The sequence below is a fragment of the Dipodomys merriami genome, unplaced genomic scaffold (genome assembly GCF_024711535.1).
Source record: "Dipodomys merriami isolate MVZ:Mamm:240054 unplaced genomic scaffold, mDipMer1.0.p SCAF_32, whole genome shotgun sequence".
Taxonomy (NCBI): Eukaryota; Metazoa; Chordata; class Mammalia; order Rodentia; family Heteromyidae; genus Dipodomys; species Dipodomys merriami.
The window spans coordinates 8,057,933-8,130,021 of NW_027204715.1; the positions used below are offsets into that span (position 1 = coordinate 8,057,933).

The window sequence follows — 72,089 nt, forward strand, 5'->3', positions numbered from 1 at the left end:
TTAATTGGTCCAGCAGGTTTGTGAATTGTTTGTAAAAATGTTTTCCGAGCTTACTCATGTGCCAACAAATTCAGAAATCACTACATGAGACTAACTATAATTTGAATACTTCTATCCTGATCTATGACATGTCAAGAGAGAAGTTCTTTGTATTCCTATAGCAAAAACTCTGATGGACAGGTGTATGCAGTTATCAAAGAGATAATCCATCACTAATAGAAATAAAGAAAATAAAATTTCACAGGCACTAATGAGAAAGTCAAAATTTTAGATCATACCAGAAAGTTTATTAGCATAATTGGATTGATAAATTGTTATTCCACTAAATCTGCACACTGTGTATCACAGATTATATCAAAAGTCTAAGTAAAGATAGAAATGGCATGGGGAATGAAGGAGGACAGAGAAAGTTTCCATGGTGACAGATGAGCAGAAATCTGATTGGACTGTGAGTGGCTCCCGGTGGCGGCCACTGGTCAGGTGAGCAAGTCCAGTACATAGGAATGTGCTTGGTGGGTCTGAGTCAAGCGGAAAAGGTCAGATAATGTGATGTTAGGAAAACGAACCCTTAAATATGTATTTTAATGTTTTCGTTTCTTTCATGCATGTGTTTCTAACGCATTTATAAGATTATTTCTTTGTTGCTTTGTATGTCCCTCCCCCATAGTGTAACCCCCGCTTTCACTTTATTTGATGTCAGTATAACATGTGGAGGAGATGGGGACAAACAAGTCGTTTAAGGATTCAGGTGGACTGTTGCAACAAGGAGAATTACAAAATGTCATGTCAAAGCAAGCTTTACAATGTCGGTGTGGGGGGGGGAGGGGGGTATGATTGGGTGGGGGGGAGGGGGGAGGCTGGGAAGGGAAGTGAAGGGTAAACAAAGGAGGAGACTGCAATGCTTGGTAAGAAATGTATGCATTATCCTGCCAATGTAATTGTAACCCCTCTGTACAGTATGCTCTCAAATAAAATAAAATTAAATTAAAAAAAAAAAGAAAAGCTAAGAAGTGAGAAAACTACATAAATAGTACTATGAATTACATGAACAAATGAAAAGTGAATAAATGAATGAAGAGTATGAAGTAATTTTAAAATATATGCACTATGTGAAGAACTGCCCAAAGCAGGAAATGTATTTAGTGGTATATACATGACCAGGGTTATTTAGAATAATTAAACAATTAAATGACTTGAATCTTTTACTGTGATTTGGTCATGTAGAGCTGCCAAAATTCTTTTAGCATAGAAGTAGCATTGAAAAGTGATTATTTTACAGTGGCATGAAATACATCATTATGCATAAGATAAGAACAAAAATGTTATAGTTAATTAAGTATTTTATACTAAGGATAATAAGTGTGAAAAATTTTTTAATGTGATAGACATTATAATTGCATAGCTCATGTTATAGGTGATTCAAATTTTGAAAAGTATGTCTAATGTAAATAAAGGTACAATGGTATTGGGGAAGACAAGTGAGTATCTTAGTTTTTTTTTAAGATCATGTTTAGAAGGTTGAAATAATGTCAATATGGTCAGATAGTTACAATTTCAGCAGTCAGGTCTGGAACTACTATACTTATGTGTTTGGGTATGTTCATTGAATTAGCAAAAGAAACTTCAAATTAAGAGACTGAATTCAGAATGTGAAAATGCAAAGATACAAATTGGCTCATTCTAAACTTCAGGAAGGAAGTGAATGTAGTTGTACATTCCAATCTAAATACTCGACTAGTTAATGAAATATGTAGATGTTAGTTTTAAATACCTCAAAATGTATGCAAACATCTATACACCATTTTCTAAAGCTGATCTTTTAAAAATGTATTTTAACTGTCAATTGTGCTAACTTGAGGGATTCTTAAATTGCTAACAACTAGAAAATGTTTACAATATATTACTTAAGATATCTGTCTTTGCTTTTATATTTAAATATGCCTAGATAAATACATGTTCAAACTATTTTCCACATATAAATAATAAAAATGTTGAAAATGTCAAAATGGCATTAAATAATGATGATAATGATAATTATGATAATCAGAACACTACCTTTTTACTTTTGAAGATGATTTTATATTGTCATTACTATATCACAATGCACTATTATTTTTAACAGTTTAAGAATGAAGAGACAGAAGTAGGTTCACAATTTAATTCAGAACCCTCAGCCAGAAAGCTTGACTATGAGTCTGAATTTTCACCTTAATTAAGAGACAAGTTCTATTTTGGTTAGACAAATGGCAAAATTAATTTATTTACAGTTTTTAACAACACAGGAGAGATAATTCCAACACAGGAGAGATAATTCCTTGATATTCCCCTCACTTGACCATAGTAGGGTCAAGATTTATAGAAAAGATGTGTCAAGAGACAGGTAGTATATGCACAGAGACAGGCTTTCTTCTGACCTTTGTGGGTAGAGAGGGTCAGGCTCACTTCCAACATGAAATTCCCAAAGCATTCCTAATTCTTCAATCCCAGATCACACCACAACTTGGTACAGCCAAGTACAATGATCTCCCTTCTCTAAATGTAATATAATATATATATAATATACATATGAATTATGCTAATTCAATAATCCAATGCACACTTTCTATGGAAAATACATTTTATGATGAGGAAGGCTGATGCAATAGATACTCAGAAATATCTATTTATAGACTTCAGGACAATAGAGAAAGAATGTGAAATTGTAAAACATGGCATTCCTGGAATCAAGTGTGTTGTCCTCTCATGGAGGGAAGTCATGTTGGCATGATTTCTATATGATTTGGTTTAGTACACAACAAAATTTTATTTTACTGGAGACACATTATCATAGTAAAAACATATTATCATTATCATAGTAATACATTATCATACTAAAAACATAAAACAGAAATAAAATTACCCCCAAACTATGCCATAAGCAACAGTAAGTCCCTACATATATCTAAAGTGCTTAGCATAAGCACTTCTCATTGCTTAGATGTCTACATAACATTACTATATACAGCCCACCTATAATACTTTCCACCAGTGTTTTTTAAAGACTATTGGATATTCTACTTGGAGTGCACACAAATAGAGCAGTAGTATGCATAGCATTCTTTATCTGAAGAATGAATCATTAATTAATGATCAGGAATTATGCCATTTCAAAAGGATATCCTTAATATCAGACAATGAAATCTTAATTGGAAATGGTTTTTTTAAGCATGAAACTGAACTTTTGTAATTCCACACTTGATAACACTAATGGAAGGCACATAAATTAATAACCCTTGGGAATCTAAAAGACATTGCAACTGACATGGCAAAACATCCCTCAGATTAGAAGCACTATAACAATTGCTTCACTTAGGGCATAATACATTTACTTTGCATAGCTCTAACTCAACTGTAATCATTTTTTTTTATTAAACGTTACCCTGTGGAGTAAAAGGATTTCAAGATTTATTTATTGTCAAAGCTTCTTGCCAGGTGCTGGGGGTTTACCCCAGTAATTCTAGCTAATTTGGGAGACTGAGAATACTGAATTGTAGTTTAAGGAACAATCTGGTCAGATAAAAGTTCAAGATACACTCTCACGGAAGAGCTGTATATAGGAAAGGTGTGCACTTGTCATCTAACAGGTGGATCACATCCAGGTGTATACCTGAGTAGAAAATGAGATCCTATCTCAAAAATAAACAAAAATCAAGGTTGCAGATGTGCTCTGTGGTCACAGTGCCCACTTAACAAACAGGAAGAAGAAAAGAAGGAGGCGAAGGAGGAGGACAAGGACCAGGATGAGGATGAGGAGGACAAGGAGACAAAGAGACAGCTTCTTCTAACTGCCACTGATAAAAGACCTTTTAATAGTGTTTTATGATGATTTCTTTTAAGATATAAGCAGTCAGAAATAAATCATTCTTCACAAAACTATTATATCTTCTGAAATGCAAAGAAAATGGGAGGATTGCCATGGTAATAATTGTCCTTCGATAAATTTATTGTAATGTTCTTATTGCTATTCTTAAAATTATTCTTTTTTGGGGAGGGGGTCTGGTTGTGGGGCTTGAACTCTGGGCCTGGACACTGTCCCTCAGCTTTTCAGCTCAAGGCTAGCGCTCTACCACCTGAGCCACAGCACCACTTCTGGCTTTTTTCTTTTTGCTTATGTGGTGCTGAGGAATCGAACCCAGAGCCTCATGCATGCAAGGCAAGCACTCTACCACTGGGCCACCTTCCCAGCCCAATAATTATTCTTTTTTAGAAACATTACATATATTATCTTATCCCTCTTAAATTATACAGGAACCTGCTATAAATAAGGATGCAAATGTTTAAAATACAATTAAGGGGGAAACAACTTAGAATTGCTATGATGGTTTATGCTTTGCATAAGGCACATATTTAATCTACAAAATGATTTGTATTCTCCTACAGCTGTTAAATTCTCCTAAATCCCATTCCATTTACTTCCTCTATGGTTTTTGCTGGCACAGACATACTGCACACATGCTTTTCTCTCCCTCCTGTGCATGTATTTTCAAAAGGATTCCAAGCTTTCCCAAGTCTCCTCTATTTTCTTCACTTTGCACATTCGTTTTGTGAATTTCTCCCATTTTTTTTCAGAATGAGGGATTTGGAGAACACCATGTAAGTGGGAGATGTTCATTCATGCTTCCTGCAATACAACATTCTCAGATTTGGAGAGGAAAGACAGACAGAGTTATGCACTGATAAAGAATCTCTGATTGTTTATTTATTTGACATCAGGCCTCAGTGTACATATCTAGAACAGTCTACCTCCTTCCTAAAATATCCTCCTTCCTGATACAAAAAACTAACAGACAGACATGAACACAAGCAGGACTACATTATTCAAAATGAATTCATGACAAGGCTCTTCACCATTCTTGGGTCTTACATAGCACATATAGCATTATGGGCATAATATTGGCCAACATTTAATGAAACTATATCCATAACTTGTCACACTACTCAAGGTATATAATGCCCATTACCAATAACTGCATACACCTTCATTCTCTGAATCTGTGAATGTGTCCCTAGAACATATTCGATTTCCTGGGTAGCATGGTTTAGGAGATGTGACAAATGGGAATAAAAGCATAGATGCTGTGGTCGTGAAATGACCATGGATTATTCCAAAGGGTCAAAAGTAGTCCTATGATTTTCTAAAATCTGAGTTTCTTGACTTGTTTAGAGAGCCATGATATGCATCCCCGAGAATATAAATTCCACAAATGCGCAACTCCACAAATCTTGTGAAGAGCAACAGCAGCCGAAGGTTTGCAGTAATCCAAGGAATCATTTAGTCAAGAAGCCTCTAAATCTTGAGACAGACATTACATGTGAAGTTGTTCCTTTCTCCTCCCACACAAACAAAGCAGCTCAGTAAACAGGGAAGGAACCATTTTAAGATTCCCCAAAACACATTAAAAAAAAAAGAAAAAAATTGATGTGGTATAAACCTGGGCCTCATTTGCCATGAACATAAAGCTGGAATCGAAAGGGAAGTAAACTGATCAACCTAAAGCATAATTTATTACAAAGCTAGCAGCCTTCTCTCCCCGCCTCTCCTTCATTCAGCTTCTCATCTTTCTTGCCCCATCCACCTCTTGCAAGTTCCCATTTACTGGTGCTCAGTTTGTTGGGCTTTGATTTTGTCTGTCTAAGAAAACAACAACAACAACAAAACACTATGTGAGTCTCCACATAGTGGAGGGAGTGGGGTAATCCAGTCAAGGGTTCATGGTATATATCACAAAATCAAAGAGGAGTAAGGAAAGGAGAAGGTCGAAGTGTACAGGGAGGTGATGGGGAAGGTGAGAATGTGGAAGGGGTGGCACGGATCAAGATGCATTTTATTCCTGAACTACTTTGTTAAATGGCACCTCCTTTGTACAACTACTTTAAGAAAATAACAAATTTTAAATAAATAAGTAATACAAGATAAGGGAAAGGGAGCAGCTTTTGTTAATGTGCTGCATTATCTCCTAGGATAAAATGCCAGACAGTCTGTAAAACCATCCCTAAGGCACAAGGAGAAAAGGAACACGAAAGTAAAATTAATATGACCTGTTAATTTTATATTGCCTCTATAAAGGCTTTATATGTTCTACATTTAATTGGAACACTGGGAGATGCACAACTCAGAGCTAATGTCAAGTCCTTTTTAAAATAGTTTAAAAATACAGAATATGATATTCTCCACTGTGGTTTTTATGGCAAACACTTATAAATATAATTTCATGCCAGCAGAGTGAAGCATTCTCTTTCTGCCATGATATTGTGAGTTATTAGTGTTTTCTGGGTCCTCACAGCATAGAAAAAGGCTTTTTACAAAGAACCTAATAAAGTATTTGGTCGTAGAGGATAGCATAACTTGAAAGGTTGGAAAAATGAGATTAGAATAAATTGCAGCATTTCAGTCTTCATAATTCTCCAGCCAAGGTAAAAAGAGAGAATATGCAATTCCAAGTAATCTCTGAAATTATGTTACATACATTTGATCAGTCTATCAGGAATACATATGAATATTTTGCAATAGAATTGTAAAAGTTCATCCAGTTTGTGTATGTGTTTGTGTATTTGAATAAAAGTTTAAAACAAAATATATTCTAATTAAAATATGTATATGAATGGATTTTCAATAATACTTTTTTCCCCCAGGTCATGGGGCCTGAACTCTGGGCCTGGGCACTATCCCTCAGCTCTTCAGCTCAAGGCTAGTTACTCTACCACTTGAGCCACTGTGCCACTTCCGGCTTTTTCTGCTTATGTGGTGTTAAGGAATTGAATACAGGGCCTCATGCATGCAAGGCAAGCGCTCTACCACTGAGCCACCTTCCAGTCCCAATAATATCTTTTAATTAAAGTTATATTAATTGACTCCTGATATTTTCAGCTACAAATAATTCCATTATACAATTTTTACTGAATTCTGAACACATGGGAAACAGTAATATATTTATTAGCTCTACTCAGAAGAAACTTTTTGGTGTGTTTAAGTAAGACGTTAACTGCTTTAAAAGTATTCATTGTTAATAAAATAAGCAAGACTTTAAAAGTTCTGTTATAGTTATGACAATAAATACGTTATATTTTAGCTGGGCACTGGGGCTCATGCTTGTAATTCTAGCTGCTCAGGAGGCTGAGATCTGAAGATCATGGTTTGAAGCCAGCCGGGGAAGAAAAATCTCTGTGAGACTCCTATCTCCAATGAACTGCCCAAAAACCAGAAGTGGCACTATGGCTCAAGTGGTAGAGCATTAGCCTTGAGCACAGAAAGGTTCAGGCCCTGAGTTCAAGCCCTGCAACTGGACAAAAATAGTATCCATTATATTTCTCTGTAATGCAATTAACATACAGGTTTTTAAATCTAATAAAGTATATGATGAAGTATTAATAACATACATAAACAAATGAAAATTTAAATGGTCATATACTTCAATCTTAAAGTCCTTCTCAGATACTCTCTGCCTATAGAATCTCCTATTTCCCAGTTGTCTCCTAAGTTCTCTTACAATTCAAGTAATAGATAGTATGTACTTCAATGTAGGTACTTAATGTGATTAATTTCTGTTTACATTTCTTCCACAATTTGCAGGAGGCAGCCCACATTAGCCTAAATATAGACCTTTTGTATTTATAGTAGATACTAGAACCTGCTAGAATGCTGTAGATTATGTTCACAATGTGACTTCATGCTGTTCCTGTGTAATTAAACAATGGTGGCTCACTTTATAATCCTAGGTACTCAAGAGGCAGAAATAAGAATGGCTGGGTTCAGGGGTGTGCCCAGGAAAAGGTTTCCAAGACCTCATCTCAATCAGTAGGTGGGCATTTGCTCTCATACCAGCTAAGGTAAGAAGTGAAATGGTGGATTATGATCAGGGCTATTCTGGGATATGTGAGCTCTATTTCAAGAATAACTATATCCAGAAGATGGATATGTGTTGGCTCACTGAGCTAGAGTATGTGCCTAACAAATTCCTGAGTTCAAATGCCACTAGAACACCCAAACAAAAAAGAATATCAGGGCCATTAGTATTTCTAATCATAGTCTATCCAAAGATGTTTATTTAAAACTTTCAAAAATCACACTCACATGCAATAAATTTCTGAATAACACAGTGAGATTTGATGCCAAATTATTGAGAATGCATCCATAACATGCTTATTCTAGATAATTATATTTAATTTTTATTATCATTGTATTGTGCTACCTTTAAGTAGTTTACAAAGGTTCTATCCTTCAACAATTCTGTTTATAAGCAAAATGTATCTTGATTGATGTTATCCCTCTCAGCATTCACCTCCATCTCCCAACTCCATCTCTGTTCTCAAATTTTCAGCATCTACAATGTTTTGTTTTGATCAATGTTTCTCTCTGTAGAGAATATATGTGACCAACTTGAAAAATGTGCTCAACACCCATCATTTAAGAAAATGCCATGGGCTAAGAAGGTTGCTCAGTGGTAGAGCGCTTGTCTTGCATGCATGAGGCACTGGGTTCGATTCCTCAGCACCACATAAGCAGAAAAAGCTGGAAGTGGTGTTGTGGCTCAATTGGTAGAGCACTAGCCTTAAGCTGAAGAGCTGAAGGACAGTGCCCAGGCCCAGAGTTCACGACTGCCAAAAAAAAAAAAAAAAAAAAAAAAAAAAAAAAAAAAAAAAGAAAGAAAGAAAGAAAGAAAAAGAAAAGAAAAATCCAACTTTTAATCACCAATCAGCGAAATCATGGCCATCCATGGGGGGAAAATGGTGAGACCCTATCTGTAAAATAACATACATGAAGGTTTGAAGTATGGCTCACATGCTAGAGGAATGGCTTACATAGATAGGTTCAAGGCTCTGTTCAAAGTCCAATACCACAAATTTTGATCTTTACACAAAAGTCCTGGAGATGTTTCAGAAGGAGGAATGCATAGACAGTTGTGTAAATTGATTTAATAAATAAATCTGGAAAATACTTCTAAGATAATCAAAAGGAATAGGTTTATCATTTATATAAAATAAAAGGTATTGGAATCATTCTCAGTGGGGTGTTCTCCCTATTCCTTTTATCACTAAAAGAATCCGATGTTTCAAGAAAACCTTATTTTCTCTAATTCTGACATCTAAGAACACTGTTCAGCAAAGTCCTTCCCAGCAAGGCTTTCATCTCTTTGTGCTCAGCAGTTACAAGAAAACCCTTTACAACTATGAGTCAGGAAAGATTTGAAGGCGAAGTATTAATATCTAAGAAGAAAGACAGAAAATTTCTTGCATTATCTCATTTGTGTCCATGGAGTGCTACTATTAATTTTTCCTTGTAATTGCTAGCTGTTTTCCCCCCAGAATGCTAGTTGGATCAAATATCAGTAAACCAATATATTCATTAATGTGGCTAAGAGATCAACGATACAAGGCAACAACAGCTCAATTAATTCATTTTCAATATCAAATAAATAGTTTCTAAAAGAATCTGATTAAAATGCATTGATAAATTAAAAGAAAAATAGAACATAATGTATGCCTGTGATTTAATGACAATGGAAAATGTACACAGCAACCAAGTATCTGCTCTAAACATTCATGTGAAGATTTATGTATGGACACAAATTTTCAACGCATTTGAGTAAATACCAAAAAAGGAACGATATTTTATCCTGTGGTTGAGATGTATTTTGTTTTCTGAAATACTGTCAGACAGAATTCCAAAGAGGTCAGGCCTCTCCTAACAAGTTATTTTAAGAATACTAGAATATTAATTGTACTCCTTTTTATACAAGTTGACATGTCTCTTTTTAAGAAAGGCCAACAAGACTTCTGCACATTTTATCACATACTTCACTCATAATATTGGCATATACTGAAGCTAGCTCAAGGCAGAGCTAGACTTAAGGGCTTATTACTTCATAGTTGTGTCAGGAGTAACAAAACGATACTCCACACAGAGTGGGAAAATGCTGTTTTTCAATAAATTTCTTTGAGTTATAGCAAAAATGTTTTATACAAGATAATTATTCTTTAGAGCCAGTCATCATGCATTACAAATTTCAGTCTCGAATAGAGATGCAAGTTGGAATTGTATCAAACTATGTGACACAAGATAATTTCTTAAAATGATGCATATTATACTGTGTTAAATAGTTAAATATGAGGCCCTTCTCATTATGATCTAAACTGAGATGGAATATGTTCACAGGAGTTATGTAATTTTAAAATAAAGTGTGGCTGAGTAATTTCAATCCAATTTGCACCCTAGAATTAACTTTTTATCATTTAGTATGAAAATAAATCAGAGAGTAAATGATCTTCTGTAATTCAACCTAAGGCATCCATACGGCGTTCTTTTATTTTGGAAAGACAGAAGCATGTTTTTCCCTTTAATAAAACCTGTTCCTCTATCAATTTATGATTCATGCATATCTTCAGAGAGGGGTGCAAGGCATTTATGGGAAATCTCTGTGCCTTCTGCCCGGTTGTACGATAAACATAACACCACGCAAACATTGAAGTCTATTTCCAACAGCAATATTGGGATTTATTGCCTGTGATGTGAGCAGAAAAGCAGAGAGAAGGAAACAAGGGGCCAAGGTGGCACTGAGCATTCCCTAGAGGGTGGGTCAAGTGTCAAAGGTGGGAAGGGCCGAGGCCCAGCTGCAAACCCCAGTCACCGTCCTCAGCACTGAACCTGGTGAGCACAGTGCAGAGTAACATGGACGGCACTGATAGCTCCAGGAGAGATTTGTGGAGTTTTGTCTTCACTGGTGGAAAACCATTGTGATGGAGGTTGGTGGTGGGGAAACAGTAGCTCCTATGCTAAAGCCAAGCACAAGGAGGAGTCCTGAGTCAGAGGATGCTGCCACGAGAGAGAACCTTCCTTCTGCCCGCCATCTACAACACGAATAGGATGCCTGCAGTACACACACGTGAAGAAGCCATTGGCCCTGGACAACCAGATAGCTCCCTCTTCTCCCTTAACTTTTCCCTAAGTCATTTCTCAAGGTGAGAGAAGAGAATTGATTTTCTAGAACGTTCTTTGAAACCATAATGAGGATAAGAGAGTTCTAAAACTATTGACCCAGTCTTACTCCTAATGACTTATCTGCCACAAATTTTCCAGACTCCTTTGCCAGGCCCAGTAGCCATATTACAAAATATTGGGAAAGTGCTTTATCTCAGCATGCCCTTGGTGTATACTGTGATGGACAATATGGATAATTTTTTAATGTGTAAGTCAAACTACTGTTGGTCAATCTACAGGATACAAATTGCTCTTGAAATTCAAGGCTACTTTTCATGCTATTTTAACGCAGCTGAACAAGGAAAAAATTTCAAGTGTCAAGAACATTATACATTAGTTTTGTTTTAAGCTCAGAGACAAAACAGCCCTGTAATCTGACTGGTAGGTACACTTGCATTTTTATTTCTATGAATACAAATTTATAGTGGCTGAAAAATGTATTATCTTTCAGAAATACATGCAAATGACTTCCCCAAATGGGTCATTAAATATTTGCCTTTTTACCAGGATACATTTAATTTACTCGCTTGTATTGTAGTATTCATCTAGAGAAAATTACAAAAGTGTGCAAATACGGTTTGCAGAGAGAAATAAGAAAAAAAAATCTTTGCCTTTTTATATGCAGGAGATGGCATTCAGATATGGAGAAACATGTTATTTAAAATAATAAAAGATTAAACTCCTTTCAGGGCTTCTACAAAGCTATATTTAATGCACAAAGCAAGAATGAACAGCTCTTTTCTATTATACAATGTGAGCCCGAATTTATGGTGTAATCCTTTTCCCCTGTCACTTTGCTACATTGACTTTTTTTAGCTTCGTATCACATGGTAACACACAGGTGAAGAAGTGTGCGAATGGAAGACCACGTCTTAGTGGGTTGTCAACACTGATGATGATGTATCCTGTATTCTGAGGCCAACATCCACACCAGAACCCTCGGCTCCTTCTCGTGTGACTGCCCGGAGACTTACCACACATTGACTGGCAATTCATGAATGGTTTCCCTGTTTACAAATTTGCAAGTGTTGGTGACATTACGAAGCACCATGACACTGTTTGGTATAACCAAGGTCCAGTATGTACCCTCTTCCCAAGGGAAACTATTTCCTCAGTAAGTTTCTACATAGTGTCCTGTTTCCATCCAGACATGGAGTGAGGAAAGATCTTAAATGGCTGCTAAGTTTAGAACTGTAAATATTTTCTTTATCAGAAAACGTAGTGAGGACCTTCTTCAGACCTATTTAATAATCTAGTACAAATGATAGAATTTTTACTGGGACATGTTTGGGAGCCACGGCTTTCTGAAGGCTTTTGTTCTAAAAATTGCACCACTAAATTTGTCCTTCTGTACATATGTAATTAATAAAAAAGAAATACAGATTCCTGAAACTTCTGTCTCTGTTTCTCTACTGAGTTGCTATTTTATTTAATATTTATTCTTTCTCTGACAATGATTCACTGAAATGAAACGTATTAGAGCTTAAAGCTAAAATTGACAGGAAAAGCAGAAATGGCTATTTGATTTATTTATCAGAAAGTCTCTGCAAATAAAGTGGAACAATATACAATATTAAAAATGCAATTATATAATAGTTATGTAGACAATAAAACAATAACATGGGTTTAGACACTGACTTTTGTGAAAATTATTAATCGTTTTTTATGAAGCTATCATTTTATGTAGGTTTGATTAGTATCATAAGAATTTAATGCTTAGCAATTTGAGAGCTATGAGTAATCCACAAGATCAAGGAAGCTTTTACAACTTACATATAAGTTATGTAAGTCTTTAAATAAAACACTTAGATATAGAAGAAAACAAAAAAATAAGTAAAGTTAATGTGTTTCTACCTGTGTTTATATATATATATATATATATCCATATATATTTTTTAACCCAGTATGCAATTTTCAGTATCTATCAAAACATACACATATAGGTAGATGTAGATATAAATATAGATAAAAATAACAAACATACAAGAAGCAATATCTAGGAAAGAAATAACTGAAATCCAAACATTTACAGTTATCTGTAAAGCGCCATAAAAATTCTTTGGTCACAATTAAATTTAGTTTCAATTGCAGTTACAAATAGCAGTGTTTCCACTTCAGTATTTGAATGTACTTTACACTTGGATACAAGAAAGTATCAATCATAAAGGCATTTAAAATACATGCCACATTCTGAATTATAAAGACTGAACAGAGTGTTAGGAGAAAATGGTTTTAATCTACACCTCATTATAGATGACAGGATTGGAAATGCATAAAGTCTAGCCAAAATGACCGGAAGGTTGTTTTTTTTTCTAATTTCAATAAGAGATGCATTTATTTTGGTATGTCCATTCCCACAAGGATACCATCTTGGATATGATGCTTGGAGCATCACAAAGTCTTGGTATTATAATTGATCATTAGAAAGCTTTCCACCAGGCCCTGTGCTTGTTCTCTGGGCCTCTTTAGGTGGGAAGGATTAGAGGTAAATTTTATGAGAGTTGAAGAGGAGCTGACTGATTTTCCAAAATGAATAGATGCCCACCGTTTAAAAAAGTCTCCGGAAGAGTGATGGTCTTTTCAGGGAGCATCAGGGAGGAATGACCTGAGCATGAGCAGCAGGTGGCCTGGGGTTTGGATGGAGTCAAAAGAAGACAAGCAGGAAACACAAGGAGCAAGGAACATATCAGAGCCTCAACTGAAACCTTCGGAGGAGTGCCCTGATTGAGGTGATCACAAAAAGGATATATTAACAAATATATATTATTCTGCACGAAACCCAGTATGTGACTAGCCTTCCTGCTTTTAGCTCTGTGAGTAACTTCAAACACATCTGGCCATTCTGGGTTTCCTTAGTCTGAAGCATTTTGAGATAAACTGTTTAATAGTACATAGACTCAGCATTTCACTCTCTCTCTCTCTCTTTATTTTTGTTAGTCATGGGGCTTGAACTCAGGGCCTGGGTGCTGTCCCTGAACTCTTTTGCTCAAGGCTAGTGCTCTACCATGTTGAGCTACTGTGCCACTTCCTAGACTCAGTATTTTTTTCATATCATAAAGCATAAGTATTTCAATTAAAACTTCTGAGTTGTACATTGTATATAATGGTTCCTTTGACAATATTAACAAGCAAGTTTTAAAGAATATATTTTTATCTATAGCCAGGTAAAGTTTTATTAACTGGGAAATACTTGTAACAGTGAAGAAGTACAAGTTTCAAAAACAAATCTATTTAGAAGATCTGCTGTTCAAACAGTATTTTTTCAAAACCTGGTGTAGGAGTATGATAAAATTCCCTGAATTGACAATCCAAAATTGCACTGTCATCAACATACAAAACTGGATACACTGTCCCTCGAATACCTGATGCTAGACAATGCATGTTTTTTCCATTCAAATATACATTTAATTCTACATGGTCATATGTAATACCCACCACATCTCCCTCCTGAGGAAGGCTGTTTTCTGGCAGCCTGTTTTTCTCTTCATTGTTGTGGTACAGAGCTCCCTCATTTCTTATCACCAAACTGTGCACATCTCGGCCGAGAGGAATCTGATTCAGGTTAACTTTCTAAGTTGCAACACCAATACTCAGATTCCTGTGGACTATATTTTGAATTCAAAGTAGCTTTTGTTTCGATGTAAAGGTGTGCTAGCTAAACAACCTCCTGTTTCACATTTTTTACAATGACAACATCTGTTCCCATGTGCTGCGTGTCCAGCTGCACGCCCGCATCTCCTTCAGGGGGATGTGGCCGGTCCCGCCGTCCCTGCAGCACCGCAGGCAGCAGAAGAGCTCCAGGACCGACTCAGTATTTCTTCAGCTAAATCATCAATATGAATAAGTAAATCTAGTCTCCTCGGAAAGAACCTCTCTTTAGCTATTCTAGGACTTTGCTTTATTAAGGACAAGGACGGAACATATTGCTGGAAAAGGATCTCATCCTATAGACTCAGAAAAGATTATACAGCCTCTCATCTTAGAAACTCAATTTCTCGTGAAATTTCTATAATTGATATGCTAATTTCTTTCCATTACCATTTTCTTGCCTCTTTTACATCTAATTTTTCCTCCATACACACACATACACAATAAACTCTTCTCTCACTAAGTTTATGAACTCAAAAGTTTTTATAAACTCATTTTATGCCAATATTTATGCCAAAGAATATACTATATGATATATATATATATGTACATAGGAGTAAGTAGATTCAAAGTAATAGATAGATGGATAGAAATAAATAAGTAGATGAGTAGGAATAAATTAATATATTCACAATGCAAAGGCATGTTCAAAGTTAAGTATACAGTAAGTTTTATCTAAAAGGTAGTTAATAAGTTCTAATTTAAATTTTCCAAAAGTTTACCTATGAAAGTTTGGTATATTCAAATTTTCACTTCTTTATCTACTTATATTTAAATTTTCCTATAATTTAGAAAAAAGACAAATATGTTAAATATGCTGATTTATGTCAATTCCAGTTGTAATTGCTGTAGGATACTAATTGATTCTTTTAAAGATTTTACTCTGCAAATACCCTTACATTTTGGAGCTTTTAAAAGTCACTTATGTCTGTAAGTGATTGAATCATTAAGTGTTGTTAAAGACTTTTAAATTAAAGCAATAATTCATGCACTCCGATTATGGATTTAGAATGCAGGGAAATATTATTCACGGCCATTGTGCTGTTCTTTTCTTAACATTGGACTTATGTTTTCAAATGGTGCAAAGAAAAACTTCAACATTTCCTTTCCCATGATGATATGTTGCTTTCTTCCTACAATTTTCTGTCATTTCATTTGAGTTTCCTGGCTTACCTTGTGTTAAAGGTATAGAACATTTTAGAAGAGTGTACTCTCCTGTTGCTGTAGCAGCTGTCCTGAGGGTTTATTTTACTATGCATGTAACAGCTATAGAACTTCTCACCCCAAGTCCTAGGCAGTCAGTCCAGACCTCAGGTAATAACACTTCAGGATAGCATGAAAATATTCAAGCCAGATACTCATTGCTCACCCTTGTCAACCTAGCTACTCAGGGGGCTGAGATCTGAAGATCACAATCCAAAGCAAGCCCAGGAAGGAAAGTCTATGAATCTCTTATCTCAAATTAACCATAAGAAAACTGGGAGTGGGGCTGGGAAGGTGGCTCAGTGGTAGAGCGCTTGCCTTGCATGTCTGAGGCCCTGGGTTCGATTCCTCAGCACCACTAAGCAAAAAGAAAAAAGCCAGAAGTGGTGTTGTGACTCAAGTGGTAGAGTGCTAGCCTTGAGCTGAAGAGCTGAGGGACAGCGCCCAGGCCCAGAGTTCAGAACCCACGACCGGACCCCCCCCCCCAAATAAAAGAAAACTGGAAGTGGCACTGAGGCTCAAAGTGGTAGGGCGCTTGCTAGCCTTGAGCAATATAGCTCATGGACAGTGCCCAGGCCTTGAGTTCAAGCCCCACCACTGCCATAAACAAAAGAGAAAATACAAATACTGAAGACCTATCAATGATAATAACAAGATAAAAATGGGCATTAGTATTTATTTCTAGTTCAACTCACCAAATGAATTTAATTTATATTTAAGTATGGGAACCACTGTTGACTGTCTACTCTTTACTTGACCCTAATCAAGAGGATGTAGTAACTAACACAAAGTATTTCCTTTCTGTTAAGTGTAATTATTTGGAAATTAATTTGGAAATTATTCCACAGACTGAGTTGTCTATCCTCCTCAATCTGCTGATTTAAATTTTCTCTTCTTTCATGAGGTAAGGTTATGATAGGAATAAGAATTCTCCAGAGAAACTAAACCAATGGAACAGACTTCTATGTCAAAAGGGTTTTCTAATCACATAGCTTGCAGAAATAGGGAAACAGACAAAATTCACATCTGCAACTCTTCTGTCAAAGCAAAGTCACAGGACAGCCAGTGATCCAGGTAGAGTTATAAAGTGGGGAGTGGTTGCTATAATAGTTTGCTTTGCCCTAGATATGAAAGTCTTTTAATTATATCCAATCCTTCAATCACCCAAAACACCCTCAAAGATATACTCAGACTAATATTTGAGCAAAATCTGAGTACTCTTGGCACAATCAAGTTGACAAAAATCAATCGTCACTACTATCAATACATAATCTGCTGAAGTCATGTTTAGTTCCAGTCGATACTATAGGAAGTTGATTTTTCATTTTCTGTCCAAATTTTATTGTCTGTTTTTCTCTTAATAAATATTTGCATTCAGTATTTTAATATATACATATTTCTTATGTCAATGACTATTTTGCAAAATAATTTAAATATGAGACACTAAAATTATATGAATATCAATATAAATACACTTATTGATATTCATGTAAGTACATAATTCACATTAATATTCCATAAAAATAATATATTAATGTAAGTATCAGCATATAACACTGAAATTTGTATGGTATATAAAATTAACAGATGATCCTACTATTTCTGAGGAGACTACATGTTATTGTGCTGTATTTACAGATATGTAAATTTCAATGGCCTATTCTAGGTTAATATAATGCTTGACTCAATTTTATCTCAAAAAATGTTTTTAATGTGTCAGTTTTTCATGATAATAATATATAACAATGGATTGAACTTGAAGAAAATTAATTTAAAAATTAATAAGAAAATTATAAAAATATGAACCAGCTACACAGTAGTTCTGAAAGATGAAGATGTCTAACAATTAGCTAGAGTTAAGATTGGGTTATTTATAAAGAAACTGTATACTTGAATATATATAATTAATTTTCTTATTCACTTCACTAAAAGTTCATGTATAACTGTAGTGTGCAATTAATCTTTAATGATTCATAGAAGAACAGTTTATCTACCTAAGCTGTGTATCTAAAAAAGAAGAAAAAAAAGAAAAGGGGAAAAAATCCTATAATGTTAATAAAGTTAATAGACTTATTCAAAATTTGGATGCTTCCTTGTGCTTGAGTTACAATGACAAAACCCCAACAGCTGTTTATAAATCTCTTAAGCATTATATTCCAGCTTTGGAAAATCAGATTTCCAGCACAGAGAATGTTACTCAGCCCTGGGAGATTATTTAATCCAATAACATTTTGGCAGCAGAATCTGGCTTCAAGTGTTAGCTAAGCCCAATATATGCACATTGATCTTGGAAAATGCTGAAAGCACCTAGGTTAAGCTATAGGAACTGGTCACTTACCAAGTGGACAAGGAAGACAGGTATTTAGCATATTCATGTAATCACATTCTACTTTATAAGGTAGAAGCCCTTTATAGCCTTTCAGAACAATTGTATGGCTGGTTTATATGTTAACTTTTCTTAAATGTTAGAAAAATTCACTCACATCTTTTTAAAAAATAAGCGACTGATTTTCCCCAGGAGCTACAGAGAGCACACATGAGCTACTTCCCCCATCTCTGCATAGTAACCCAGGGCCTATATTCAATTTTACTCCCTTTGAATTTATTTGGTCAAAGAGACTTCAGCCAGCCTGAGACTTCATAGCGTCCTGACTCAACCCAGATTGCAGGAGCCCATCAGCAACAATGTCACCAAACTATAAATAAATTAAAGGAACGTGTAGGAATTCATATACAAATAGGTTCCTAGCCTTTCAATCAGTGACTTCAGATGTATTCTTGTTTCTCTCGAATACTTCTGAGAGAAAAAAGAAACCTGCTTAAGAAACTCAGTTTCTTCTCTTTAAACTTCAATGCTTTCAGTTATTTAAGTACTCAGATATGTAATACATATTTACTTTATTCCAAGAAAATATTGAAAGAAGCTTATGTCAGAAGAAAATGTAAAAAGAAGTCTGTGTTTATTATAAATTGAAAACTCTTATTTTCTTGCCTTTTTGTTTTGTGGTGAGAAGGGAAAAAAAGTGTTAAGACAACAAAATAAGAAATGTTAAATGTCTCCATGACAACGAGATCAAGCAAATCAAGCAGCCCCTGGTGTTAAGACATTGGACAAAATAAAAGGGGAAGAAGAAACATTAACCTTTCAGGTATAACATTTTTAATGTAAAATCATAAATAGAACAGTCCCATTCTGAATACGGAAGATTTTATTCTCAACAAGAAATACTCAAATTTAAGTATTTGTTCTAGTTTCATACAAACCAATTTATATTTTCTTTTATTTTCAAAGAATGAAAGCTCTTAAGGTAAAAAACAATCCTTGTGTAAATCATCACAAAATAGCACTTACATAATCGCTACAGATGTTATTATTGCTGTATAGAATTCATTGTAAAGGCGTTTTGTTTGTTGTAGTTTTGTTTTGTTTTGTGGTGGTCCTAGGGCTTGAACCCAGGCCTGAGATTTGTCCCTGGGCTTTCATGCTCAACACTAATGCTCTACTACTTGAACCACAGCTCCACTTCTAGTTCTTTTGGTAACATAGTGAAGAGAGGAGTCTCACAGACTTTCTTGCCAGGGTTGGCTTTGACCAGTGATCCTTAAATGTCAGCCTCCTGAGTAGCTAGGACACAGCCTGAGCCATCTGTGCACAGCATATGACAAGTTTCTAATGTGGATTTTTAAGTGCATTTTAGAGGCCCTTTGGAATAATACTATATTAATCAATGAGATTTGCTTTCTTAAAGAAAGACATGGGATAAAATGTTAAGATTCTGCTTGTGAAAAGACCTCCCTGTTCTTTTGCCAAAGAAACATTTTGAATTGGTTACCAAATAAATTTTTTAAAGACTATCTGAAAATATAGTGCACCTCTATAAAATTCCAATGAAATTATTCACAGAGCTAAAAAAGCAAACAGTCTTAAAATTAATATGGAAGTACAGAAAACTCCAAATTGCTGAAGACAGGCACTCCTGAGAAGAGCGATGCTGATGTTATCACAGTAAGTGAATTCGAATTCTAGTTCAGAGCCATACTTATAAAACAAGGAAGATAGCAGGGGCCTGAGGTGAGGACAGCTGGTGAGTGAAATGGAACATAGGGCCAAGAAGCAATCCATGCAGCTGAATCTGTCCTGTTCTTGACACATGTGCTCCAAACATGTTTTGTAGGAAAAAGATTCTTTAAAATTGTGCTAGGAAAACTGGAGATGTAAACACAGAAGAGTTGCACTAGATTCCTATTTCTCACACTACAGAGATGGAAGCCCTGAATGTAATACTTAATATATTAAAAGTACTAAAAGAAAATACAGGGGAAATGCATCAAGGAATTGACATTGGCATGCTTCCTGAATGGATATGATAGAACTAATAGAAATGACTCCAATAGCTCAAGAAATGATAGTCAAGAATTAAGAATTAAGAAGCATAAGAAAATGGGTGGACTGGGAGGGGTGGGTAGAATGTTAAAAGGAGTGAAATTGATAAAGATAGGCTGTATTCATAAAGCACTTCGCTAAATGGGAATCTTTGTACAACTACTTAACCATAATAAAAGTAAATAATAGTAATGACCAATCCAATCAAAAGGCTTCTGCACAATACAAAACGAAATTATGAAAGTGTAGAATGGGTGGTAACTGTGCTAGCGATTAATCAAAGATTCATATGCAGAATACCTTTTTAAAACAGTAAGAATGAAAGAACAAGTAACTGCTTCAGTAAGTGAGCACACAAGCTGAATGGGAATTTCTCCAGAGAAGTTCAAATGGACGATTATTTATATGAAAAATATTCGATGTCTTCTAACATTAGAGAAAAGCAAATCAAAAGTACAGTGCAGAAACTTTTATTCGCAATTATGGAGAAAACAAAATATGCTAAGTACTAGGGAGTTCAGGAAAAAGGGAACTCTTTTGCACTGTTAGTAAGAAAGCCACCAGGAGAGCTCTTAAAATTTAAATATCAAATCAACATATGATATAATCATACAAAATATAGATAGATAAACTAAAAATTAAAATCAACATTCAATAGGGATATATGAATACTGTTCTTTATCATGGTACTACTTAAATAGATACAATTTAGGTGTCTTTCAACGTCCAATTGAACAAACAATATGGTATATTCTCACAATGGTTTGTTACTCCAACATAAAAAAGAGAAATTGTGTGTTTTGTTGGACAATAGATTGAAGTAGAGATCCTCATGTTAAATAAATCAATCTAAAAAAAACAAATAGGGCATATTTTCTCTCACGTGTATATTTTAGAAAAAAAAAAAAAAAGATAACTAAAGCAAAAGTAGAAGCCGATGACAACTACCGAAAAGTGAAGTAGATGAATGGAAGGAAAGAAGGGAGGGCTAGAGAGGGAATTAGGGAAACTAATGGGATCAAACTATGCAATAAATGCATGCACACATTTCAATATTGCAATGAAATTCATTATTCTGAATGGTATTATACTAATGAAAATGTTACTATTTAAATTTCTTATGATGAAAAGAAATGAATGATATTTTCTTCTTATAAATATTCATGTATGAAACTGAAATATACAGAAATGTAAAATCAGTACAAGGCAACAGAAAATTTAAAAAAGATACGTGCCTGCAATGTAAAACTGAATCCTGGTTGCTCACATCTCATCTGGAAGTTTGTAGGGACCACATGAGATGCCATATGTTTGTAAAGAATGAATGGGTCTACCATTCAAGCATCAAGTATATACGACATTGGTACCCAATGGAGTCTTTCTTAGAAATTACTATCTCCACTGGAGCTTTCACACAAGCAGACTCTTCTCTCTAACTGACAAAGTTGTAGTAAATCCATTACTATAGAAATTATTATCCCATCTTCTGACCACAATATTAGTATGGAAATTAAGGTAGCTAATCCTTGTGTGTAGGGAAAATTTTGTCTATGACATGACTGTTCTAATACTTTTTGATCTGTTGTTCTAATATCCTTTCCATAATTATCCCTCATTAATAATTCATCACATTGTATCAATTTACTGTTTCTGTGTTTTCTCACTAGACTGCACGTCATAATAATGTGATGAAAACATTTTAAGATATACTTTCCTTAAAATTATCTTAGTGCCTTGCAGGAGAAACGTACTCATACTGTAGGTATGTAACTGTAACCCCTCTGTACATCACCTTGACAATAAAATCAAATTGAAAAATAAAAAATAAAAGTGCAATGGAGTAATGCACAGACCAGAGTAAGAAGTATAAAGAATTTCTAAAGTGGTAATTGATCCTAATTAATAAGAAGCGAATATTAGATTCTGGATTTCATATTTTACATTTAAGGGTTTGTCTTTAACATTGTTGCATGTATAACTTTATGGATTTTTAAACATTTAAATAATATGATGTTAAAACAACTCCCCTGAGTGTCTTGAGACATTCTACAACACGAGATTAGCCAAGGATAGAGAACCAAAAAAAAATAAATTATAAATAACTTCGCTTTTAATAGAATAAATCCATGAGACATCAGCACTTGTCCTATATAAGCCTTCTTTGGGGGAGACTGAAAGCATTAACAGTAGTTTCTTTCAACTATAATTACAGGCTAGAATTTTCTATCTTAATCCCTCTTTCCAAGATGAAGAGAAATGTTAAGGAGTGTAATAAAATTTAACGAAGCATACATTTGCTTTTTATTTTTATTTTTTATTCACTGTTTAATATTACCTTACAGTAGTTGGACAAAGAGGTTTCAATTCAACTTATCAATTCAAACATGCATTTATTCCATACAATTTATAAGTACATGACTTATTGTAGTCATTTGGTTACTTACAGATTCAGTCACAAAAATTTTTCACTGTCAAGGAAGAATATATTATATATAATACTTGTTTTTAAGAACTAAGGTTAATAAGATAGCACTGAGTTGAAAATCACTGTTAGGGTACTTTGATGTACTGTCACTTGATTAACTGGGTAAAATATGATAAATCTTTCTGGTCTGATTGTTGAGTTCTACACAGACTGAATTGGGCTCAGATGCTTTCATGCTTGTGTTATACAATCTCTATGCTTCTATGCCAGACTAACTCCAAAGTCCCTAGGGTGATTAAGCAGAGTTAGCAAAACAGCTGTCTCTGTAACACCTGGAGGCAGTAAAACATAAGTGTAGAATGGAATTTTAGAAAAAAATTGGCATCTTGCATAATAGAAGTATGTATGAACACCACTCAAGGAACTCAAGTTATACCAAGAGCTAATTTTGCCTCACTTGTCATCTAAAATACAAATTATATATACATAATTTGACTTACCTCTTCCTGATGACTCTCTCCTTTTCTCACTTGCGCTTAAGTGAGTGAAGGTAGGGTGAGAAAATTGTCATAACTCAATTCAGGAAGAATTCATCATTTCATTTCAAGGTGAGAAAAGGCATCAGGACATACAGCTTTTCGGAAGTAGAGTTGATGTGAAAAGAACATCATCAAAATCCCCATATCCACCTCCACAGGGATCTCAAGGCAAAAGTAAGTGTTCAAGTTAACCACGTGAAATCTCACAGTAATCTATTACAGATTGTACTGAAATTACTGTGGTGTTGGTGTTTGCAATTAGAACACATATACTAAAGTTTCTGAGAATGGTAAAATTTCCAAGTATCATTATTGGAAAATTGACAGATATAAATGGAGGGACAATGTACAAATAAAGAATCTTCCATCTGATTCCCTTTGGAAAAATGGTCATTGTTAATATAAATTTTTATAAACTATGTAAAGAAATTCCCTTGTGTAGTTTTTTAAAATCATTATTATATTTCGCTTGAGAACATCTCCATTTTCTGCATTCACAGTTCTTAAAGTAAATTTCACATACTAAATCCAATTCCTCTATCACTGCTTTCAAATCTCTGTTTAACAATAGCCACTAAGTTGCTACCTTGTGAAATGACTAATCCTTTTCAGAAATATTATATACATTTGTGTTTGAAAACAATTGTTTTTCTCTCCATTGTACATCTATCTCATTATTCTATCCCTTCCTGTAATCTTGTGAAACATTTTTTGTCCTCACTTGTATTTTGTGACTATTAAAGATCACCCTTGACTCTCATAGCCCAATGTTAGTTCTATCCCATAATATTCTTAAACTTTAGAATCGTTAGGAAGCGCATGACTTAAAGAGTGATGCTCCCCATGTCTTTCAATAGATACAAGTTAGAATATTCTCTCCTCTCTGAAATTGGTACCTAAGCCTTTATTCCATATTTCAGATTCAGACAGAATCATCAAAAAATAAAATTCAGAAACTTTGAGGTTATTACAGATTTTTCTAACATCCTTAGAACTCATCAAAAGTTGCTGGGTTTTTTTTTTATGCTTCAACTACTATCAGTGCTTTCTATCACCTTCATAACTATTGTTATGAATGTTTATGCCTCATCCAATCTAAATCATATGCTAAAATTCGAATTCCCAAGGTGATAGGACTAGCAGGAGGGTTTGTGGGATGTAATTCAATGTTCAAGCCATGCCTTCCAGATTTAGATTTGTGTCTTTATACAAATTAGCTCAGAGATCCACACAGCCATTTCTCTGTTACTACAGAGAAAACATTTTCGACTATCCAGAAAGCATGGCCTCCTAAGACACCAAATATTCTACTATCTTGATCTTGAGTCTCCAGATTCAAAAAGCAAAAAACAATAAACTTTGGTTGTTCACAGCCACCCACCCACCCAGTGGTATTTTGCTACAGCAGCAAAAATGATAAACATCTATTGACCCTACTAAGTCTTCTTGTCAGATTCTTGAACAAATGATTGATTTCTCCACATCTTATCCCTTATGTCCTTCACATCTATTTTTCACCAGACTTCCATATTGAGTCAAGTTAAATGAATTGTTTAAATGGAAATAATCAAAGAAAAGCCCTCAGGCCAGCAGAAGAACATTACCTGGGCAATTGAGATGAAGTTCTTCAGTCTCAATCTAGCTTGATTAAAATCAAGCTCTTAAGAGTAGACCCCAATAATTAATTGGATTACTGTTTCTCTGAGGGTTTCTTTGGGGGTGAGGATTAATTTTTATCTCTATTTTAGATGTGAGGCCCTTGTCCAATGAACAACTGGTAAAAATCTTCTCCCATTCTGTGTGCTTTCTATTTATCTTGTTAGCTAGGTCCTTTGCCATGCAGAAAGTGCAGTTTGATGCAATCCCATTTATCCAGTCTTTCCTTGATTTGTTATGATTCTGGAACTTTACTTAGGAAGTTTTGAGCCATGCTTAGGAGCTCTAGTGTTCCCCCTACCCCTTCCTGTAATATTTTCATGGTATCTGGCCTTTGGTCTTTGATCCATTTAGAGTTGATTTTGGTGCAAGGTGATATGTAAGGATCTAGCTTCAATTTTCTGCATGTGGATAGCCAATTTTTGCAGCACCATTTGTTGAATTTTTAAATTGCTTTCTCTATCTCTTTGAAGAATGTTGTTGATCCCATCAATCGGCTCAATCTGATTCTCATAGGTAGATAACAAAAAATACTCTCGAAAACTTAAAAAAATATAAACATGATAAATACTTTCATTTTATTATGTTCTTGTGGGAATAAATCTTTTCTGTATTTAACATAAAATAGGAGAAATTCAAATTTTAGTATGTATTTTTTGGTGTGGTACACTTCAGTTAAATTAGAAATCAGGTGTTGATGCTAAATAGTTTGTGACTTTTCTTGGGCATATCTGAGTCGGGAAAAGGAAACCAAATGTTCTTTATTATATTGATAACCTAGCAATTCCTCTTTGAACTACTTTATGCTCCATTTCACTGCATTTCATAATTATTAAAATAACTAACAGTCAAAAGAGTGCATGGCTAGATGAATGAATACATTCTGATAAGCAGTGGTAAAGGGAAAGGACCATGATCACAGCAAGGCTGTAGGCTTCTGTAGTTGGCACCTTGATTGGTTAATCCATTGCTTAGTGTCCTCTCGCCTTAAGGATCAGGATACCAAGGAGGTAGGACACAGGACAATGATTGTACTTTGGAGATTTTGTGGGAGCAAGAATGGAGAGAATTGTTTGAACAATATTAACTAAATCTGATAAATGCATCTAATCCTGAATCCTGGCTTTGTGTATGAGCTCAGCATAATACATAGCTCTTGTATTTGCAAAGAGGTAATCTATAATGTCAAAATAGTTCTCTTTTTAATGCATAGTGTTTTCAGAAGGACCTTTCCTTCTTGAAGGAGGTGTTATCCAGGATTAAATACTAGCATTAAATATGGGGAGGGGGCGTGGAAAAAAAGGAGAAAAACTCAGTTCTCTGCTATTCTTCACAGGAAGCAGTTTAAAAATTGAATCCAAACACACAAGAACCCCAGAGTACAACTGATTAATCATGCAAAGTTAGAGCAGTAATTAGTACAGAAGAAGGAAGGGGTTGGAGGTGTGGCTCACATGGTAGGATGCCAGATTCAGATGCCAAGTTTGAGTCCCAGTCTGGGACAAAAGAAAGAAAGAGAAAGGAGAAATGAATGAACCAAAGAAAGAAAAGGAAGAGAGACCTTTCTTCCTATGAAAGAAATGTACTGCCATGTAATATTCAAAGTTCAATCATCTTGAAGTGATTTTAGTTCTTGAATGAACTGTTGCATCAGTTTGTGGGTGGGGGATGCATTTTTAAAAATACTGCTCTTGGTGAGTTTTTGGAATGTAACAAGCTCTATCAGAGGTACAACATCTTGAAATGTGTAAGTACATTTTATTCTTGCACTGCTGGTTTTATTGGAAAAGATGCTTCAAAAACCAAGAGATCGTTGTGTGTCAATGTAACAAGCATATGACCTGAATTTAGACCCTAGTAGCTCCAATACAATTATTAATAATAATAATTTCAAGCAATAATAGATACAAAAATACATTTATGCCTTTCTTTTGGTAAAAACCATATGTTTTGTGTAAAAATTAATACATTTATTAATTTAAAAGCTGAGGCAAAGAGAAATTAATTCAACTTACATATCAAAGAGTAGTAAAGCTAAGGATAGGAATATGAAGATTTTATTATTTTGTTATATACATTCATTTCGGCAAGCTCGAGAGTTGGGAGGTAGAGACAGGGAAAGAAAAGTTTGACTTTATGATAAAGAGTCCATAAGCCAAAATGCAAGCCAACTAGCCACAATGAAAGCTTTTACACTTCAATCCAAGTGGTACACTTGTTATCTTTATTCCTTGATTTTCTTGAATCTATATTAAATACAATGATCTATCTGAGCAGTTGACTCAGTCCATTTGCAGGTTTTGAATAATGTGTGAGTGAAAGCATCACTCAGCAGAACATAACTCCAATTCTGTTACTAACTGTCCAAACAATAGAGAGGCCCAGGCATTAATTACTTCTGACACTTTTTTGAGCATTTAAACGTGGAAGGGAGCAAACCCAACAGCTGGGGAAGAGGAAAGATAGATGGACTACACCCAATTTGGAAGTTCATGACTTTAACACATCAACAAGAAAAGCACAAAAAGTAACACCTCAAGCAATCTAATGGTTAACTGACAGATGTTTTCCCATACATTAAAAGCAGCAAGCACAAACTAGGAACATTTTTCTTAGAATTAGTTCACTGCTTGTTCATCTATGACTTCTAAATGCACCCTGTTGAACTCATGACAAATGTCCTTGGTATATTCAGGATCATCAATGACAGTGAAAGCGTGAATCATGACATGTTCATAGATCAACTCAAACATCTTTTACAATGCTTTGAAGATCTTACCGGTTTAGACCATTTAAATTAACACATATCCCTCATAAATGAGTAATAGTTTCACTTTTTAAATACATAATCACTCCCAGATTGGTGAGCTGTTGCTTGATAACCACTTATACTTTTGGGATAGTTAAGATGAAAATCAAGGCTGTTCTGATACCATGAAGGAAGTTTCAGATGCTGCCTAGTAAGATATAAGCAATATCAGTGAGATTAAATCACTTGAGGGAAGAGATGCTTTCTGGAATAGCAAATCTTCCAAACCACCATATTCTACATCTTAAAAGGGATGGTGTGCCAGGTGTACTAGAGCACAGAAAAATATTTGACAGGGTTAAGAAACTAGAATGGGCCCCTGAGTTAAGAAATATAGTGACTTCTCTGTCAGAACATCGTGTCTAGTGAGTATCATTGCTGAGAACATTTTAAGATTATTCTTGTGTGTGTGTGTGTGTGTGTGTGTGTGTGTGTGTGTGCGCGCGCGCATGCGCGTATGCACGTGTGTATGTGTATATGTGACTTGCTCTTCTGTCATGAGAAAATAGTCTTGGTTTTTATGATATATGCCCTTCTGATCTTATGGAAATTGTCTCAAATATGTTGGTGTCATGAGCTTTACAGAAACAAGTTGTACATATTTCATTAGAAGAAAACTTGAACAGAAGGAAATGTTCTTGTTCATGCTTCTGTATAACAAAATATCTCCATATTACTTCAATTCACTAATGATGGTCATAGATTATTCCATAGATTATTAACAGTCGGAGATTCTAACTTAGCTTTCTCATAAACTCATTGTTCAGGGTTTTAATTTTTATTACTGTTCAATATAGTGCCAATTAAGAATTTTAAACACTATCATCACATAGATTTTATAGATCAGTAGTCTATTCATAAAATGGCTGGGACAGGCACTGGTGGCTCACGCCTGTAATCCTAGCTACTCAGGAGGCTGAGATCTGAGGATCACGGTTCAAAGCTAGCCCGGGCAGGAAAGGCTGTGAGACTCTTATCTCCAATAAACCACTAGAAAACTGAAAGTGGTGCTGTGGCTCAAACAGTAGAGTGCTCGCCTTGAGCTGAAGAGCTGAGGGACAGTTCCCAGGCCCAGAGTTCAGGCCCCACTACCGACAAAAAAAAAATGGCTGGGATTCTTTCTCAGGACCAAACCGGGGAGCTTACATATTCTAAGAAACACTTCTTTCTGGAGATATTTTATTCTGTTTATATGCATGTCTTCATTCTAATAAATGAGGACATTTTCAAGTAAGCATTGATGATGACAATTTTATTGAATACAATGATGATGTATTCACAACTAAAATGTTAATAGAAAATAAAGCTACACATTGGTCACTTCTGGTCAAAGTAATCAATACATATGTTATAAATTCGTAGCAGCCTCAAGAACTTAGTATGTATGTACAAAATATATACAGTCTAGAAATCTTAATGTGTAAAAATTTGCTTGCTTTTACTTAGTGCCGGAGCAAACACTCATTCAATACCTTTTACACAGCAAGACATTTTAAAGACAAAATTCAGTGCTTCGTGCACAAGTGACTTTGACCCTGTGAGTAGCCTGGGCTTTGTGTGTTGCAATTATTGTTTCTTTATAGTTAATTGGTTTTCTCCAATTACTTCTAAGATTCCACAAAGATACAGTCCTGGGATGGGTACTGGAGGAGGCACCATCCACAGTTCTTAGATTAGTTATTTGAAATGCTTTTCCCGTAAGTACTTTTTCTGTTAGAACAGATCCCAGGGCTCTAAGGATTTTACTTCAGCCAAACACCATTAGAGACATATGTTTTCCCCAAATGCCAAATCTGGAATTGTCACTACACAGATTCACTACAAAACTTCTATTTATGATGTACAATGGAAAAGAAGAAATGAGCTATCAATCTACTAGTATGGCAAAGAAAGTTTTAGTTATTGTGCTTCCCAGATATTACTCATTAATAAATCTTTTTGCAATGCCACATTTATTTAAATGCTTTATTTTAAATGCTAAAAACAAGAATAAAACAAAACATGTTATATTCATTTGTTTTTAGATAACTACTCAGAAGATGAGAAATTTATAAAAATAATATTGAGAGCCAATTAAGTAATCTGATCTTGAGGAATAAATCACAGCAAACTGAAAAGTGTCACCATCTGATTTCTCTTGTTTAACCAGTATGTTTATCATGGCAAACACTGTGTGCAGGGAAGACACCTAGTTTACATGATAAAATCGCTGAGGACAAGTATTTCATATTGAAACTCTAAGGCAGAGGTATTGTTTCCTGGGTAGACTGCAATGAATTGTTATGGGAAACTGCCCTTATTTTTCAGGAAAAGAAACAATACACTTTTATTTTGGTCAGGGAGGGAACCTATAATCACTACTCACCAAATTCTTAGTTCAATCATTGTTGTACTAATGTTCATGTCACACATGATAGCTATCCAAATTTAATCTATGAATTTATTTTCTTGTTCTATTGGCATTTGGTCTCATCCTCCAAACAAAACCTCTTACATTGTGCATGCATGCCTGTCTTCTTAGTCTGAAGCAATGAACAGCACACGCTGACTCGACCTTTGAGAAAGCTGTTTCCCTGAACCTGTCGACTGGGTTTTCAAGGGCTGTATCCATATTTACATTAAAACTTCACTCTACCTTGTGAATATGACTCAACACATTGAGCAATGTAGCTTTCTTAGCTGTATCGTTAGGGGCTGAAAGTTAGGGTGCAGAGTTGGATATGTATTAGTGATGTCTTCAAGCTACTTAGTATCTGGGTTCTATTTAATAAGGACCTTTGAAATTGAAGATTGTGACTTCCAAACACAACCCTATGATATTCTTTTTTCAGCTCTTTAATTTAATTTATTTTATTTTTTATTATTTTTAATTTTTTATTGTGAAAATACCATACAGAGGGGTTAGCGCTTGCCTTGCATGCATGAGGCCCTGGGTTCGATTCCTCAGCACCACATAAGCAAAAAGAAAAAAGCTGGAAGTGATGCTGTGGCTCAAGTGATAGAGTGCTAGCCTTGAGCAGAAGAGCTGAGGGACAGCGCCCAGGCCCAGAGTTCAGGCCCCATGACCGGACCCCCCCCCACAAAAAAATTACATGGGCAAGAAAATGAGTACATTTCTTATCAAGCATTGTTGCCTGAGGTTCCTCAAAAGACTCTCCATAGAGCTCTCCTATGACCCAACAATCCCACTTTTGGGTTTTTACCCAAATGATCACAAACAAGACTGTACTAAAGCTACCAGTGCAACTATATTTATTGCAACATTATTTACCAAACATTATTTACTAAGATATGGAACCAACCCAGATGCCCCTCAGTAGATGAATGGATCAAGAAAATGTGGTATATATATATATATATACAAGGAATTCTATGCCACTATCAGAAAGAATGACATTGCCACATTTGTTAGGAAATGGAAAGATTTGGAAAAAATTATATTAAGTGAAGTAAGCCAAGCCCAAAGAAACATAGGTTCCATGGTTTCCCTTATTTGCAATAACTAGTATATGTCTGAGTCAAGTAGATAATGTCAGATAAGTTGATGTTAGGGAAATGAACCCCAAGATAAATATTTAAATGTTTTTTTTTCTTTCATGCTATTGTTTCTAACATATTTATAAGATGATTTCTTTGTTGCTTTGTATTTCCCTCCCCCATGGTATAACCCCTGCTTTCACTGTATTTGATGTTGGTATAATTTGTGGAAGGGAAGGGAAAAAACAAATCGTTTAAATAGGGATACAGGTGGACCCATTGCAACAATGAGATGTACAAGTCGTTATGTCGTAAAACAAACTTTACAACTTTGGTGGGGGGGTGGGAAGGGGGAGAGGATCAGGTGCGGGGGCGGGGGGGTATGGGAAGGGATGAGAAGGGGAAACAAAGGAGGAGGCAATAATGCTTGATATTATCTTGCCCATGTAATTGTAACCCCTATGATATTTTAGGGAAACACTAGCCTTCTCCAACTGCTTAAAACTGCTAGCAGAATGTTATCAGTTAGTTTCTGTAGGTTTACTTAGTGCCATTTTATTTGTAATTTAAAATGATTGGAATTTTAAAAATTAAAACAGGATTTTTGCTATTTCTATGGTTCTGAAAAGTGATTATTTTGCCATTTCTGGTGCTTGAACTCAGTGCTGGCAGCATTTCTGGTGCTTGCACTCAGTGCCTGGCAGCCATTTCTGGTGCTTGAACTCAGTGCCTGGTAGCCTTTCTGGTGCTTGAACTCAGTACCTGGCAGCCATTTCTGGTGCTTGAACTCAGTGCCTGGCAGCCATTTCTGGTGCTTGAACTCAGTGCCTGGTAGCCATTTCTGGTGCTTGAACTCAGTGCCTGGTAGCCATTTCTGGTGCTTGAACTCAGTACCTAGGAGCCATTTCTGGTGCTTGAACTCAGTGCCTGGCAGCTTGCTTTTGCCTGATGCCATTCCACTACAGCCGTGTCTCTTGCCTGGTATTTGCTAGTTAATTGGAGATGGTGCCTTCTGGAGTTTTCCTTTAAGTTGAGATTCTCCCATCCCAGCCTCCTGAGTAGACAGGATTATGGGCATGAGGCCCTGGTATCAGGCTTGATGGACTTATTGATAATTAACTATAAGTATGATATATATATATAATATATGTAATATGTTTAATATATTTAACATGTTTATGACTCAAATTTCACATGCTAGTTTCTAAAGTCAAAAGGTATGCATATTTGCTAGAAAACATTTCAGTTTTTTACAATATGTAGCATCTTAAAATTGACAAAGAAAAATATCACCAACTGTTTAAAATAATAATGCACCATTAAGATAATCAGAATGGTCTGGGAAGGTAGCTCAGTGGTAAAGTGCTTGCCTCGTATGCATGAGGCTCTGGGTTCAATTCCTCTGCACCACATAAGCAGAAAAAGCCAGAAGGGGCTCTGTGCCTCAAGTGGTAGAGTGCAGAGCCTTGAGCTACTGCGCCCAAGCCCAGAGTTCACGCCCCCAACTGAAAAAAAAAGAAAAGAGATAATCAGAATTTCAAGATGACAATATGCACATTTGTAGTTACTGGACATGCTGATAGGGAGACAGTAAAGAAGCCATAAAGAGTATAAATACTGTGAGTGGATAAAATGAATTTGATAGATACATGAATGAGACTGTATAATGTATATATAAAGAATAATGAAGTTGATACATATACATAGAAATGTCTCTGGAATTTGTGATAAATAGAATGAAAAAAGACCATAAAGAAACAATGTAAGATTTTTATGTAATACTGAGGTTATCTTGTAAATGTATTATATTTTCTAGGACAAGGGCTAAATTATGATTTTTCATTATAAGCATTCAGTAGAGTAGCTTTTAAGAAGAGACAAGATTATGGGCTATCATTCTATTTGCTTTCTCTATTGTGAAAACTGAAAAAATTCAATGCTCTCCTGAGATGCTCATAAAATGAGATAGAAAGTTATGAGAAATTGTTTCAGAGAAAAAACAAAACCAACTTTTTATAAAAATTCATTTTGCCTTTTATGTGCAGGTCTTCATATTGTACTGTTTTCCAAAATGGCTAAAAAAATCTATGCTATCTATCAGAAAGTTGGAATTTGATGAGACCCTCAACATAAAACCTATGAATCTGTGCTGAGCATTTGTCAAACATATTTGACAAATTTTTCTCTGTAGAGAAAAGAGGTAGAGATTGAAGAATTTTATTTTCCTTTCCTAAGCTACGACAGAGGTACACTTGTTCCTGTGGCATCACACTGGGTGCAAGTACCACATTGAAAATCCTTGATTGTAAAAACAGTACACCTAAACTAAGTGCAAAACTGGAAAAAATGACTAGTTATGTATCATTTGTTCCCTGATTCAATTCAGTATTAAACATTGTAAGTCATAAGCCTTGGAGATAGACTATAATATCAAAGTGCTCTAAAAGCAATGTGAATACAGAACAAAGGAAGCATTGATTTCTGCTGAAATCCATTACCCATAGGGCAAGTTCATATACACATTTTGGAATGATGATGGAGATAAACTTCTATTTCAATGACCTTCTTAATTAAAATTATTATTTATGTGATTTAAAGTATACTTTACTGTTCTCATTTATGGAACACATCTTGAGCAATTTAAATACATTATTTTAGGGAATAAGTATGCAAATTTAAAAAATTCAAGTAATACACTAGCAATAATTAAGTACACATTTTAGCTATCAAGTATGCATTAGAAGTTTTATTAGTATTCATTAACTGTACAAAGGAAAGAAAGTTCTTATGAAATTTCCATACATTCATATAATATACTTTGATCATGTTCTCCACTTCAATTGCTTATAACTATAACCCTCCCACCCCATTCCCCTCATCCCTAAATGCCCTTGTTTTATTTTATGTCTTTTTTCCCACCCTGCATACCCTATATGAGAGAAACAATATTTTTCTTTGTGAGACTGGCTTATTTGACTTACCTTGGAGATTACCAGTTTCACTTTTTTCAGGGGCAGGCAATCCACATAATTACCTTTTTTAAAATGTAAAACCCTATTGGGTATAACACTGCATTTTCTTTTTCATTAATTTCTTATTGGAGATCTGGGGTGGTTTAATAATTTGGCAATTTGTAAGGGTGCTACGATACATAGGTATGCAGGTATCTTTATTATGAAACTAACTTTGATTCTATTGGAAATATGCCCAGAAGTGCTATGGTTTATACATGTGGAAGTTCTATTTTTAATTTTCTGAGGAACCTTCATACTGATATCCATCATGGTTGGACTAATTTATCTTCCCTCCAGCCAGCTATTAGATTCTGAATTTTTTTTTGTCATCATTGGCACTTAGTGTTTGTTCTGGTTTCTATATTTTTTTTCTTTTCAGTAGTACTAAGCATTTTGAACTCAGAGCCTTTTGCTTGCTAAGCTGGCATAATATTGCCCAGTGACACCTTCAGACCCAGGTTTTTACATGGACCATGGTGTTTCCTTCTGCAGTACCCATCCTCATTTCCCCACGTAACTAGATTCTAGGTGTGAGTCACTCATGCCTGGCTTATGGGTCCTTTCTTCTGAGAGCTATGCTGAGTGGAGTGAGCTGGAATCCACTGCAGTATGATTTGGATATTTTTCTAGGTATTTTTTGGCCATCCAAGAAAAAATTACATGAACAAAAAACAAAACAGAAAGCAGAGGGGTCAAAGAACAGAAAGTCAAGTTCTAGTAACGATTATACTGGATCAAGTCACAACTGCTGCCATTTCACTGATCAGCCCAAGGGAATAAGGTCAGCAAGACTTTGTCTCAAAAGACTCAGCTGGACTTGATGGCTCACATATGTAATTCCAGTGTCAAGGGAAGCTAAGGTAAGGGTATCATGACTCAACACCTGCTCAGCAAACATACCAAGACCTTACTTATGTGGGAAATAGCAAAAGCCAAAAGGCCTGGAAGTGTGGCTCTACTGAAAAAGCAGAGTTCAAAATCATAATCTCAGCAAAATAAATGAACAACAAACAAATACATACTTTCATACATACATACATACATATATACTTAAACTTGAAAGTAGAATATGAACTATAATTTGTATCCTAGTTATGCAGGTCATTATTATTTTTTATTGAGGTCACATGTTCCTTTATATTCAACTTCTCAAAAAATTCCTCAGTAACTCTTAATCTCCTGTTATTATTTTCTTGATCTCCTCTACACATTAATTTTTTATTCGTGCATCTTGCCAGTGCCTTGAACTGGAATGGACTGTCATTTATTTATGTGTGCGGCCTGAGCTGCTGTGGAATGCTTTATGGGGTTGTAGATTTCACCTTGCCTAGCATAGCAGTACTAACTGCAAGCACAGTACAGGCTACACAGCCATCAGCCAATTATCTTTGCTGGATAAATGAATAAACCCATTAGACGGTGACACTGCCGCCATGGCAATACAAGTCTTCTCTGAAGCAGTATGACATGTTTATTTTTCCATCGATAGTCACATCAAAACTGACAATTATGACTGATTTGTCAGCACTGGGATATTTCGAAATATTCCTAGTGATAAAAATCTTAGAAGCTTTATCAGCTATTATCTGAAACAACCATCTTTAACAATGTCATGTGTATTAAATATTTTTTAGCATTTTCATATTTTATTACCAAATCATTTACTAACATGTTCTTCATTTTCATTCCATAGTATTACATAGACAAAATGCCATAACAGAGGGCTGTTATTGTGTTCTGGGTCCTTCTTTTTCGAAAACCTTGCCATTTGCAATGCAAAAATATGTGCATTTAAAAATATGTATTTTGTTTTCTTTTATCATCTCCAAAAAAATCTCCTGCAAAATTCAGTGTTTTGTGTTTCTATATCAATGGGATGCATCTGATTATACGAATAAACTCAGTACTAAGTATTTTACAGTCAAGAAAATATATATGATATGATAGAACATCGATGTTCATAGTGATGCAGGTTGATGGAACCCTACCTCGGTATTGGAAACTCCTCTGAAAATATTCTCGAAACCTAAGAAGACAGAGCACGGAGCTGCCACACATGGGTTTCTCTGTCCCTGAGGGATGAGAAAGCCGTATTGTCAGTGCTGGGGGTGGAAACTGTCCCGTCAAGCCAGGAAGCACCAGAGCCCATTCACCTCGGTGCCCAGTTGCGACAAACATCCTGGTACATTTTCCTTTCCTCACTGGCAAATCGTATTTCCTAAGAACTAGACGAGTATTACTGTGAGGAGAAAGCAACCAAACGCAAACCATAAGTCCCCCAAACGGAAAACATGCAATGAAGTTTTCTCTCTTTTCCACTGCAACCCTATTCGTCTAATAAGAAGAAAACCTTGATTTTCAGCGAGTTAGTCTGCTTTCTGGTACAAACGAATAATTATAGCATAATTAGGTATATAATGATAGCATAATGATAGCATACTAGGGTCTTCAGGTAAAGCATTTGAACTAAATGTACCAGGATTGTCAAAAGTGATGCTCAGTTGGTCTAGTTCTCTAGAATGATAACGCAACTTTTTGTCCTTCAGAATGAGTGTTCAGGCTTTGATAGTTAATGATTCCAGTGATATACATTATTCAAGATCTGTGACATTATTTGTTTGTTGTCTTCTGTGGGAATTATTGGCGCAACGCTAACATCCTTCCAAGACAAATTCACCTGAAGGTGGTTTGACCCGCAGCGATGCAGGTGTGCAACTTCTCCCCTCTCTCCAGTAAGAATGCAATCCTGGAGTTCCCGATGCCATCACTTAGTGCAAGAAACATTCAGAAAACCCATAGCTAAGATATGGAACCAACCCAGATGCCCCTCAGTAGATGAATGGATCAAGAAAATGTGGTATATATACACAATGGAGTTCTATGCCTCCATCAGAAAGAATGTCATTGCCCCATTTGTTAGGAAATGGAAAGGCTTGGAAAAAATTATATTAAGTGAAGTAAGCCAGGCCCAAAGAAACATAGGTCCCATGGTTTCCCTTATTTGCAATAACCAGTATATGTCAAGCAGAAAAGGTCAGATAAGTTGATGTTAGGGAAATGAACCTCAAGATAATATTCAAATGTTTTTTTTCTTTCATGCGATTGTTTCTAACATATTTATAAGATGATTTCTTTGTCGTTTTGTATGTCCCTCCCCCACAGTATAACCCCTGCTTTCACTGTATTTGATGTTGGTATAATTTGTGGAGGGGAAGGGAAAAAACAAATCATTTAGATATGGATACAGGTGGACCCATTGCAACAATGAGATGTACAAGACGTTATGCCGAAAAATGAACTTTACAACTTTGGTGGGGGGGGGGTGGAGAGATTGGGTAGGGGGAGGAGGGGATGGGAAGGGATGGGAAGGGGAAACAAAGGAGGAGGCTACATTGCTTGATAAGAAATGTACTCATTATCTTGTGCATGTAATTGTAACCCCTCTGTACAGTATTTTTACAATAAAAAAAAAAAAACAACCCTGAACGCTCAGAAGACACTGACTAAGGTCACACTGGTGGGAAACAGCTATCCAAGGTCTATGAGGGAAACTGCTTTGTATATGGACTGTTTGAATACTTCCTTTATTTCTTTATGCCCTCCCTGGACTCCTTGGAATTCCTCCATATGTACAATAATAATTATCTCAATGGTTTATTTCCACACATTGTCAGAATTTAGAAACAAGCATTAAGATCTCAGATATTATTTTTAAAGTGTAATTGAGGAAAGACCACACCCTCTATCTTTCATGCACACATCTAAAAGAAATAAAAATATAAAATGAAATCTTCCCAGAGGCCTCTCAATGGACAAATGGATCAAGAAAATATGATGTATGTATGTATATATATGTATATATGTATATATATCTATGTATGTATATGTATATACATACATACAATGCAATTTTACTCATTCATTAGAAAGAATGAATGATATTGAAACATTTATAAAGAAATTATTAAGTGAAATAAGTCAAGACAGAGAAAGGATGCTATTTTCTCTTATACTTGGAAGCTATTTATATACTTAGGTGTAAATACACTAGATTGTATGTAAGTGTATGTAAATGTATTAACTGAAATGTAGTAGCTTCAAGGGAGAATTCAAATAGTGTAATCTCTTAGAAAGGCAAAATTAATTTTGAACAAAATAAAAACCAGGAATTCGATACTTGAGGTGGAGTCAAGGGGGAGAGGGGTGGATGAATGAAGAGAAGTGGAAAATGCAGTCAAGAATCCCCTGGATATCCTACAAAATGAAGAGGAGTGAGGAAGAGGGTGGGAAGGAAGAGATGGATGTTGAAAGGGGTGACATTGATCAAGATGTGAAACTTTATATTTTATTTTATAAAAGTATTTCCATTTTAAGATCTTTATATTTAAAATGTTCTGTTCGGAGGAAAGTAAAGAGCAGGGCAACAGTATCTCCTTCTTTTGAGGACTTTATTCATATTCCTTGCAAGTATGTCAATCTGTTATAAAGATTCCCTGAACTTTTTCTCTATACTCCTCCTCTACGAAAATTTACCCTGCTAATTGTCACTTGTGACTTTATTTCTTAACCCATAAAATCCCCTGACACTGATTTCTGTTTGGAATATAAAAAACAGATGACAATTGAATTTATTACTGGGAATATGGAGAGTACATTATTAATTGAAAATTGAATTGTATAAATGTTTGACTTCAACACTGACAGGATAGTCAAAGAGTAAGCATATCTTATAAAGATTTATGAAATGCTATCTAGTTCTCAACTGCTGTCCTTTACATAATCCAAAATTTTCTGAGTCATCTGAAGGATAAAATATATGGGATATGACTCAACCATCCTTTTTGTCAATTCAAAAAATATATACTCTGGTTTGCATATTTAGTGGATATTAAGGTAGTGGTATTGGTGATTATTATTCCTAAAGCTCAATAAGGTTAATTAAAATGCATATGAAAATACATAAATTACATAAATAACATGTTAAATTAGATCTCATCTCATTGTTTCTCAGTAAATCAACTCATTTATGGACTTAAAATAGGGGTTTCACATATATCTCAGGCCCTTATCATTGACCCATATCAAATTGTCTCATATATTCAGGAATCTTAAGAGGGATTAATTAGGTTTGTAACTACTCAACATAAATTAAGAAATTTAAAGGGGATAAATTATTTTGTTAGCAGATAGTGCTTGACAATTTGTTGTAAGTTCTCATAGCATTTATTATAAGAACATTATTCATGCACAGCTGCTCTGCTCTTGGTATATGAGAGTGACTACAGAAATCTTTTCAGACACAGTATCCTTTGTTCATAGGAGAATAACTGATTGTGTAAAGATATACTGCAGAAGACATATGAGATTAACTTCTCACATACAGCAAATTAGTTCTAAAAGGATGAGACATCTTTCTTGGTGAATCCCAGATAAACCCTGGAAATATTGCCATGCTAATTTGAATTATATTGTACCCAATTTACCTCATTATTGAACAAGACATCTACAGTTTATTAATTTAGAAGATCTCCCTGTGAATTCAAATGAAGTCCAACTCCCAGAGAAAAAGAACATTTACCATAACTAAAATAATTACACAATTACATTGCAAGTTTAATTATATACTTTCCTTGGGCAGTGAGATTTTCTGCTTTAGTTCATTTACAGAGACAAACCCTTCCCTCCCAAATGCAGGACTGAAGACTGGAAGGAGTCTTTTGAGGCTTCCTCTGCTTCTATACAATCACCACATTCTCTCCCTTTACTGATGGTGATATTTGAGAAATGTGATGACTCTGACAGACTTTGTAGAAAATTTGCTTCATCAAATGGGTGGCTTTAATTCGCTTCAAGTTCAGGAAATACACTGCGCTTTTAACCAATCTTCCTGCCACAGGAACAATTAATTAAGGATTTCCAATTTTCATTTATTGCCAGTAACAAGATGGAATATTCTTATAACATTATGTAAGCTGGTACTACTTGGTTGAGTATGTTGTACAAATATGTTAGATCTAGATTTGTAGTAGTTACTCCACTATTTCCTAATGTTTTTTGAAGATCTTCACCTTTTTTATTAAAAGTGAGTTATTTGAGGTCTCACAAGAACAGATGTTTTGTGTATTTGTTGTGAATTGTGTTTTCAAAACAAGATAAAATAATTTTCAAAAATGAAAGTAAAAGTGAGTTATTTAAAGCATTAACTTTATAAATTTACTTGTATATACCTCACTTGTGTCAGTTTATGGTTTACATAATTTATCATTATTTTATTAGGTGCAAACATGACCTTTTGACTTCTTTATGACTATTAACTATTGATATTTATTTTAATAATATATTTTACATTAAAATCTATTTCCTCAGGTTTTCCTATAGGTGTAACTGTAATTCTGTGGCATTTGGTCACACTGTGGATCTGTTCACCCTTTCATTTTATTAAATTAACATACTTCTTTGCCTTGGAACTAAACCATCTCCTGTAGACAATAAATAGTTGAATCATTGTTTTGTAATCAATATGACAAATTAGTAACTGACTGATAATTTGTGCTTTTTCCTCATTGTTTAGAAAATTGAAAACTATCTTTGTATGATTGGTTTTGCATCTGCTCTTTTGATATGACATCTGCATTATTTATTAAGTCATCTTTTAACTGCATTCTTCCCCTCTTGCATTTTATAAGTTCGCTGAGACATATTTTATTGTAATATTTAATTCAGTTAATTTCTTAATGAGATTTGTACTAACTTCTTAATAAAGTGTATAAATAATATATAAGTAATATAATGTATCATAAAATATATTGTCATATTATGTATTATTTCTATAATGAATATAAAGTAGAGAAATTTTATGCATGTGTAAATTCAAAACTTTCTTTTGTGATTACTATTATACACATTATATTTAAGAATGTCTAATTCTTGGTAACAAGCAGTGAATTAATATCAATATGAATTATATATAATTGATTCACTATTATCTATTAGAAGTGCTTCAAGTAGATTCAATTCAATGGCTCCATTCATGAATGTAGTCTATGTTGATCAGTTTCACCCCTGTAATCAGTCTCTCCCATCTTTCCTATTCCATGCAGCCTCTTCAGTTCTGGTTCCCTCATTCATGTACGTTGGATATGATGACTGTATTTTTCATTGTTCATTTATATCTTTTTAAGAAGTTTAAGAAGAAAAAAGTCAGAGTTCACTGTAATCTAGTGATTCACTTCATTTCTTCCTGTGAAGTCAAGGTGCCATGCTATTTTTGTATTCCAACGTAACTTACTGTCATTATCTCTCTTGCATTTTTTAAACTATGTTGCATTGCTATGTATAATTTTCCAGACATTACAATTATGTGCTTAGTGTTTTATTCAGTTGCTAAAAAGTCACTTGTGTAAGGGGAAGAAAAACATCTTGAGACCGCTAACTGACTCTTGTTACTGATACCGCTCTGGAGGTGCTGAAGTTAAAACTTCAAAAATAGTATGTGTGGTGGAAGAGTTAGGTCTTGAGGGCAAAGCTCAGTACTTCCATAAAAACAAGAAAATCTCCTTTATTTCCATTATTGTTCTAGCTGATGTGTGATTCTGTTTTCTCTTCTATAAATAACATCTTCTCAGGATGGCTCCAAATTGGTTTCAAATCAAAGCTATTGCTTATATATCAGATCTCCAAGGCAAATATCTATCTAAACATTTCTATCTGCCAAGACACAGCACATCCTTATCAAACTATTTCCCAGGACCTCAGAGCATTCTAATAGTCACACCGCCTTATCCGGTAGAGAAGCTGGAAGCCAGCAGGGCCAGGGATTGAGTCTAACACTGGGAAACTTGCCAGGGAATCACACAGTGGAACCTGTGGCATCTTTTATCTCCAAAAGTGAACAGTGCTGCCACTGATCTATAGGATATTTGCATCTTCCTGTGCCTACTCTTGGTCCATCTCATTCACTCCCACACACTCTCCTTCAGTTCTTGATAAAATGCAAATGTCCATTATATAAGAAACTGTAAATTTTAGAATATTTAATTTCTTACCCTGGCAAAGCCATTAAGAGCTGTGGAAGCTCCCAAGACATCCCATTCTCATAGAAGCCTTCTCACGTGTTTACGAGATGGCAGCTCTATTTTTTGATGAGCAAGATCAGTGAACCTGTTACTATTTCCTAAACATAAACCCTCACGTTATCTCTGGTTATGGAACAGTGAATCTGCCAGTATTCCAGGACCCATTAGTGCCCTCAATTCTGATTATAAAACGTAAAACTTTCCACAAATATATTATAGCTATGACTTTACATTAAACCCAACTTTAGGCTTGCAAAATTACTTGTAGAAACTAATGTAAAATTATAGCTGATTTTAAGTATGAGGGCCACCCAGTGATTTCATGTTCTTGCTCCTCTTCGTTGGATGCAACTCAATTAATGCAACTCTTAGGTAGAAGTCAAAATCTGTTCAAGAACATCACATTTTCTCCCTTTTTAATCATTACAATTTATGTTCAATAGAGTTCTGTAGATCTTATTTATTTTTACATTGGCAGAAAAAGATGATGATCCTGATACATCATTATTTTTACTACTCATGAAGCTATTTTGACCAATGTAATTCTTTTAATAAAATTGTGATCAATTTACCTCTTGAAAAGTAAAACATATATGAGGCATAATACTTAATGCTTTTTGCTCTGGGAAAATGGGACTTGGCATGTTATTTTAATTATCAAATGCCAAATACTCAATCATCCACCATTTTAAACCTTCTATTACTGCATTTTAGTTTTGGAAACACCCATTTGTTTTCTTCTTTCTCTCTCTTTCTTATTATCTTCCCTCCCCTCTTTCGTTCTTTGTTTCCTTTCCTTTTTTCTTTTTTTTTTTCATCCACATTTAGGTGATGGGAGAAAAGAGCTTTGGGTCTATTTGCTATGCAGATATCACTGTTAAATTTCCAGTAAATAATGATCTTGACAGATTCTCACGTCACTCTTTGCCACTTCTTAATTTTGAGGCAATGAAAATTATGAGCATTTTACTATAACCAACCACTTAAAGCTAAACAGTATTTGTATTACTGATAACTTCTCACTGTCACCTCCTCGAGATCTTTACACTCAGTCGCCATTATCTTCGATCAGTTCTCTCACTCTAGGTTTTCACTAACTCCTAATACTACTTGTATCTCTTACCTTTCATCAGTCAATCAGTTTAAATGAGATGATCCTGTTCTTACTGGGGCATTGTATGAAACTGGATGAAGCTAAGCATTAAAGGAGTGTTGCTTTTGATGATGGGAAAGCTGTGTTCACAGATAGATGCACAGTTGACTTTTGTTTAGCCTACTGAGAATGTGTGTGCCCAAAGTCCTACATGGTGACAGGAGTGGTTGGAGCAAAATAATAAAGAGCTGTCTGTATTAAAAAACCCTTCTGTTGTTCCTAGAATCTGAGTATGTCTGAGGGTCTCCAATCACAGTCCCTTTCTCTCTTAAAATAACTAATCACCCAATCATGACTTTGTTTTGTGTAAGCTTTTCTGCATTATTATTTTTTATGTGAAATGAAGGTGCTTACATAAAATGGCATACTCAGGTAACCATCCACAATCAAAATGTTCAGCATTTAACCATCCTAAAAAATTTTACAGGTATCTTTCCCAACCAGAGGATAATAACTGATGTGCTCCTGTCACTAGATTTATGCTTTCTAGAGTACCTGATATGATAAAATTATAATATGTATTTTTATGGATGACTACTGTAATCAGTATATTTCTGAAATTCACCCATGTGGTGAATCTTTATTGTTCTATAACAATTCACTGTGTGGTCTCACATCTGGATTTTTTCCAGTCTGGGGCTTTTACAGGGAAATCTGTTACATTCTTTTCATATTATTTACTTTGTTGTTATTATAAAGGTGATATACAGAGGGATTACAATTAAATGAGTCAGGTAATGAGTACATTTCCTTCCATACAGTGTCTTCTGCTCCCTCATTCTCTCCCAGTCCCTCCCTCCCGTCTCCACCCATGAGTTGTATAGTTCACATTCATCATTGTCTAGTGAGCTGCACTGCTCCACTTCTTTACCCTTTTCCCTCAGGTTCTGAAGATATGCACTCAAATATACCATACAAACGCAAGACAGAATCACCCAAAATACTTTTCTAAAGGTGAGATCGACACTCATACATAGTGAAACCAAAAGAAGATATTCTTAGGAGAAAACCGAAAAGGTATAATACCTATTCTCTCTCTCTCTCTCTCTCTCTCTCTCTCTCTCTCTCTCTCTCTCTCTCTCTCTCTCTCTCTCTCTCTCTATATATATATATATATATATATATATATATATATATATGTGTGTGTGTGTGTGTGTGTATATGCATATATGTGTGTGCATATATATATATATATATATATATATATATATATATATAAATGAACTCAAAGATATGGAAACAAGAGAGCTCTTTTTTCTGCACTCACTAATGTCATATATAAAGGAATATATAAAGAAAGTGTTTTAATAGTTTATTAGAGGACCCTGGGATCACCCTCTCTTAACCAATATTTTATGTAATATATACTTCATTGTCCCTGATGGCTGACTCTGACATCTAGCCAGCATTTGGTGATAGCTCTTTCATGTGGCTGAGCACAATGCCCAGTGGCCTGAAGGATGTTTCTGACTGATCTCCTTCCACAACAGAGCTTAAAAATCCTTCTCCTATAAATCCAGCCATTGTCACGAATGTCAGTCACAGCGATATAAACAAGTCCTAGTGTAGATCTTGAAGACATGTGGCAGACATTGAAAACTCCAGACATCTCAATCTTATTCAGAATGTGTAGGAGTTAATCTATACAGTTGGTTAAAATGTACATTGATTGACCATAAATGCTAAATTAAATACTTAGATAATTTATCATAATCAACAAATTTTAGGAAACTGTAGGACAACAGACTACATATCCCATCACACACACACACACACACACACACACACACACACACACACACGCACACACACGCACACACGCGCACACACACATACACACAACACATACTTCACCATTAAATTATGTAAATAAAGCTTTTACCACACTCCTCTGCAGGTAGAACTGGGTCCTCAGACACTATGCAAGGGTATCTCTTCCCTCCACTGATTGGGCTTTAGAGTATGTATTTTGACATTGAAAGACAAGGCAGAAAAACAATTGGAACTTGTCATAAAACACTGAATGCACATTCAAATTCAACATAAGCCATTCATAATCAATGGTGGCACAGGAAATGGCAGATCTAGGATGAGACAAAATGCATTTATTTAATAGACACCAACACAGTGTCTACAGTGAAACAATTGTATTGTCCCTCCTTATCTGGAGTGTATTCATCCATTTCTCAGGAATTCTAGTTGATAGTTCATCCTCCATGGTTGTTTGAAGACTCTGGTTTCCTTGATACAGGCTGTTTCTACATCTCTACATCCTGGAAGAGCATTGTTGGGAAGCCATGATGTTTCTGACACCTCCTTGTCACAGGAGATGGGCCTTTTAGAAAAATTGGAAAGGATGAGAGGAAAGTATCATCAGTAAGCATTTTAGATAACTTTCTTTTTGCAGGTCCTGGGCTTTGCAGGTCCTGGGCATTGTCCTTAAGCTTATTTTGCTCAACACTAGAAGTCTGCTACTTGCACTATATCACCACTTTCAGCTTTTTCTGAGTAGTTTATTGGAGATAAGAGTCTCAAGGACTTTCCTGCTCAAGCTGGCTTTGAACTGTGATCCTTAGATCTCAGCCTGCTGAGTAGCTAGGATTATAAGTATGAGCCACCTGTGCTCAGCTAGATAACATTTTAGATAGCATTTGGAACATTATTACTAACTTACATTAAATTAATAACAGCAACAACAACAACGTTTGAAATTGTAAACCCCAAATCATGGCTGCCATATATGAAGGAAAGAATTGGAAGATATGTTATCCAGAAGGTGGGACTTACAGAATTGTGTGTTGAAATATTGGAACAGATATAAAATCTACTCAGCAGGTGAGGGAAATGTCAATCCAAAATAAATTATTATTGTGGTACCCTAATGTACTGCACTATGCAACTGCTGGCTGTCGAGATTTACATATGGTTGTCTCCACTTATCTCTGGTTTTATGTTTGTTATGTTTTTAAATTTTTGTAGTATGGAAGTTTTTCCATTAAAGAAATTATTTATTGAAGTGGGGTGCTGGTGGCTCATGCCTTTAATCCTAGCTACTCTGGAGGCTGAGATCTGAGGATCACGGTTCAAAGCAAGCCCAGGCTAGAAAGTCTGTGAGACTCTTATCTCCAATAAACTACTCAGAAAACTGGAAGTGGTGCTGTGGCTCAAGTAGTAGGGCGCTAGCCTAGAGCTGAAGAGCTGAGGGATAGCACCCAGGCCCATAGTCCAAGGCCTGTGACCAAATATATATAGATATAGATATAGATATTGCAAAGGCAATGTACAGGAGGTTTACGGTTACATAAGTTAGATAATGAGTACATTTCTTTTTGAACAATGTCACCCATTCCTTTGCTCTCTCCCAATTTTTCCTTCGTATCTCACTCACAAGCCGTGTATTTCAAGCTGTATAGTTCACTTCCATATAGTATCCAGTGAGTATCACTGCCCATTTGTTCACCATTAGGCCCACCACTTTTATTTTGTATGAACTCAGGACTTTGTTCTTTTAGGCAAGAGCTCAGCACTTGAGCAACAAATCTAGCCCATCCCTTCCCTTCCCTTCCCTTCCCACCCTTCCCTACCTTCTCTTCCCCTACCTTCCCCATCCCTCCCTCTTTCTTTCTTTCTTTCTTTCTTTCTTTCTTTCTTTCTTTCTTTCTTTCTTTCTTTCTTTCTTTCTTTCTTTCCTTCCTTCCTTCCTTCCTTCCTTCCTTCCTTTCTTCCTTTCTTCCTTTCTTCCTTACTTTCTTTCTTTCTTTCTTTCTTTCTTTCTTTCTTTCTTTCTTTCTTTCTTTCTTTCTTTCCTTCTTTCTTTCTTTCTTTCTTTCTTTCTTTCTTTCTTTCTTTCTTTCTTTCTTTCTTTCTTTCTTTCTTTCTTTCTTTCTTTCTTTCTTCCTCTCTCTTATTTTTAAATATAATGTCGCATTTTTGCCCAAGTTTTTGCTCAGAGTCTGATCCTTCTTCCTATACGCTCTGTGTTGCTACGATTACATGCTACAATTCCTGACGTATTAGTTGAGATGCAATCTCAGATTTCTTAGTGGGGCCGTGGCCCCTAAATGAGATTTGCCCAATTTCTAGCTTCTAAGTCAAAGAGTAGCAACATGAGCCACCACACATGGCCCTGTATCTATGGTTTCAATTTCTGTAGTTTCAGTTATGTTGGTCAACTTGTGGCTCAAAAATAGTAAATAGAAAACTCCAGAAATAAACGACTTAACAAAGTTTAACTTGTGTTTGTACTGAGATCATGGAGAAATTTTGTGGGATGATCAGTCCCACCTGGTTGGGGACATGCCTGGCTGAGTACATCCACGCTGAATGCCAACACCCCTGTCAGACACTGAGTACACACATCAGTTACCAGATCAGTTGTTATGGTATCACTGCACCTGCCTTCCAACAATCCTCATCTTACAGAATAATACAGCGTCAATGCCATAAGATAAAACTGTACAGACTGAGACTGCTAAGATATATATCAGAAATGATTGTTAGTCATGACAGTACACATTGCATGTTAAATATTATCATAGGCATATATGAATATCAAATATCCAGGGGGAGTTTTGGACCATTTTCTTCTTGAGAAAAGGGGATATTGTGCCTGAGGATAAGGTATTGGAATAGAGGAGATTTTTAAGAGAACATATTTCACTTGATAATGTACTCATCCCATCTGACATGCTGACACAACAAGCAGAAGATATGTTATTAGACAGACTTGACAATCAATGCAGCCCAGAAAGAACAGAAGCTCTGATGTGAAGTGATTAATGGAAATGAAGGGATTTAATCAGTCTATTCTCTGAGGGCAAACAAAAAAGAATTAAATAAGTCTGCAACATTGCATCAGCACACACATCTCCATCATCTTACTCTAGGGCTTTCTTCAGATCTAGAGAAAGAGAATTACTCAGATGGCTGGAGATTCCTCCTAGCTCAGTTTATGTTGATACTTCCAGGGTTTCTACCCTCAAGATGACTTATACATTGGCAAAGTGAAAAAAGTAAATTTTTCCCCCTTTTACATGTTTTTCTATATTAGCTCACTTTGTTCTTTATGTAAATATGTTGTTAAATGCATATAAAAAATTTTCCAAAAATAGATCATTTTAGTAGCCATTTTACTAGCTCTTAGAAGCAATTTTAATTTAGAAAATTACTTCAGTATTTTATAATTTGCTTTGCATTTAAAAAATGTGTTTATTTCAGCCTGATGTCATGGTAACTTTTAACATAGTCCAAGGAAAACCTGATTCTCTTAAAATAATCGGACATATGGCATACAGATATAATAATTTAATACTTGTGTGATTCTGGAAAATGTGTATATTTGACAGAAGGAAATATCAAGGCATTGTTAATGAAATAAATCACCATTGGGCCAACAATGACATATGAACATTTGAAATTACTATTTAAATAGAGATATAAAAATTAATGTGAGTGAAAAAACATTGAAGAATTTTCCAACAAAGAAAAGTCCAAAACTTGATGATTCGCAGCTGCTACAAGATCTTTAGTTAGTCTCAATGATGTAACTCCCATTGAATAACTAACAGATAGCTTAACCAAAGAAATAACATTAAGTGGAGAACATGTCTTGGTTGAGAATGATAATGAAAGAGGCGATGAAAAGAAAGTGAAGTGAAAGGAAATAGGGTAAACCAATGCAACAGCATTGTTGGAAATATGTTGGAAATGAACATTAAAACTTGGGGAAAGTTCGAGGGGGAAGGAAAAGTGGGAGAAAAATGAAGGAGGGGGTAACAATGTTCAACAAGAAATGTACTCATTACCTTCTGCATGCAACCGTGAACCCCTCTGTATATAATCTTGACATAAAATTTAAAAAAAAAGAAAGTGGATTTGTGGGTAAATACAAGCATAATACTCAATTTACACATGTGAAAATGGAACTGAATTGATTTGTGGAGATTGGAAATATGGTGCAGGTAAGAGAATTATGGAAGAGTTTAAACTGATGAAGATTCATTATACACATGAATGGACATGTTGAAAGTGAAATACTTGAATAACTAATAATATGAGAGGACGAGGAGGAAAAGAAGAAGAAGAAGAAGAAGAAGAAGAAGAAGAAGAAGAGAGAAGGAGAGGAGGAGGAGGAGGAGAGGAGGAGGGAGGAGGAAGGAGGAGGAGAGGGAGGAGGAGGGAGGAGGAGGAGGGAGGTGGAGGAGGAGGAGGAGGAGGAGGAGGAGGAGGAGGGAGGAGGAGGGGAGGAGGAGGGGGGAGGAGGAGGAGGGAGGAGGAGGAGGGAGGGGAGGAGGAGGGGGGAGGAGGAAGGGGGGAGGAGGAAGGGGGGGAGGAGGAAGGGTGGGGAGGAGGAAGGGGGAGGAGGAGGTAGAAGAAAATTTCAACTGAAAATAAAAAAGATTACAATCCTGGATTTATCATTTTATTATTAATATATTGCTAATCCTAGGCTTGAACTCATTGCCTTGGCTCTTGCTTATTCATAGTACTCTAACACTTGAGCCTAACTCTATCCAATTTCTATTAATTAAAAACTTTCACAGACTTTTCTGCCGCAGGCTGGATTTGAACTGCAATCTCTAGGTCTCAGCCTCCTGACTAGCTAGAAATGAAGGTATGAACCAACAATACCTAGCTATTTTGATCATTTCTATCAACTTGAACTATGATGTTTAAATGCTAATTTAATATTAAAAAGTTCTTTTAAGTATGTGATTTACATATTTAACTTGTCATCTGAATTTATTGCATAAAAACTGTTAACAAATCAAGCAGTATCACTAACCCTTCAAACATTTTAAAGCTTGTTTATTAGTGTTCATTAGTTGTAAAAGGGGGTGGGTTTTGTTATGGCATTTGCATACATACTACCATGCATCCTTATCAGACTCTCTCGCTACCTCCTACCTTTCTAACTTTCAGCAAGTGGGCTGGGAAGGTGGCTCAGTGGTAGAGTGCTTGCCTTGCATGCCTGAGGTCCTGGGTTCGATTCCTCAGCACCACATAAGCAGAAAAAGCCAGAAGTGGTGTTGTGGCTCAAGTGGTAGGAGCACTAGCCTTAAATTGAAGAGCTGAGGGACAGTGCCCAGGCCCAGAGTTCAAGCCCCATGACTGACAAAAATGCATAGGTATATAAATAAAAATTTTCAGCAAGTGAAATTGCTCTATGTTCATATATAAGATTGTGAAGTGTTTTGGCCAACACGCACTATGAGCTGTCCTCTCTATTCAGCCTCTGCTCTTCTGCTTATACCTCATCTCCAACAGGGCCTGTTATACTTTTCTGTCCTTCATTTATTTTTAATATGTATTAATCATTTCAGGAAGTTTTACTATAGTATTTCAGATGTTAATATATTTTAATTAGAGTATCTGTCCCCTTACTTTTCGCATTCTCATCACCCTGTTAATCAACAGCTTGCATTGAGATTCTTTATGTCATCTGCACACATAGTCACAAAGTACTCAGAACTATTCATTTTCCATCCTTCTTTCTCCCTCTCTACTTTACCTTACCATCACAAAATGTTTCCATAGAAAAAGTCATACTTAAGAAATGTAGTATATGCTACATTATTGGCAAACAGCGACTTGCAGCTGTAATAGTTATGAAGTGGCCCATTCTGCAACATTTCTTGTCTTTGAACACAGACTGTTTTCTGCCCTGGGAGGCAGTATCTGGCTAGTGTTGGATTCATCACTTCCCAAAAACAGATTCAGAGCTACTGGGAACATTTGTGGCTCTTCCCAGTGAGGCCAGTTCATTCAGTTTTCTCAATAGGGTTAGCCATTCATCTAAATCACTAAGGCAAACAATGAATAAAGCAATATCTCACTGCTCCTTGATTGCAGAAAGAGAAGGTTGCTCTAAAAAAAACAATTACAGACAGTTTATCCACCTTAACTATCCACTAAATATTTTTCTCTTAAAAAGACTGATCACATACATTGGCAGAATTGCTTTGGAGGTCTGCCACATTATACATGGAGAAACTTTGGCTTTTGCAATGGTCAGGCTATGGATCTGGGTGCCTCTGGATGATTTGCACTGTCTAAGCTTACCTTGATTTAACCCAAATCTGGTGTATTGGAAGTATGTTTCCATGGCTTCTCTCATGAGCTTGAAAGAATTACTTATAGTCATCCCTTTATATAGTTAAATGATACTGGGGTTGATAATGAAAAAATAGAGACAGAAGTAAGGAGGCATGAATGCTATGTGAGAGTCTCCTAGGAATCTTTTGAAAACATCAATAAATAAATTCCCATTTTTCCTAAAGTAACACAAGAAATTGTTGGAATTGAGCAATCACAATGATGGCAGATGGAGCTAACTTCCAGATATTCTGATTGCTATTGTGGCACCTAACCAAATAAATACACGTTGTGTCTATTTTTCACAATTCTGTAGTTTCATTCATTAATGATTTTGTAAATAAGTACAAATTTCTAATTTCTTAGTGATTGAGAACCCCATCACTGTGATTTTGAAATATTAAAAAGAACCTATTCATCCTCCTATTTGGACCAGCACTGAGAATTGAACTTGGAGCAAATCTTTTGGCTAGGCCAGTCCTCCAGCCCTTTATCTCTAGTCATTTTTGAGCTGCATCTCACACTGTAGCTGGGATGAACGGTGCATGTCTCTGGTTGATATGGGGCCTAGTGAAATTTTTGTTTAAGCTGGGCTCAAGTAGTGATTCTTCCATCCTCTGAGTGGCTCCATTCGACATAGGAGTCGCGGCATGCACCTAGCTTCCCATCACCTCAGAGACTTGTTTTGACCTGAAATAATATTACTACAAGTTTAAAGTACAAGTAATAGGATGGTAATGTGATTTAAAATTCGATTCAAATCGTCCATCTCCCTGATTATCTCTAGAGATTGCTCTATAAGCCAATTCCGCAAAATATATTATGTTTATTCTACTTTTATTTATAATAAATGGGGATGTCTGACAACATAGAAAGCAGCCTTAACTAGATTTACACATTTCCAATTAGACTGGTTTCAATTTCAGATCGAAGAAGGGTACAAACCAGGTATCATTTATAATAATGATTCGATAAATATCCGCTTGGGGAATTGACACCGAATTATTACCTAGCTCTGGTTTTTCATCATGCAGAAGGCAAGATAGATTCATTTAATATTCTCAGTCTATGCAGACTTCATTTTGTATTCCCTCACCATCACCTGCCTCCTCGCCTTGGGTCTGTGGATCGGTGATGGTCGCTGCTTCCAGTGCAGAGTGGGTCTCGTGTTGCTGGACGGCTTGGTTGGGGCTCCATTGCCTCCTGTCTGGATAATTCAGCTCACGGAGTAGGGCTCCTTTTGCATGGAAGCGTCTCTCCATCAACGCCTATTGTTTCCTGTCCACCAGCTGTCTCAATTATTCAACGAACTGCCTGATACCTTACTGATTACTCTTTTTGTGTTTTATCAAAGCACGATAGCATTTCCTCTGTGTCCTTCACCAGTGGCTTCAGAATGGGTAGACTGAAAATGCAGACGTTTCGTTTTGCAGGGGTGGAATAGGGTGCTGTGAAGGTTGTGCTGTTGGGGACTCCGTGGGACTTCATGTCTGGCCTCTTTCAGCTTCGGGTGGCCGCCCAGGGTACCCCGGCCCCTAGGCTGCAGGTGTCTCCTCCCTCTTGTAGGAGCACTTGCTGTTGGGTTTAGAATCACTCCGGCCATCAGAGTTATCTCATATCATCTAAATGTCATCCATTATATAAACAATGGAATTTCATTTTCAAATGCATTGACAGTCGTGTTTCTGCAACAAGGATGCAGTCCTATGTTTGGGATGCATCATCCAGTCTTCCCCAGAAGATTGTCAAATCTTTTTTACTCAGAGGGGCTCCATTAACAACTGTGAAACCACATGTCCTTGAATCCTCATTCATCTCATTTCTATATTCTGTATTATCAAGGAAAAAGGATATCTCACATATAAGCTGAAATACCTGCTAGACTATCTTTATACAGTTTACCTCCATGGACTAAAGTATCTATACCTAGGCCCACCAGTCTTCAAAACAGTTGCCTTCTACTCCCAGCATCGATCAGCCTGCTTGAAGACTCATCTGACAGACATGAGTGGGCTCATGGGGTTTTGTGAATACCGGGTATTAGAAATAGCCTCATCAGCTGTCATCTAGATGGCAGGTCAGATATATGCATTTCTTTAAATTTATGATTGTTTAAAGATGAGGTTCTGTAATGGAAAAGCTGGTTATTGTGACATGCAATTCTGGAAGACTACTTCACATATTTTGGAGACGGTCATAATTTGTAACTAAGGGCCATTTATTATTACAGACAGCCTGGGCACACATTTATTATCTACTGACAAGCACAGATACAGAGACAAAGGCTTAATTTGTTCACATTGTTGAGGTACGCTATGTAAGAAGTAAGATAAATCTGGACATATTTCATGATGATAGGATAATTTAATTAGTTTAATTATTTCCTAATTGGGAGGGTGATTTCATATAGAAAAAGTCTTCATATTTAAAGTTACTTTCAGTAATAATAAATTGCTTGAATAAATTTAAAAGGAGACGGTACTAACTTGAAGGGAAATATGTGAATGCATGTCAAGTTGACAAATGTTCTGACGGCTAAAAAGAATTACTAATATGAAAGAAATCTAAATATTATATTAAGTCAAACTTTGATGAAGGGCTGATGTTATTTTTCTCTAGGTAATAAAGTATTACATTTTGGGATACTCCTGAAGGACTTGGATTTAGAAAATTCATTAATGTCTTTCAGTTTAGATTTCTTTCTTTTTAAAAAAAATTTAATTTTTTATTGTAAAAATACTGTACAGAGGGGTTTTAGTTACATGAGCAAGATAATGAGTACATTTCCTATTAAGCATTGTTACCTCCTCCTTTGTTTTTCCCCTACCATCCCTTCCTTCCCACCTCCACAACTATAACTCCCACAACCCCCGCCTAAAATGTAAACCTCGTTTTTCAATACAGTGTCTTGTACATCTCATAGTTACAATGGGTTAATCTGTATCCCTACTTAAGCATTTTGTTTTTTCCCTTTCCCCTCCTGAAATTAGAGAAGTGTATATACAAGATGCAGGGCCTCAACATCAAATACAGTGAAAACAGGGGTTATACCCTGGGGAAGGAACATACAAAGAAACAAAAAAAGCTCACATGGTACATTATAAATACATTAGAAACAACAGCAAGGAAAAAAAAAAACACCTGTGTCCCTATCTTGGGGTTGATTTCGCTTAACATCATCTTATCTGTTCCTATGTACAGAGCTTTTGACCTTTTCTGCTTGTCCCAGACATATACTAGTTATTGCAAATAAGGGAAACCATGAGACCTATGTTTCTATGGGCCTGGCTTACTTCACATAATATAATTTTTTCCAAGTCTTTCCATTTCCTAACAAATGAGGCCATCTTACTCTTTCTGATGGAAGCATAGAATTCATATATATATATATATATATATATATATATATACACACACACACAGATAGATAGATAGATAGATAGATAGATAGATAGATAGATAGATAGATACATAGATACATAGATAGATAGATAGATAGATAGATAGATAGATAGATAGATAGATAGATAGATAGATAGATAGATAGATAGATAGATAGATAGATAGATAGATAGATAGATAGATAGATAGATAGATAGATAGATAGATAGATAGATATAAAACATTTCCTTGATCCATTCATCTACTGAGGGGCATCTGGGTTGGTGCCATATCTTAGCTATGGTAAATAATGCTGCAATAAACATAGTTGTGCTGGTAGCTTTGGTATGGTCTTGTTTGTGAACATTTGGGTAAATGCCCAAAAGTGGGATTGCTAGGTCATAAGGGAGCTCTAGGTGGAGCCTTTGAGGAACCTCCATACTACTTTCCAAAGTGGTTGAACAAGTTTACATTCTCACCAACAATGCAGTAGAGTTCCCTTCTGGCCATATCCCCTCCAGCATCTGTTGTTATTAGAGTTCTTGATTATAGCCATTCTAACTGGGGTGAAATGGAATCTCAATGTTGTTTTGATTTGCATTTCTTTTATGGCTAGCAAGATTGAGCATTTCTTCATAGGTTTATTGACCATTTTTATTTCCTCCAGAGAAGTTTCTCTTTAAGTCTTTAGTACATTTATTTATCAGGCAGTTGTTTCTTTGAGGATTTGTTGTTGGGGGATTTAATTTTTTGAGTTCCAAGTACATTTTAGATATGAGACCCTTGCCTGTTGTATGGCTAGTGAAGATCTACTCCCAATCTATCGACTTTCTATTGATATTGCTAGCTATGTCCTTTGCCATGCAGAAGCTCTGAAGCTTCATGTAATCCCATTTGTCCAACCTTTCTTTGATTTGTTCTGTTTCTAGATCTCTATGAAGAAAATTTTGGCCTGTTCCAAGGAGATCTAGGGTTTCTCCTATTCCTTCTTGTAATGTTTTCAGGGTGTCTGTTTTAACTCCAAGGTCTTTGATCCATTTGGAGTTGATTCTGGTGCAGGGTGATATATAAGGATCTAGCTTTAGTTTTCTACAAGTAGTTAACCAATTTTGCCAGCACCATTCTATTTTTTTAGCTCCCTTATTGAAGATTACGTGGCTATAGGTCTGTAGGTTCATTTCTGGGTTTTCAATTCTATTCCATTAGTCCTGAGGTTTGTCCTTGTGCGATTACCAAGGTGTTTTGATTACTATAGCTTTGTAGTAGAGTTTGAAATTTGGTATTGATATTCCTCCAGCACTATTCTTTTTGTGAAGGATCATTTTTACTATTCGGGGTCTTTTATTGTTCCATATAAATTTTTGGATTGCCTCTTCTATTTCCTTGAAGAATGAGGTTGGAATATTGATAGGTATCGCATTGAATTTGTAGATAGCCTTGGGAAGTATTGCCATTTTCATGATGTTGATCCTTCCAATCCAGTAGTATGGAAGGCTTTTCTACTTCCTAAGTTCTGTGTTGATTTCCTTTTTGAGGTTTTCAAATTTTTCATCATAGAGGTCCTTCACTTTTTTGGTTAAGTTGATTTCTAGGTATTTTATTTTTTGTGGGGCTATTACAAGAGTTGCTTTCCTGATTTCATCTGCGTTCTTCTCATTGTTGGCATACAGAAAAGCCATTCATTTTTGAGGGTTATTTTTAGACCCTGTTACTTTGCCAAAGTTTAGAACCAGCTAAAGTAATTTGGGAGTGGAGTCTGTGGGATTCTTTAAATACAAGATCATGTCATCTGCAAAGAGGAAGAGTTTTACTTCATCTTTCCCTATGTGGATCCCCTTTATGTTTGTGTCTTGTCTTATTGCTGTCGCTAGGCATTCTAATACTATATTGAAGAGAAGTGGAGAGAGTGGAAACCTTGTCTCGTTCCTGAGTTTAGAGGAAATGGCTTTACTTTTTCATTACTAAGTATGATGCTAGCTGTAGGTTTGTCACATACAGCCTTTATTGTATTGAGGAATGTTCCCTGGATTCCTAATTTTTCCAGAACCTTCATCATAAAGGGGTATTGGATCTTGTGAAATGCTTTTTCTGCATCTATTGAGATAACCATGTGGTTCTTATCCTTGTGCTTGTTGATGTGATTAATTATATTAATTGATGTGGGTATACTGAACCAGCTTTGCATCCCTGAAATGAATCCTGTTTGATCGTGGTGTATGATTTTTTGGATGAATATTGAAGTGGATGGCCAAAATTTTGTTAAGAAGTTTTATTTTGTTGTTTTTTTTTTTGGGGGGGGGTCCAGTCGTGGGGCCTGAACTCTGGGCCTGGGCACTGTCCCTCAGCTCTTAAGCTCAAGGCTAGCCCTCTACCACTTGAGCCACTACGCCACTTCCGGCTTTTTTCTTTTTGCTTATGTGGTGCTGAGGAATCGAATCCAGGGCCTTGAGCATGCAAGGCAAGCACTCTACCACTGAGCCATCTTCCCAGCCCATTGTTGAGAAGTTTTGCATCAATGTTCATCAAAGAAATGGGTCTATATTTCTCTTTTTTTGATGAGTCCCTGCCTGATTTTGGAATGAGGTTTATGATGGCTTCATAAAATGAGTTCAGAAGTGAACTTTCTCTTTCAATTTCATTGAAGAGTTGGAGGAGTATTGGTGTGAGTTCTGCTTTGAAGGCCTTGTAGAATTCTGCTGTAAATCCATCCAGTCCTGGGCTTTTCTTAGATGGGAGGTCTCTTATTACTGTTTCTATTTAGATGCTTGATATGGGTCTGTTAAGTTGGTTTAAATCATCTAGCTTTAGTTTGGTCGAGATTTGCTAGGATACCCTCCATTTCTTCCAGATTCCCAAACTTATTAGCATAAAGTTTTGAGAAGTATTCCCATAAAATGTTCTGAATCTTGGTTGGTTCTGTGGTGATGTTTACATTCTCATCTCTGAGTTTATTTATTTCGGTGAGTTCTCTTCTTTTTCTGATAAGATTTGCTAAGGGTCTGTCAATTTTGTTAATTTTTTTGAAGAACCAATTCTTTGTTTTGTTTATTATTTCTATGTTTTTTTGGATTCTAATTCGTTTAATTCTGATTTAATTTTTATTATTTCTTTCCGTCTACTGGATTGGGGTTTATCTTGCTGCTCTGTTCAAGGAGGTTCAGATGTCTCGTTAAATTGTTGGTTTCAGTTCTCTCCAATTTGTTGATGTAGGAGCTCAGAGCTATAAACTTGCCTCTGAGTACTGCCTTTGCTGTGTCCCAGAGGAGCTGGTAATTTGTGTGTTCTTTTTTGTTGAATAGCATGAACATTTGAATTTCCTTTCTAATCTCTTCCATGACCCACTCATGATTCAGCAGTGTGTTGTTCACCCTCCATGTGATACCGGACTTTCTTTGGTGGCTTTTGGTGTTGAGTTCTAATTTTATTCCCTTGTGGTCTGAGAGAATGCAAAGCATAATTTCAATGTTTCTGAATTTGGCCAAGTTTACTTTGTGGCCTAAAATGTGGTCTGTGTTGGAAAATGTTACATGTGTTGCTGAGAAAAATGTGTATTCTGATGCTGCTGGGTGAAATATTCTGTAGATATCTGTTAAATCTAGTTAATTTATACAGTTGTTTAGATCTGTGGTTTCTCTGTTGAGTTTTTGCTGAGTTGATCTATCTAGTGGGGATAGGGGTGTGTTAAAATCCCCAACAGTTAATGTCTTTGGATCTATGTGAGATTTGACGGAAAGTAGTGTTTCTTGGATAAATTTGGGTGCTCTGTTTTTTTGGTGAATAGATATTTAGAACTGTAATATCCTCCTGAAGGAGAAATCCCTTAATTAATTTTTTTTGTGGGGGTCTGTTTGTGGGGCCTTAACTCTGTGCCTGGGCGCTGTCCCTCAGCTCTTCAGCTCAAGGCTAGCACTCTACCACTTGAGCCACAGTGCCACTTTCGGCTTTTTTTTCTTTTTGCTTATGTGGTGCTGAGGAATCGAACCTAGCGCCTCAGGCATGCAAGGCAAGCGCTTTACCACTGAGCCACCTTTCCAGCCCCCCTTAATTAGTTTGTAGTGACCTTCTTTATGTCTTCTGACTATTTTTAATTTGAAGTCTATTTTATCTGATATTAGCATTGCAACTCCAGCCTATTTATTGGGGCCTTTTGTTTGGTAGATTTTAGTCCAGATTTTCACTTTCAGAATATGTTTGTTTTTATGGGAAAGGTATGACACTTAAAAGCAACAGATAGAATCATCTTGTTTTTAATCTATGTATTTATGGTTCAGACTGAGAGGTGTTTGGGAGTTCTTAGGGGCTATGACAACTGGGTTCTTCCTATGGTTCTTGGATTCTCAGTTTGGGTACAGTTTCTTGGCCTTTATTGTGGTCTTGGCTTTCTATGTGTAACACATCTTTAAGTAGCTTTTGTAGGGCTGGTTTGATGAGATACATTGTTTCAGTTTTTCTTTGCTATGCAAGGTTTTTGTTTGACCTTCGGTTATGAAGGAGAGTTTAGCTGGATATTCTTGGTTGATAGTTGTTTGTCTTTAAGGCATGGCATACATCATTCCAGGCTCTTCTTGCTTTAATTGTCTCTGTTGAGAAATCTGTGGTTATTCTAATTGGTGTCCCTTTATAGGTGATTGATCTTTTCTCCTTGACAGCTTTAAGGATCCTTTCCTTGGTCTAAATCGAACCTGTGTGTATTATAATGTGACAGTGGGATGTCCTGGTCTGGTCTGGTCTATTTGGGTTCTAAAAGCTTCTTATATCTGAATAGGCCTATCTTTTTGCATGTTTGGGAAGTTCTCTGCTAGGATCCTGTTGAACAAATTTCCTAGACTATTAACTTCTGCCTCTAGGTGCTCCTTTACACCCATTATCTTCTGATTAGGCCTTCTGATGGTATCTTCTAAATGTTGAATACATCTATCATATCTCTTGGATTTGTCTTGGGTAGTTGTGTTTTCTTTCTCTATAATATCTAGACTGTCTTCAATCCCCAAGATTCAATCTTCTGCATAGTCTAACCTACTGTCAAGTCTTTCTACTTTGTTTTTTATTTCCTTTTCTTCTAATTGGTTGGCTTTGATGGCTTCAAATTCTTTGTTGGAGCTTTGTTTTAGATCTGGTATGGACTTCTTTACTTCCTGAATTTGGTGTTCAGTGTTTATTCTCAGATCCCTTAGTTGATTGGTAATGGTTTCATTGGACTCCCTTTCCTTCTGATGAGCTTCATTCAGTATTCCCTTTGTGGTCTCCCTGGATTCCTTCAGCTGTCTGTTTATAGATTCCATGAATGCCCCTATTGATCTTTGTCTATTCTCATCCCGCTCACTCAATACCTGTATTACTCTTTGATTAGGATCCTCACACTCACACAATTCCTGTATTACTCTTTGATTAGCTTCCTCATGCTCACACAATTCCTGTATTACCCTTTGACTGTTCTCAGCTTGCTCACCCAATTCCTGTATTAATCTTTGATTAGCTTCCTCATGCTCATGAGATTCTTGTATTAATTTTTGGTTAGCCTCATCATGCGCATGAGTTTCCTGTATTAATCTTTCGTTTGCCTCATTTTGCTCCTTATCATGCTCACCCTGAGTCCCTTGCAGGCTTTCAATCTTTCATTCATCATGTTTACTAGTAGTGTTTGTAGAGCTTTCTTTGAACTCTCCTCTGGACTATTCATTAACTGTTCTGTCACCTGCTTATCAGTTTGGGAGTTGATATACTTGGACTTGCCATTTTTCTTGTGCTTTCCCTGCTTATTCTGCACATTTGGTATGAAAGTAACACCAATTTCTTGCTAGAACACTATTTTAAGGTAAGCATCATCCAGAGTCCTGTAGTTGCACAGTCAAAATGGCTGCAGATACATTCTAGTTCAATGGATATAATCTATGTATTAATGGGCTATGAACATCAAAGAGGGATTGAGTAGACCAGAAATTAATAGGTTTAGGGAAAATTGTAGGGAAAAATAGGATTAGAGGGATGTGAAGAGGTAAAAGGAAAGAGAGAATTTAACCAAGTCCTAATCTCAGAGAGGAAATGGATAGGACAGTATGAAAGGAGAGAGATAAACAAGAAAAAATGAAAAAAACAAAAAGAAAAGAAAAGGATAGAATAAGAGGAGAGAGATAAAAAAGAAAAATTAAAAAATAAACAAAAAATTTAAAAATGGAAAAGTTAAAAATCATATAGGTGTAAAGAAATAATACTACTGTTAAAGAAGTTAAGCCTAAGAGGTTGTGAATTGAGTAATCAATTTCTAAATTAAGTATGTACACAATGAAGGATAAGGTCTAATAATCAATGATAGGTATATATCTGGGGATGAGCAGAACAGCAATTACATCACACAAAAAAATGGATCAAAAGGATAAAAGAGATTTAAAACACATGCACCCACACACACATCTATAAAATTATGATAGAAAAAAATAGAAAACATTTTTTAATTTTTAAAAAATAGGTAGAAAAATAGTTCTTTGATTTGTGTGTGGGGGGGGTATCTCCCCTGTGTCTGTAACCAGTTTCTTGGTGGGGGTCTCTGGTTTGCTTGTGGTGTTTGGTTTTCCTGTGGCTTAATTGGTTTCTTAAGTCAGTTTGTTTCAGTAAGCAGAAAAAAAACTCTGCCTTACCCAAGATTTTTTGATCCTCCTCCCAAGCTAGTTCAGTAGGAAAGAGAGCTACTTTGAGTATCCCCAAAGAGGAAGAGGTCTGTTTCCTCTCACCTGGAGTTCCTGTGATGAGACTAGGTTCTGGGTAGGGATGAGGCCTATCAGCTATCAGTAGCTTTTCCTTGAGGGGCTAGCTCTTGAGACACTCACAGAGCCCAGCCTGGAGCCATGTTTACTGAGTTTCAACTGATTGTCTTTTAACCCTCCTGCTGCTGGACATGCTGCCTAGGCTGCAGTGAGGAGGGGAACCTCTGGCTCTGTTTACACAGTGAAAAAAGTCACTGTTCTGGTGGTAGAGCTTCTGCCTGGGAAGGGTGACTTTCCCCTGGGTGGAGCTGAGCCCGGCAAATCAGATCAGGCTCCTATTGTTTTCTTCCAAAGCCTGAGTTGGATCTAGCTGCTTGGCCAGGCCATTGTCAGTATCAAAGATGGTGTTCTTCTCTGGTGGTTGGGGAGGGGCTACCTTCCCACTGCTGCTCCGTGAGAAGGAATGGGAATATCTTGGGGGTTCTCACACCAGTCCCTTGATTTCTGGGCCATCCATGGTCTGAGATCAGCAGAATGAAGATTTCTGTTCCTTGTCAGTTCTTGCTGCTGGTGAGTAGAATCCACTTGCAAACCACATCTGGTGCCTTTGTTCTGGGCTCTCTCTGTTGATATGGAGGCCACCACAGACACTGGCATGTACTCAGATCTGTCTCCTTGACCAAGCTGCCTGGATTTTTCTTCTCTTGCCAAACTCTCTATACTGTGATGGCACACTTGGTGTTATTCTCTAGCTAGGACTCATCACTGGAACATTGAAACTGCTTTCTATGCAGGAGCTTGTTTAGCCTCCAGCTTCTCCTCTGCCATCTTCCTCTGGACTTTCTTTGTAATTCTTATTTTTTGCAATTTATTTTTTATTGTAAATGTGATGAATAGGAGGGTTACAGTTACATAAGTACTATAATGAGTATATTCCTTCCCCCCTTTCTCATTTTCTCCCACTGATTATCATAACCATTTATTTTCAACTTTTTCAGACTATAAAGTTTTAAAAAGAAATTTAAAATTATCTAAAGCAGAAATATGAAACTACAATTATTAATTTAAAATTATACATGTAAAATGTATTGACATATTTTTATTTAATCACCAATCAACCAACAACAGTATAGGTATGTTAGCCCCTGGGAATCTTCATATGCTGAAGGAGACCCAATGACTTTAGAAGACAGCATCATTAGCTCTCATGTCGCCTAGATTCTAGAAAGGATAAATAGATGATAAACTCTGAGTTATAAATCTATACTATAGGAGATATCAACAGTTAGCTTTACAACAGACAAAGATGACAGGAAGTGGTACAGAAGGGAAGTGAGATTCCAGGTTTAAACATCATGAACTAGAGTTCTGTGATGTGCTGCCAGCGGTCTGAGAAAAGTTGGAAGTGGAAAAATAAGACAGTGGCATTCCAATTTTCTAAGTAAGGAATAGTGACAACATTTACAAGGTAGCATTCTGACTATATATTTGCTAGTATCTTATTGACAAGATAGTTTGCTGACAGACTAGCTACCTCAGAGCCATTGTATTAAATTCACCATGACACTGTCACAAAAGCAGATATGGAGATGGTAGGATACAATAGAGAACCCAGAAACAGACCCAAATGGCTGCAGCCATCTGAGACTTGACAAAGGTGTCAAACCATGCATTGGAAAACAGCCAGCTTCTCTAAAATGTGGTGTTAGGGAAACAATATTCCCACATGAAAGAATGCAAGTAGATTCCCATCTCTCATCCTGTAGAAGCATTCAGTCAAAATCCATCAAAAACCCTCCTGTAAGAATTGTAACCTTAAAACTATGTCAAGTTATAGACAGAGTGATTTTCAGAAAAGGATTCCACTACTTCTTAGAATAAAAACTTGATTTGACAGGTGAGACAACAACAAGTTTAAAAGCTTCTGCCCAGAAAATGTAACAGTATATGGCATAATCAATTGAGAGATATCTTTGCCAGACATTTGCCTACCAGATGATTAACATAAAAAATCGTGTTTAGTGACATAAGTTAAGCTCAGAGAGACAAAGGGCACATGTTATATCTCATATGAGCAAGTTAGATCTAAAATATAAATAAATATGAAAACTCATATAGCCATGCACTGGTGGCTCAAACCTGTAATCCTAGCTACTCAGGAGGCTGAGATCTGAGGACCATGGTTCAAAGCCAGCCCAGAGAAGAAAAGTCTTTGGGACTCTTATCTCCAATTAACCACCAGAGAATTGGATATGGTACAGTGGCTTAAGTGGTAGAATTCTTGCTTTGAACTGAAGAGCTCAGGGACAGTGCCCAGGCCCAGAATTCAAGCCCTACAATCAACCAAAAAACAAACAAACATAGAAACAAAAAACAAAAATAAAACACAATAACCACCTCATACAAGGTCATTGTATATATTCACAACCAAACTGACTAATGTGTGCCCCATGCAGGTATGAGTTTCCACATGGATCTGCTTTAAAAAATTTACAGATAATTTAACAAACTGAAGTTAATTCACTGAAACATGCCTTATCTGATGGTGGTATGGATTAAGGAGAGGGGGATGGACAAATGGGGGATGAACACAGTATAATAGAGAGAAATCTAAGTGACTACAAAATACATGAGAAATAATAACTAATCACTGGGGGCTAAATAATTTTGGGCTCCAGGGATATACAAATCAATGCTACAATGAAATTTTGCATCACCCCAGTCAGAAAGAATTTCACTAGATAAATAATAAAATCTAAAATTGTTAGTGATGCAAGGAGGCAAGGAGATATGAACTCTTATAAACTGTTAGCCTGGAGATAAGTTAATTGAGCTATATGAAACTTACTTCCTCAAGACTTAAAACTAGAACATCCTTAGGATCCAGCTATTCCAATTTTGGTCATGAATGCAACAGAAGCAATGAGTCCTTACAATAGAGACAAATGTCAGGTTCACCACTGTGCTGTGCATGAAAACCAAACTACACAATCAGGCTAGATGCCTGCCAATGGATGCATGATGGGTAAAGACAATGTACAATATATGCATAATAAAGTTTGCTTAGCCATAAAAAAGAAAAAAAATCATGTTGTGTTCAAGAAAATTGGCAGATCTGGAAATCATCATGGTGGTTGAAGTAAGCCAGATTTCCAAAGACAAGTGTTGTATGCTTTCTATAATATATGGAATTTATGGGGAGAAAGGACACAGTAGTAGAGACAGGATGAGTAAGAACATGAAAGGTGAAAAGGGAGGGGATATGAAAAGGTAACTGAGTGTGCAAAGATAAACCAAGCATATTATATTTATTTATGGAGATGTCATATGTGATCTCATAATAATAATAATAAATTCTCATAATAAACCTGAGAATATATATTATATATGTGAAACACACACACACACACACACACACACACACACACACACACACACAGACCAAACAACTGGAATTTTATTATCATTTATTAATAATGGAAAAGTTCCATGGGAGAAACAGCTCATAAGGGTAATTTAACGTGTTCAATTTTTGAAACAAACATATGCAATGATTCTATGCACAAATATACATATCCATTATATCTGCCTTCACATTCCCTTGAACCTCTACTTTTTATATAGTCGCACTTTGTGCTGTATATTTGATGCTATGTGTCTTAGCACAATTTCTGAAATTAATGGACAAAAGATAATCATTTGTTAAATAAATTCATAAGTACTTTATTTGGGATAGTGAGAAAATTATATCAGATATGTTTGGTGATTTATAGTAAGAAGTCCTGTATACTGAAAAATTCCTGAAGATTAGACTTGGATTGTGCTTACTACAAATACAATCCATAGCTAGGCTAATGCATAGGCTAACAGCTCCATTTACCAGCCACATATATACCTATTTCAAAACATCAACTTGTTTTGATATTAAGCATACATATTTTTATTTTTGTTAAAATTAATATTTAAGGCTATTGTGAATGAAATCTTTTTTCTTCTTTATCAGCATGTTCATTGCTAAGGTATAGAAAAGCAACTGGGGGGGGGGGGGTCCATTCATGGGGCCTGAACTCTAGGCCCGGGCGCTGTCCCTCAGCTCTTCAGCTCAAAGCTAGCTCTCTACCACTTGAGCCAGAGAGCCCTGGGTTCGATTCCTCAGCACCACATAAGCAAAAAAAGAAAAAATCCAGAAGTGGTACTGTGGCTCAAGTGGTAGAGCGCTAGCTTTGACCTGAAGAGCTGAGGGACAGTACCCAGGCCCAGAGTTCAGGCCCCACGACCGGACCCCCCCAAAAAAAATTATAAACCATTATTAATCACAACTCAAGTACTTGAAATTATTTCAAATTAACTAAAATCCAGACTTACTAAATCATTAGCATAAAGAACTCCTACAGATTATTTTCTTTTAACAATATTGTAGCATGTTAAAATTTTAAAGTTTGTGAATGTTAGAGGGAAAAAATTCCATCTTAATAAAAGAATACTGGAATTTGTTGGCCCTGATTAAATAACACTGCATATTATACTGGTGTTTAAAAGCTGGAATGCATTTTATTTCCATTTCTTTGATAAAATTTTTGAATAGTTTTTTAAATAATAGAATAAATTTTTTTCTAAATTTTATTAGGAGCATGGAATTAATATCTTTCACAGAAAATAATCTTAGAGTTAACAAATATAAGAGAAATTTGTTTAATCTGATCATTCCAAATTATGTATTAATATATTTTATAAAGAAAATTCATCTTAGCCAGTTGCCAGTAGATCACACCTATAAATCTAGCTATCCAGGAGGCTGAAAAATGAAAAATTTCAGATTTAAAAGACAGTGTGGGCAGAGAAGTCCATGAACTACCATCCCCAAAATAACCAGCAAAATGTCAGGCTGAAAGTGTAGCTCAAATAGTAGAATGCTAGCCAAGCAAACAAGCAAACAAGCTCAAAACCCAAGTTCAAATCCAGGTACCACCAATCTAGCCAATGAAATCCTGGAATAAATTAAGTAATACATTTCTACATTGTATGATACCCTATCTGCTCAATCTTGATCATATATCTCTGAAACAGAAAGCTATAATCTATTATATACCTTGATGCTGACACAATCTAAATCTGTCCTTTTTTGTGATATTTGTCTATAATTTTATGTGCTGCAGGCAAGGTGTTCTATCAAATCCTGTCTAGGATACAGAAAGTGACTCTTTGGTATCATGTTATAAATTACTATTCTTCTATATCTCTTTTTCCCCTTTTACTTACCCTAAAATCTCAAAAGCAACTAGTCATGTAAGTCATACTGCATCTATTTTATTAAGTTGCTGGACAAATTAAAAAGTTTGTGCCACATCAATTTCTGCAATTAACATCTGCAGTCTGTGTGAGCTTGCTGCAATTCAGAGAATCAACTTTCACGGGAAGCCCTCAGAAACCTGCGAGTAATAATCCTACTCTGACTAAACTCAAGAATGATTACTCACTTGACACTATGTTGGATATGACCATTACAACTTGTAGGGGGTAGGAAAGGTGGGGTAAGTGGGAGATAATGACAGATGGGGTAACAATGATTAAAAACAAATGTACTCACTGCCTTATTTATGTAACTGTAACCCTCAGCTCATCACTTTTTCAGTTAAAAATTTTTAAAAAATTAAAAGAATGAATTAGGGCTGGGCACCAGTGGCTCAGGCTTGTAATCCCACTACTCGGGAGGTTGAAATCTAAGGATCACCATTGAAGCCAGTCTGGGTAGGAAAGTGTGAAATTCTGATCTCCAATTAAGAACTAAAATCCCAAAAGCAGAGCTGTGGTTCAAGTGGTGAGTGCCAAACTGGAGCAAAAATGCTCAAGTAATACCCAAGACTGGCACAAGAAACAGAAAAAGAATGGGAAAGTATACAGTATCCTGCTATAGTAGAAATAAAGATAATTGTCTCTTGTCGGTTATAGTTGGACTTAACTACAAAATTCATCAACTCCTCTAATAATTAGTGTTTGATTCCTTGCATTTAAGTGCCTTTCATTCCTGTGATGAATTACTCCTGTTAATTTTGAAAGCATTCCATGAAGTGATTGGCATGAAGGAGGCCAACAGTCCATCAAGGGGGAAATGAACATAAATGAGGTGTCACATGGCATAGTGCTCCAGTAGCAACTCACAGAGGGAACTGAACTGTGGAAAGCCAGGTGGAGAGAGCAGTAGGATTCTACACAAAGAGTAAGGCAAGCTATAAACTCATAAAGGCACACAGGAATATTCTAGATAAATAGAAGCGAATCTAATGTACTAATGGACACAATAATGTCCAATTTAATGAAGGCCATGTTTAAACAGTTGAACTAGAGCAACTTCATGTTGCAGAGATAAATTACATGTTTACATAGCTACTAATTTGCAAAGAATGAATCAAACTGTAATTAGAACTTTTGTATAATGTGCGATTCACAACTAACACTTTAGGAGAAAATATTTTGATATTCTCTACAATGATGTGGAGTTACATGCGAACGTCTCTTGTTTATTACCATGATCTATGATTCAGAACAAAGCAAATCTATAACTACTAAATCCAGGCAGTTCCTCTAGTGGTTCAGAGCCTGGAGTACTAAAATTTTGGATCACTTCATGACATAAACATCTACAACCTCTGAGTTGCTTGTTGTAATCAACAAATATAGAGGATAGTAGAGCTGGGTACTTATTAATATTTGTTATGATTCTATAACCAGTTATAGAAATGAGAAAAATAATAAGGTTTATTTTTATTCTAATGAGTTTATTATTTTGTCTTATGTATGATGTACATATGTTGAGTACGCTTATGCATTTGTATTATATCTTTGGGTCTTTAAAATCTTTTTGTACTTCCTTGTGTTTTATAAGACTTTATGTGATAGTATTTCAGTGTTACTCATTTTGTAATCATAGTAGTTAACTTATGGGATATCAGAAAGAAAGCAACATTCAAGGCTTTACTTTGTTTTTTTCTAAAGAAGGAGTTGGTGTTTTTGTAGTGTGTGTCCTATAACACAAGGAGAAACCATGACATTCATTTGGAACTCCAGGGTTCTAAGGATATTTGTGTAGGTGGCACTACAGTAATAGTGAAATAATGATGATTGATGTATATACTATTAACTGGAGGTATTTCTGTAAAGTTTTAAAAAAACTAATATTTACATTGGCAGATTAATTTATACAGTTTACCCTCTGTAATGAGAGTAGAACACTTCTGGTGAATCGAAGGCTCAAACCAAAAGTAGTTCCTCTGATCAAAGTGAATTTACTCAGCCAGACAACCTAAAGCTGGGACAATGATGTCTGTCTTCACACTCACAGTGAGACCTGAGGTCTTCCAGAGTGTTTGATCTACTGATCTTCAGACTAGCACTGCTGCATCAGATCTTCTGGTTCTCGGGTGTCTGGGTTCCTGCTGGAACTAGGCCAGCTGCCCTTCTGAGTTTGTACCTGGCCAACTGTAGGTCATGTGACCTCAGATTCTCTCCACCTACTAGTAGTGGTTCATCTAGAATGTTCTATGATGGTATAGTTAAAAATAGGTTTGTTCAGCACAGAACTTAATAACAATCATTTGCTTCTAAGATTTCAAATATTAACAGTAGAAGCTATATCTTAAATTTTAACATGCAGTCTTTCAAACCAGTATGTCATATGCAGATTTGAAATGCACACAATAATGTCTTCATAATTTTTCATGAACATCATCAGGGCACTTTCCTAAAATCATTCATAGATTTCAAGACTAATAACTTATTTGACGCCTCCACTCTATAATAATTGCTTATTGATCATTTCTATTGAATATGTGTTATAGTCAAATAATAGTCATTTCTTAATGAGATATATTTTCTCCTGTATGGTTTCCTGTGGAATAAACAATGAAAATTTTAGTGATTACTTTACACATTTTGATTCCATTGATCATTATATTAAAATATATATAAAAATTTTAAGGAAAAAATAAAGGTCCATAAATAAATCTCTACTTATACACTGATTTTTGAGTAGGGTGGTAGCTCTTACTACAAAAAAAAATACAAGAGCCTAAAGAGTACGAATCATTCAAGATCCAAACAATAACATGTAATTAAGACAAGGATACCCCAATACAAGAGAAAATCAACTTAAATAGAAAGCAATTCAATTGATGGAGCTAAAGTTTTAGAAAGAACCACTTCATGAAAGTAGACAAATAGGTTAATTTAATTATGTCTTAGTTGTCTTTAGCTGGAAACTATAGTGGAACAATTTCCATTCACAAGTTTATAATGACTACTCAATATCAATATTCCAGTACAAGTCCTAGCACCAGATGTTCACTTAAATGCACCTTGTCTATTGCCATGAACAACTGCTTTTTCTGAATGTAGAATCATATTTCTGATATTCTGCCACTTCAAGTTCTCTCTCTCCTCTCTCTCTCTACATATATACACATATATATATATACATATATATATATATATATATATGTTGAGTTAGTATGAGCTTTCAGTGGAAAAATGTACAGAAGTGACTAGAAGCCACACAAATTGTTAAACAGAATAAAATAATAAAGTATTTTTTTCTGAAGCAATAAATCCAGGAATAGGAAGTGTCTAGACAAGGGACCATATCATTTGGTTCATGAGAGGATATACCTACATGCTTTTTGACTGCCCAGAGCTGTTTACATTGATAATTTTTTGCAACCCACAAAATATTCAAATAAAGTTTGATCCAACAAAATGTATTATATGCAGAAGATTTGAAATGTAGATCTGATGTGAGTGTTGTGACTATGATTTGTTCACATGGTAACAAATAGTGGTAATTTATCTTAGCTTCCTATTAAGACCATAAAACTATTGCTAATATAGTATGCTTATGAAGAAGGACTTGGGACTAGATGCATCATTTAGCACAAAATTGATGGTGCTGGCTGACAACGCCTTTGAAGCATGAAATGAGGACTGGGGAATTTTGATGAAGTATATGGGCGTTGACTATGTGTGAAAAATCCAAACAATATAATGTACAGTCCTGTAATAGTTAACACTCAATGTGTGTGATCATAGAGCAAACTAGTGTACATAAAGGAAATAGTGTTAATTTTCTTCAATGAAGTTGGGTCAGCTGAGCACCGATGGCTCAGACCAGCTATGCAGGAGGCTAAATTCTGAGGATAGCAGTTCAAAGCTAGCTGGGGCAGGGAAATCCTTGAGACTCTTATCTCCAATAAACCACCAGAAAACCAGAGGTGATGTTGTGGCTCAAGTGGTAAAGTGCTCCCCTTGAGCCAAAGAGCTCAGAGACAGCACACAGGCCCAGAGTTCAAACCCCACTACTGACAAAAAAAATAAATATATAAAATTTTTTTAAAAATGATGTTGGCTCAGCAAGAGCCAGAGTTAATCTATCCTATCATGGCAAAGAGGAACTGAAATGATTGATTGTAACAAATGAAGGTGACAGTTGCTACTTCGATGCCCACCAGTGCCAGTGGGAAAACACTGCAGAGACATATTCTAACATTATCCATGACAACCAACTTCTAAAAAAATGTGCCTTTAAAAAATACATTGATATTAAAGCAAAGCTGTTATTAGGCTCATCTTTGATTGCCATAATCACACAACATAGACTCTAAATGATCACAGAGCATAAACACAAGAACAAAATAACTGACATTTGGACATCATTACTTGGAAATCCAAATTATTCTGAAAGTAGTCATTATCACCGAAGAATTTCCCAAGTTCATCTTCCCACATATTTGATTTTATTCAACTGGTATTCAAAATAACAGTGCTTTTCAGGAATATGTAATGTCTTGGTGCCTACATTGCTGGATTTTGTCAGAAACCTCCAGAATTAGACCCTAGATCATAGAGGGTCTGCAGGTCACCATGAGAGGGAAGTGGAAGGGAAGTGTGGGCCCCACCCTTTCCTCCTCTGTCTTTGCTGACTTATGCAGAGAGGCATGGTATTTCCTCACAGGTTCTTGATAAGAGGAGCTTCCCCATCCTGGGTACAAAACAGTGGAGCCACCTGATCACATGATTCTTTAAGGTGACTCTCTGGTATTTAGAAGAAAGCAAACAAGAAATTCTCTTGTAGAAATACTGTATTTACTACAAAAATACAGGAGACTCAAAAGTATGAATCAAGTTTCAAATAGTAGTACATTCTTAAAATATGATTTGACTATGATAGAAAAAAAAACACCACCAAGATTTGAAGCTGAGTGTCGCTACCCGCCTCGACCAGCAAGGAAGACGCAACACCGAACTCTTCTCTCTGCAGTTTACTCAGGACCTTTGAGTAATCTTCTGACCCCAACCCCGGGGAGAATTCCCCACAGCCTTAAGTACCCGCTGGGTAGCCAACCCTTATACGCCACATGGGAACCACCAATAGGTTCAGGTACGGGGAAGCAAGCCAGATTCTTTGCCTTAGCCATATAAGGAGTTGTTTACCACAGAGAGCACTCGCCATTGGGAAGGCGGAGGGCGG

At 35.9% G+C, this 72,089-nt stretch overlaps 1 pseudogene; it reads right to left on the reverse strand.

The window, feature by feature from the left end:
- Nucleotides 1–14,102: 14,102 nt before the first annotated feature.
- Nucleotides 14,103–52,753, reverse strand: LOC138841504 (SPRY domain-containing protein 7-like; annotated as a pseudogene).
- Nucleotides 52,754–72,089: the final 19,336 nt, after the last annotated feature.